At 41.6% G+C, this 71,083-nt stretch overlaps 5 protein-coding genes across 10 annotated transcripts; 2 read left to right on the plus strand and 3 right to left on the minus strand.

The window, feature by feature from the left end:
• Nucleotides 1-13,773: 13,773 nt before the first annotated feature.
• Nucleotides 13,774-18,847, minus strand: LOC127753501 (uncharacterized). Of its 4 annotated transcripts, none has more exons than XM_052278986.1 (4): nucleotides 17,851-18,847; nucleotides 16,519-17,067; nucleotides 16,313-16,439; nucleotides 13,774-14,739 (listed from the first exon to the last, which is right to left on the minus strand). In XM_052278986.1, exons 1-3 carry the CDS (start codon nucleotides 18,736-18,738, stop codon nucleotides 16,329-16,331), a joined length of 1,548 nt encoding a protein of 515 aa, XP_052134946.1. In that variant the 5' UTR covers nucleotides 18,739-18,847; the 3' UTR covers nucleotides 13,774-14,739; nucleotides 16,313-16,328. The 4 variants fall into 4 exon arrangements, 2 of the variants coding, with proteins under 2 accessions (XP_052134946.1, XP_052134945.1); XR_008012580.1 differs by having other exon boundaries at nucleotides 13,775-14,742; nucleotides 16,172-16,439; XR_008012579.1 differs by having other exon boundaries at nucleotides 13,781-14,739; nucleotides 16,172-16,439.
• A 5,196-nt stretch (nucleotides 18,848-24,043) lies between these two features.
• On the plus strand, nucleotides 24,044-32,476 carry LOC127786335 (sphingoid long-chain bases kinase 1-like). Of its 3 annotated transcripts, none has more exons than XM_052313708.1 (10): nucleotides 24,044-24,283; nucleotides 24,822-24,927; nucleotides 26,402-26,930; nucleotides 27,049-27,417; nucleotides 28,405-28,498; nucleotides 28,581-28,618; nucleotides 29,213-29,359; nucleotides 30,022-30,121; nucleotides 30,228-31,186; nucleotides 31,585-32,476. In XM_052313708.1, exons 3-10 carry the CDS (start codon nucleotides 26,517-26,519, stop codon nucleotides 31,735-31,737), a joined length of 2,274 nt encoding a protein of 757 aa, XP_052169668.1. In that variant the 5' UTR covers nucleotides 24,044-24,283; nucleotides 24,822-24,927; nucleotides 26,402-26,516; the 3' UTR covers nucleotides 31,738-32,476. The 3 variants fall into 3 exon arrangements, with proteins under 3 accessions (XP_052169668.1, XP_052169669.1, XP_052169667.1); XM_052313709.1 differs by having other exon boundaries at nucleotides 24,822-24,908; XM_052313707.1 differs by lacking the exon at nucleotides 24,822-24,927.
• A 587-nt stretch (nucleotides 32,477-33,063) lies between these two features.
• Nucleotides 33,064-33,947, minus strand: LOC127786337 (uncharacterized). Its single transcript, XM_052313710.1, has 2 exons — nucleotides 33,751-33,947; nucleotides 33,064-33,647 (listed from the first exon to the last, which is right to left on the minus strand). Exons 1-2 carry the CDS (start codon nucleotides 33,833-33,835, stop codon nucleotides 33,421-33,423), a joined length of 312 nt encoding a protein of 103 aa, XP_052169670.1. The 5' UTR covers nucleotides 33,836-33,947; the 3' UTR covers nucleotides 33,064-33,420.
• Nucleotides 33,948-59,163: 25,216 nt separating this feature from the next.
• Nucleotides 59,164-62,553, plus strand: LOC127752437 (pyridoxal reductase, chloroplastic). Its single transcript, XM_052277780.1, has 8 exons — nucleotides 59,164-59,418; nucleotides 60,535-60,763; nucleotides 60,876-60,969; nucleotides 61,153-61,276; nucleotides 61,477-61,578; nucleotides 61,658-61,809; nucleotides 61,908-62,001; nucleotides 62,197-62,553. Exons 1-8 carry the CDS (start codon nucleotides 59,272-59,274, stop codon nucleotides 62,380-62,382), a joined length of 1,128 nt encoding a protein of 375 aa, XP_052133740.1. The 5' UTR covers nucleotides 59,164-59,271; the 3' UTR covers nucleotides 62,383-62,553.
• Nucleotides 62,554-62,566: 13 nt separating this feature from the next.
• LOC127752436 (methionine gamma-lyase) lies at nucleotides 62,567-65,993 on the minus strand. Its single transcript, XM_052277779.1, has 2 exons — nucleotides 65,146-65,993; nucleotides 62,567-63,436 (listed from the first exon to the last, which is right to left on the minus strand). The coding sequence occupies exons 1-2, from the start codon at nucleotides 65,930-65,932 to the stop codon at nucleotides 62,829-62,831; spliced, it is 1,395 nt and encodes a 464-aa protein (XP_052133739.1). The 5' UTR covers nucleotides 65,933-65,993; the 3' UTR covers nucleotides 62,567-62,828.
• Nucleotides 65,994-71,083: the final 5,090 nt, after the last annotated feature.

Genomic DNA, 71,083 nt, shown 5'->3' on the forward strand with positions numbered 1-71,083 from the left:
TAAAATAAGTCACTTCAAATTCATCAGATTAAATAACCACCCCACTTTGTCATCCCATATTCTGATCTTCCGTTTTTTTCCTATTTAATCTGCTCTATCATCCCATATCATCTTCCATTTTTTTTGTTCATATGCGTGGTGATTTGTTCTCATAAATTTAACTTTATTCAGTCTCGTCGTTTTCTAATTTCTTTTGGTTTGCTTTAAAGAAAGTAGCAAAAGATATATAAATGGTATACGTGCATACGTGTTAAGTTGCAACGTGTGGTCAATTCAATTAAGCATGCTAAATCACAATCAAATTAATTATTCCCCCTCGTTTAGCTTATTCACTTCTACAATATATATATTACTGTACATGTACTGCTGAGCAATTCGACACGTTTGAGAAACTGAGAGCATCCAAAATTGGACGGCTCATGATGAGGACATATCAAATTTATTTTATTGTATTGCAGTAGGAGGCGATTAAACCGAAAGTTCGGTAGACAATTCGAACAAAAACTGAAGCAGATTTTATATTCAGATAATAAAATTGTGGAATTTCTAAATACTTTTATTTGTTTCGTTCCTCCTACCAGATATCTTCCATTTTGTCTTTATACATGTCTTGGAGCAATTAATTATTTATGGGAGCACAATAAGTTTTTAGAAATTTTATGCGAAATTTTGGTAAATTTCATTATTATTTTTTTCTACCGAAGCTCATCCGCATGTTGCACAGGCATGGACACTCCTTGCTCCCTTGCTATCACATTTCTATCACGTACTCCGTACGAACGTTCCAAAATATATTATCTATATTAACGGTCAGACATGCTTATATTTGAAAAAATTAGAGTAGCTATTTTTTTCTAATAGTAAAATATATTGGCTAGTCTTTAAATTTGGAGTAGAGTACTATCTACATTTATGGATTTTAAAATGCACATCTATGTCTTTAATTTTGATTTAATGTATCACTCAGCTCAAAGTACAGATAACACAAACTTAGAAACTAATTTGGCCATCCAGTGGAAATTTTACATTCAGCCCCTCCAGTACAATATTCCCCTCCCAAATCAACTCCCACCATGCCAGTGGGAGAGGAGGCGAAGAAATGGTAACGAGGATAGCTGCGACTGTCATTGGTGGATAGTCCCTAGAACCGAGAAAAACCACGTCACATAGAGAGGGTTAATATCGTAAGTTCAGTGTGGTGTTATTTTCGCCGTAATCCTCGTGCGGTATGATGTTCTATTGTTTGCCTTCACGGCGACGATCACACGTGCATGGCTCGTGGGACATAATTCCTAATTGGCGCATATGCGTCGCCGACGCGTACTTCCGGCCCACAAGACCCACGCGTATGCGCGGCACCGCGCGTCGGCGCGGTTAGATTTTTTTCGGGATTTTTTTCATAGCGTGTCTAGTAACTAATCCGTTAGTTTTAGCATGTAAAAAAATCCATTAGTTTTAGATAATGAAGATAAGATTTTTTTTAAGTAACAGATTGAAAAGAAATTTATGTGTGAAGTCAAATTCTGAAAACTTTCAACATAAATTTGAAAACTTTCAACCCAAATTTGAAAACTTTCAACTTGAAATTTGAATTTTTAAAAGTCAAATTTTGAAAACTTTCAACTTTTCATCTCAAATTTGAAAAACTTTCAGCCCAAATTTGAAAACTTTCAAGTCAAATTTAAAAACTTTCAACCCAGATTTGAAAACTTTTAACTCAAATTTAAAACTTTCAACCCATATTTGAAAACTTTCAACCTAGATTTGAAAACTTTCAAGTCAAATTTAAAAACTTTCAACTCAAAATTTGAAAACATTCAACTCAAATATAAAAACTTTCAACACAAAATTTGAAAACTTTCAAGTCAAAATTAAATACTTTCAACTCTACATTTGTAAAGAGGTGTCTGAAGAATTAAAAAACAATAGAAAGAAACCAAAAAAAGGAAAAACGTGCCCAGATCTGGGCACTAAAATTGTAAAAAGGAATGTGAAAAAGAAAAGCACGCTGGAACCGGGGAGGGGGCCAACTGCCGCGTGCGCCAGCTAAATTTGCTGGCGCGTACGCGCATTAGCCTTCCCCCCTCGTGGGATCACCCTTTCACTATGGTGCCATCTTACCTCGGTTTTCGGGGACCTCCTATCTCCGACAATAGATGCCACTCTAATCGTCATCTCTTCGCCACCTCTCCCACATGTGTGTTAGGAGTCAACTTGGGAGTGATGAAAGCCGGTTTTTGGGACATATTGTATTGAATAGGTGTAAATACAAAATTCTCGTTATTGTGGACAACCATGTCAGCACCCGAGCTACATTGTTTGTACTTTATACATCTCGTGATACATTAAACCAAGATTTTAGTCCTTATATTTTACAAGTGCATGAATCTAGATGATCGGTTCTATTTGGGGACCTTAAGATTCTAATAATCTGCTGGTTGGTAGCCAACTTCGAGAATACGGAGAATTTTGTTTTTCAGCTTCTGACTACAACTACAGATTGTCAGAACCTAGGTAACAATATAAACTGTTTGAGGAGCTGAAAATTCTATGTGAAGCTATCCAAATCGACGTGATACTCTGCTTCAAATTTAAGAACCGATCAAATACAAATATTTTATATTTTTAAAAAGATAAAAAAATATCCGTGTGTTGCAACGGGTGAATGCTATTTTAATCTTATTATTATTATACGGTTTAGCTATGATGAAATTCACTGTAAGAATTCGCTTAGATATTTTTTTTTAGAAAATCATGAGCTGCAATTAGGAATCCGACTTTCATCTCAAGTTAGCTTGCGAGTTACTCCCTCCATCCACAAAAGTTATACCTATTACTTTTGTCACCAAGACCAAGGAGAAATTAAATCATCTTGGATATTAAAAATTCAACGAGTGAATGCAAGCATGCAACCAATGAGTATTTATATGACTCCTTGGGTTCTAATCAAACATTTAATTTATCTCTTTATTTAAGTCTTGAATGCATAAAAATTACAAATAGGAACAACTTATTTGGAAAAACTCAAATGTGAAATATTTCTAACTTTTGTGGATGGAGGGAGTATTTTAAAGAGATTTCTTATATGATTCTTTTTTATTTCCAAAAACAAATGAATTTAAAATCTGACTTAAATACGGATCTGTATTTCTAAAAGCGAACGAACTTTAAAACGGACTCAAATACGGATGACGTAACAAAATACCGGTACCAATATATTTAGTTTTTATAATACTAGAGTAAAAAGCACTTAGTTAACCGAATCTCCTTATTTGGAATGGCCAAGGTCTAGCACTTCCACTGATTACCCACTATCTGGCTTAAGCTACTCTCCCCAGGAGCTAGTACGAGTGGCCCAGGAAGCCGCAGGTCTAGGCATGCACCACTGTGGCCAGCAGCATGACGTACCACGTCCATCTCCGCCCGCACCGCAGTGCTCCTGCCGGCTTTTGCAGCTTTCCCTCCGACCACCCACACACCCACACCACACCTTTCATCCGGCGGCGCGCGCATCTCGCGCCTGCAAAAGCCGGCAGTGATTAGTTCGTGTCCTAAAACTTTTTAAATATATTGACACACATTTAAAGTATTAAACGTAGACTAATAATAAAACAAATTACAAATTTCACCTGTAAACTGCGAGACGAATTTATTAAGTTTAATTAATTCGTCATTAGTAAATATTTACTGTAGCATCACATTATCAAATCACGTTGCAATTAGGCTTAAAAGATTCGTCTCGTAATTTACATGCAAACTGTCTAATTGATTTTTTTTTCCATACATATTTAATACTTCATGCATATATCTAAATATTTGATGTGATGTAATTTTTGGGAGTTTGAATGGAACTGAACACTGAGTAGCCATAGCCACCCAATCACCCACCCCGCGGCGGCGCACGGTGCACGCACTCGAACGCGGCCGCGCGCATCGACCAACCACACCACACCACCACCAAACCGCCTCGGGGACTTCGGCTACGTACAGCTACCTCTTTCCAATTGGCAACGTGACAGAGGATTTCACATCAAACCGGAGGAGAGAGAGGGACACCGAAGAATTAATCACAAATTCTATTCGCTCGGGGGATTGGGGATTGGTTTATTAGCCGAGCGCCACCACACGACAGGGGTTGCCGCTGCAGCGGCAGTACGAGCTCTTGTTCCATGAACAGGAACACCCTTTTGTGTACATATGCAAAGTATGTTATTCCTTCCCTGTCATTTTGTTAAGTAGCAACTTGTCCGGGGGAATAATATGCGCGGTGGGCTGCAGCTTAGTGTATTACAAATGGCAACATACGTCGTACTATTATACGTTGCTGTCTACAGGCGCTACTAGTACAAAAATCAGAGTCGGGTCGCTGCTTGGTCTACTGCGTGTGCATCCCAATGCCCGTGAGAGTGAGAGATGTTTATATGTATGCTTGCTAACTAGTTGCTTTCCCGTCAAAGAATGAGAGATGTTTATGCTGAGGAAGCAACTGGAGTATACACAGATGTGGTGCTGCATCTGCTCACTTTCGCAACGAAACTTTTTGACTCCCGTAGTTTGAGTTTGCAACGTGCAGCACCGGATGATACCGACCGATATATCGATCTCGTTTATCAGATGTTGAGATTCCCAACCTGTTTCTAGCATGGTTTTCTAAAACACCGGGGGTCAGGGTTACCGCGTCCCGGCGGTAAGTACGGTTACCCCGATAACCGTGACAAACCATACGAAACCATATAAAATTTATCAACAATTTAAATTATTTTAAAAATTTATTTGAATTTAAGGAAATTACCGTAGTTTTTTTATTACCGTACCCTCACATTAAGACCGATAACCGCGCGGTTACCGATGGTAATATAAACCCTGCTGGCATACATATCATCTCGTTAGCTTCTGGCAACAAGATACCGATCGATACATCGATCTCGTGTATCATTTCATTTCATTTCACACGAGTGCGTGCATTTTAGAGTTGAAAAAAAAAAGAGAGCAGAGTATACGACCAGCGAAAAATCAACTGTGAGGCTGACCGAGATTGGTCGATGTGATGAACCAAGTAGTCCAGACTTGAAATAAACTAGCTGTGGATCCCCGTTGAGTTTTGACCGGATACGCATGCAATGCGTGCATATCCGGCGGCAAGTTGCAGCGTGATTTCGTCTCGCCTTTTCCGCGAGCCGCCAGCTGCCGATCGAGCGAAGCGTGTCGGCTAACGAAACGGCGGCTCGATCGATCGACTAGCTTCATGTGTTGCGTGCGAGGGCTCACGCGCACGCGGCGCGTGGGCTCGTTCGATCGATCGATCGGGCGCGGGGCGCCGTCTCCCGCGACGCAACCACACGCAAACGCCGCGCGCATGCGTGCATGCGTGCGGGTGAGAGGGAAAATTTGCCCATGCGGCACACGCGCGCGCGCGGGCGGGCGGGCGGGCGGCCGCGGCTGCTCCCACACTTGCGCGCGGATGCGGACCGAGCGATGGCTCGGTGTTTTTTTTCTTCCAGGCTTTGCGCTCGGTTAGAGCAAGTTTAATAGTGTAGCCAACTACCGGCTACTTCCTCTGTTTTACGATGTAAATCATTTTAGCATTTTCCACATTCATATAAATGTTAATGAATATAAATATATATATATATATATATCTAGATTCATTTAACATCAATATGAATATAGGAAATGCTAGAATGATTTACATTGTGAAACGGAGGGATTATAAATTATCTATAGTCAATTTAGTAGCCAATTCATACAATAGTTACATACTATACTATTAATACCTGGTTCCACCTGTCATACACACATTGTGTCTAGGAGTCCGTGCTACAGCTGGCTACAAATCTATAGCCCACTGCTCTTCTCTCTACTCTTTTATCTCCTTTAAATATGTTTATAGCTAGCTTATAGCCTGCTATTGTACCTGCTCTTAGTTTGCCTTATTACCGGGGACAATCGGGGGAGAGGGAATAGGGTTCACGATCCCGATACTGGATAAAAACCGCTCACGAGGTGTATCTTTGGAATTCACCAAAGACATTGATAAAAATGAAAAAGAGATGAAATCGATAATTTTTTGTCGAAAATTTATAGTCCAGCTTGAATTTTTTGAATTTGACATGAAAAAGCGATTTTTGTTTTTTTACCTCGTTAGAGAAGTCTGGATTATGTGAAATCCAGATCGGTTTTCATCAAGAATGCAAATCCTTACCCTAGCCAAATTAAGATAAGCACGGTAACAGTGAATATAGTATGAAAACAATATGTAAAATTATACTCCAACTCAGTAGTACCAGTATGTGCCCGGTATACGTATACCACAGTAACCGACGGTAAGAAAAAAGCTACGAAGTACTTGCACTGTAGCGCGCGCGTCTCACTCGACCGATCGCTATTCATTTCGATGAAAAGGTCGGCTTTTGGATGTGTTTCGGGGATGGTGTGTGCACGTATTTACGTACATGCATGGTGGTCAGAGGGAATGGTTAGATTTTTCGGCGGTCAAATTTGGGGGTGGTTTGACGGGTAGCTACAGTAATCGGTTAATTTGACCACTGCTGACCCTTTCGTCCGTACGCTGTCCACTTGTTAGCAACAGTTATACTCCCAGTTTTCTAACGTTGTTTCACTTTCATCCGTCGCACCCATGCTAAAAAACAAAGTTGATGTTTTGTTCTGCATTTTGTAGTCCGATATATCATAAATTTGACTAGTGAAATGTTTACTGATATTATTTACTAATTAAGTTGTATGCAACAATAAGTTCATCCAAAGCTTTTCTCACAAAAAAAAAATGAAACTCACCCAAAAGTTCAACCAAACCAGAGAAGTCGAACCATTCACATCACATGCATATTAAAACCCAACCCCATAATGTGCCACTTTTCACCATTTTCTTATATAAAAAAGTAATTTCACAAAGTTACAGATATATTGACCAAATTAGCACAAAATTATAGATTAAAGATGATATATCAGAAAACTATAGGTTTAACACAAAATATATTACAAAATTACAGATTTAAAGTAGAGCATCATAAAACTACAGAATGTACCAGTATCATTCTCATTAAATTAATGCTTGAAATTTATAGATATTTTTATTTGTGATTAAAAAGTTTTTTTTTCTTAAAAGTGCTATCTAAAGAATATACCGGAACATTGAGAATGATATATATCTTTATAGTGTGTACATCCACGAGTATTACTTCTTTGACCAATGGCACAAAAGCGTAGAAACTAGAGAAGTAATAATTGAATTGGTCACGTCGGACTAATTTTGGTAGCATTTACCACCAGCAGTACTTCAACTCTCATGTCACTGTTCAAACTCGTGCGCCGTATCAACAACCGGACACAAACCTCATTCTAGAAATAACGGTGAAATTAAACCAAACACGGCTAGTTAAAGGTTGTTAGAACAGGTGATTGATTAAAATGGCCTCCCATCTTTTGAAGTCAAATATACTGCTCAACCCCGGCCCATAAATTGACAGTGATCATACCACTGCAGCTGCTGCACATGGAAAAGGCCATCCATTGATACGCGTAATTAACAAAGAAAGAATTGGTCTTTTACTACTACTTCTAATTGTCCTTATCTGAAAAAAAAATATACCACTGCTAATTGTAATTGGGTTTTGTGGCATGCAGCTGTCAATTAATCAAGTAGTAGTAACACAAGCGAGCCGACATGCCGTCAGCTAGCGACCGCTGTGAAAAGGTGAATGAACCGAACGAACGGCTCGTGCATGAACAGGTTGAACGCCTCAGTTTTTTTTCTCTTTTTCAATGACGTTTTGACTAGGTTTTCTGGCCGGTGTGATTGCCAATTTGACCTGGCCTTTTCATTGCCATTTCAAGCCATTCCCTCTCCTTGTCACTCTGTCCTGTTCGAATTCAGTACATTTTTTAGACTCGCACTTCCTGTACATGCTCCCCTTTTTTTGTTTTGAATCTCTGTACATGCAAATTGTACTCCACTATTTGAAAACTAAGCGTGTGGTCCAGTTGATCCTTCTGGATGAATCGAGGACAAAAGGCCAAAATTGAGATCGCAAATACTACTAGAAAGTAATTCCATCGTTTACAAGAAGTATCCTATACTAAAGGGGTGTTTGGAAACTAGGGACTAAACTTTAGTCCCTTCTTAGGAACTTATACTTTTGTGAGAGGGACTAAAGTTTAGCCCCTCTCTCCCAAACACCCCCTAAATACTCGTAGTGTGGTATATATCATAGTTAAGAGATATATCACTCGTATGTCTACTAGCCGAAAAGTAAGGGCTGGTTTGGTTTGAGACCTAAATTAGGCTTACCAATATTTGGTAATTTCAATAGTGTTTAGTGTCTATTTGGTTTGAAGCTAAATTTTGACATGCCTAAGAAAATATGTCATTTCAATAGTGAACTTAGGCTATTTTAGCTTCAATCCAAACACAACTTTGCCTTAACAAAATTAGTCATGCCAAAACTTACTAAAATTTGCACTGACAAAATTTGGTAATGCCTATTTAAACCACAAACCAAACCAACCCTAAAACTTCCAATTTAAAAAACCGTGGTTAAATCTTATTAAACATTAGTGCATGTTTTAATTGACCCTTCTTGATAAATCGAGGACGAATCCGAAAATGAGCTCGTAATTAAGTAAGAAGCACAAGAAGCACCTCCGCCCAAATTAAACGTTATGGTATCAAACTATCACGGTCATAAGATCTCGCATGCACGTCTGCCAGTGTGAAAGGAAACACCTCCAATTTCCGCAACAATAGTTAAACCTAAATACAAAAGATTCTGCACGCATACACGACTTGCCGGTGGAAAAGGAACACACCCAATTTCCGCAACCATGGTTAAACCTAAATAAAAGGATTCCTCACGCAAGCTTGCAAGTGGAAAAGCAAATACCCCTATTTTTTGCAACCATGGTTAAATCTAAACAAAACAAATTTACAAGGTTAACCAAGGTGAAGGTGTAACCTAGAGTCACAGTCACCCTCTCCATCTCTCTCTCCTTTTTGAGCCCCCAGCACAGCAATGATGCCACCGGGAGACGAGCAAAAGAACTAAACTCAAGGGGATTTCACTGTCAAAGTGTCAAAGCACACGGCAGTGTCAGCACTGTTAAGTGCCCAGCTTTGCCTAACTGTCTCCTCACGCACACATGTGGCTCTCCCCTCGCCAAGTCGCACGCGCGCGCGCGCGGCTTCCTTTCCGCGCGCGGCGTTTCCGTTCCCCGTCAGGTTGCAGCCATGCACGAGAAAGGGACGCCCGCGGCCGAGCGATCGGCTGTTTGCTTTCACTCGTTGTCACGACCTGCTTAAAACAGATTATCCACTGAATTATGATAGTAAATAATTAAATATTTTAATAACTGATAACTTAGGATAAGTGATGTTGTGCAGTAAAAGGATTATTCTTTTTTTTTTAGAAAAAAGGAATTTTTAGAGAAATTAGATGAGTAGCCCGCGTCCCAATAGTGAATTATCTATATACAATTATAAGTTGTGATTTCTCCCGTTTTCACGACCAAAACTACAACAGATTATCGACCAAATTATTATAGCAGATTAACTATACAATTATAAATATAAATTAAATATAGTAAGCGGATAACTTATAACAAGCGATATGATATAAACAATTAAAAATGTTCTCTATTTTTTTAGAAGATGAGTTTTTAGAGACGTGAAATGAGTAACCCGTAACAATAACTGTGAAGTAGCCGAAAAGAACGGGGTCGTGGAGGCGAGACAGAGAGGTGATGAAGGGGATGGAGAGACGCACGCAGGCCACAGGGAGGGACAGATCAGAGAAGAGGAGAATTACAGATGCTGACTCTTGTCAGTAGTGACTTGGCTGGCACCTGGTTACAGAGACGCGTCCATGCAAACGGCTGGTGCATTCTGGAGAAGCAGATCGGATCAGATCAGATCAGATCAAGCATCAAACACTGTGATGGCCAAATTTTACCTGTCCATTGCTAGCTACATCTACAGGATCCATCTCATCTCAGCATGCAGCAATGTTTGATCCCTATGCACGCAATGTTCCTTTCTTTCATTCTTCTTTTCATTCTTTTTTTCTGCATGAGAAAAATGTACGGAGATGGACACCATGTTACCATATTTGACATGCAGCATCTGATCTTCTGAAAGGCTTAAATTGTCCAGCACTGGAAACTACACTTGCAAAAACTTTCATGGAAGATAAGATACGGTAGTGCAAAGTCACATGTGAAGTTAATTCAGTTAGTTAAGAGTTAGAGCCAGCACTGTCCTGCTTGCTTCTTTCTAACAGTGCGGCTGGTTATTAAAGTGCCATTAGTAAGGGCACGGCCACATCTGCATATATTCAGCTTCGGCGCCGGCGGCCTCACGTAACCATCAGTGTCCGTAGTGGCCGCAGCTTTCAGCACCCAAAAAAAAAATTCAGATATCTGCAACCTCGTCAGTGTCAGAATTCAGACACGGCTCTGCAGGCTTTGCAGTAGTACGGTTCAGAGATAGGATCAGTACCGGGAGAAATCCACTGCGTGAAATATCTCGGTTCTTCACGTAATCTGGAGTGAGGAATTCCAGTCAATTTACTGCTTCCCGTGCGAGTATATGGTTTTTTTTTTTTAGAAAAAACTAGTAGAGTACTGTACGGAGTATGTTTTTTCAGCTTTCAGGAGTCAAAGATGAACAGCGGATGAGATGTTGGTGATTGCTACTGATAACGAATAAAATGACTCGTGGTAATTAAGTGGTAGTAGTACAGAAGGACTCGTAAAATAAGGATGGGGATTAGGTGAAGATGGGTAGGTAGTTTTAACTCCAAGCTTTTGATGCACATTTTGGATTGGTTTGTATTACACGCAAGCAAACTCTGCACAATTATTGGCTAAACCACTCTGCTGAATCCGTGTTTCTGAAATTACACGTACTGTAGCACACTGACATTCTGGAGGAGTATAGGAGTATCTCTGTGTGATCTGATGATTGATGTACGTAATGGGTCAGTGAGAGGTGGATGAAGCTGAGTAAATAAATGGCATCAGCGTGTAAGTACACGGCAATTAGTTAGGAGATGTGAAAAGGGCAGCAGAAGTGGATGAATTTGCAGAAGGTACAGATAGTCAGATGCCACCTTCTGATGAGCAGTTGAGCACACAAGATCAATAATTGGGTTTTTACCCAATGGGAGAAGCAAACAGAGTTGCAGACGGACACGGCCACACTAGGCAGCTCATCTGACGTGTAATTTTGGCCTCTTAACAGAGAGCATCATCGAGGTCTTGGAGAGTTGAACACTTGGACGTTTCGACGTTAAGCTCAAAGCTCACTTATGAGAAACAGAGAAAGAGCTTTCTACGTAATTTTGACCTCTTTTCTACGCCAAATTGGGGGCAGAGAGATAGAGAGCTCGTGCCATGGGAGAAATTTTGCAGTCGGTTTTCTGAACTTAGTCAACTTATCCTGTGATCTGTGAACGAATGATCAAAGTGACAAGTGGCTGGTTTAGTTATTGAGAAACATTTTTCATTCCCATCGTTTCGCCTACAGCAGATTTTAAACCGTAAGGTTTATTATATATAGTATAAGTAAAGCGTTTTATATATGTTTTTAGTGATTTAAAAGCTCTAAACTAAAAATAAACCACGACGAAAAAAAATTGAAAATCAACCCTTAAATTAAGTCTGATAATTTTAAATTTTAATTACGGCTGATAAGCTGAAGAGCAAAACGGTGAAGTTGTTTGGAATAGGTCCACGTACGTGCCACCGCAGCTCGGCGACTCCCATGCTCGGCGTAGCTTTGCTTACGGCGGCGCGTGCCAGCCATGCACCGGGCGGGATGACGCGAAAACGAAGGCAATTTGCATGCGCTTTTCCTTTGCGGCACGCATCGTCTCTTTGTTCATCTCCACACACACGCACGCACGCTGCCTGCCAGCGATATGATGTTAGTTCCAACCGCCTAGCCTTCACACAAAACATGTTTCAGATAGCGTGCAACCGAACTGCTCGCCTTACTGCACAGTTGGTCTCACCTTTCCCACAATTCCCACTGTACTGTTTTGTATATCGGTTGCAAAATGTTGGGATCGATGAGATGGAATAATGGATCGCATTTCGCAGAAAGAAAAATTAGAAATGAATTAGTAGAAGGCAAAAGGACTCCTTTCTAGAGGTTAGATCATGCATGCAGGTAGGTTTTTCTTAAATCCTGGTAATAATTGAGCAATTTCATTAGAATTCATTAGGAGCAAAGATGATGCTGTTGCTGGTCAGAGCCAGAGACGTCAAACCAAATTTTAACCACACAACTATACTACCCTGGCTGCACGCAACTGAAGACATTTCTCCTTTTCTCTTTTTTACATTGGAATTGGTTACCTACTGGGGCAAAACACAGTAGAAAGAGGGTAGGAAAAGATTGAGGAAGCAAGTTAGGTAGAGAGTTGACAAAACATGGGCTGGATGAACACCAAAAGACAAAGTAACAGCCTGCAAGTCCACGGAATAAATACAAGGAATTTTTCACACTGAATCTGAAAGTCAGAGACACTCGTGTGGTCCTTGATCTGAAATTAGGTTTTGCTCGCGACAGTAATGAGTAACAGTTAATATGGGCCTATATCACGTAAATGCATGATCAGGAAAAAAAAATACTGTGTCAACCAGACTATAGTAGTTGGTAAAACTGCTGTACTTCACCTATAGAGACCAGGCTCTTATATTCAAGAGAAGAAATAAGAGGACATTTTTTGGTGGAAGCTGACAAAAGAATTTTGGTTCACGGAATTCGAAACTTAACAGAGTTGATATTAGAGGAGAGCACCTCAGTCCCAATGTGATAGTTTTGCCTTTCACATACCACTTATTATAAGGCGTAACGCTGATTAGCAAATATAAACTAATTTTATATATAACTTCTACATATATATATTTTAGAGACTTAAAAGTTAATGTTGAAAAATAAACTATGATAAAAAGCATGAAAATCAATTTTAAATTTAAGTTTTAAAATTTAAATTTTAGCTACGTCCGATAAGCTTTGCGAAGATATGAAATATCAAAATCAACATGCAAAATGCGTTGACAGTTGACCCCATGATGGAACATTTAAGCTAGCTTTGCGAGGATATGAAATGTCCCACGAGACCATGCGACCATACGCCGAATCTGATCTCCAGTCTTAAACTACAAAAAGTCAGCGCCTAACAGTTGACAGTTGGAAAGCATAGTTGTTAGTACATCAAAATTTATATTTGGACTTTACAAATGCACCAAGGAAAGAATAGGGCCAATGATCAAGTAGTGGGAAGATGTTTAACCTCCTTCCCACCTATTCAAATCCTCTTATGTTCATATCATTTCGATAATGGATGCCAAAGCTCATGGACAATTAAGAAAAAGGCCCACTAGGGTGCTAACTTAACTCTAATTACTGTCTCAGGGAGCGCATGGCAAAGCTCAAACTACATGGGCTAAGATGGGCCTCAAGGGCTTGGGCCCTGATTGGACCATGTACTAGCGCAGTACGTAGTGTTGCCTTTGCACAGCACAAGAGTTGCTACACAAGTTGTAATAAGAGGATCGCAATTTGCAGAGTAAACAGAAAAGCAGCGATGCAGTATCTGAACAAACCTGTTACTTGAGAATTAGGAGTAGTCAAGTACCATGTTTTGTGCCCTTGACAAGTAACCACCAACCACTTGAGCCATTAGCAACGGGTAAAATATGGTTGATAGTCCCACCTCAGGGGAAAAAAAAAAGAGGAAAAAGATTGTTGATACTCAGGAAACATCATGTACTGAAAATAACAACGAACAGAACTAGGAGGTTAAATATCTGCTTGCCGACCGTGGAGAGCACATCACAGACATACACATTTTATTTTCCTTTTTGATAAGGAAGATGAATCACTTCCACACAGCATATAAGTCCAGATGTTATTTTAGCAGCAAACAGATACAGCATAGCAGTTCATATGTTAATTTAGCAGCAAACAGTGTACCATAAGTACATACGGGAGATTCGTAGAATAATGAGCAGCAAGACTGGATTGAACCGTGACTAAATCAGGGAAGTCAATTGAAAAGGAAAAACACGTTAGAAATTCGACTTACACGAGAGCAGCAAGGATATACTACAGAAAGGATATGGCATATAGCTTAAGGTAATTGATCTGGAAAAGGTACATGTGCATTTGCGGATTTGCCCCATTTAAATCCTCAACTTTAGACATGCCCCAATAAAGGTAACATGTTTAGCTGTGGTAAGACTTCGATAGTATAAAGCAGATATCAAAAGGAGTAGGACTAAAATGGACACAAAAGTAAATTTAGGCGTCATAGCAGATAACAGCTTTCAGAATGAACTGGAAAGGAATAAAGATTGAATGGAATCTCTTTCATGGTTATGGCGCTTCACAGTTCACACTGATTTACAGTTCTAAACAAGGTATCGGGAAAGGTTTACAGCCCTCCAATACAATGCTAATGGAGTGCTGTTCTTACCTGATTTAGTGATTTCACATTTCGACTGAGAATCCATCAAGGTTAGTACACGGGTCTCAAAGAATGAAGCCGGAAAGTTGTTTCAGTCAGACTAATGCAGCTAATCAAAGGGTGACACTCCGTTCACCCAGTCTCCGTCCACAAGTATCGTACATCCACGAGTAGCTTGAAGATTCCACAAAAAAAGCCACCAGTATTTCTTTTTCAGCTTTGTTCCTCAGCAGATTCTTCTATTAACAAACTGCTACAAAGAATTTCAGAACACCAAGTCAATCTGGCAACTTTTGCAATGTACCATGATAGATTAATCTTGCTATTGAAGTGAATGAATACAGCACTGAAACTTTGCTCAAAAGTTAGAACATTTGTGACCACAGCATAAAGCATTGATTAAAGCACATCATGTGGCGACATAAAAGTAGAGAACAGAGTGTTGAAAAAAAGGCTACAGATAAAGCACCGGATACTGAAAACAAAATGCAAGGGAAATGAAAAAAATCAATCTGCATATGCTAGTCAGCCAGTTACTCTTAAATAAGCATTAAGGTTGTCGAAACAGAGTACCGCACACAGCACACTGACACTGTAAAAGATTGTTGGAAGCTAAGCATCCCACTCCAACATTCTTTATAAAAATTAGGAAAAATGAAGCTCAAGGCAGTTTATGACTAGACACAACAGTTTTTTTTTCCTTCAAATAACTAAAATGGCAAATGCAACTTAAATTTTCAGAGCTTTCTGCAAAAAGATCCTCGTAACTGGAACATAATAGTTGACAACCATGTCAGTCAATGATTATTTTCTCATAAGATGTATGCAAGACGTAGAAATCTGGATTCATCGTGCGAAGCAACTAGGTATTTTCGCTCATCGACTCAGCCATTAGACCACAATTAATATTGAATCGTACGCCTGTGTGCTAACTTATTTTTAACAACAAAAAAAAATCTTTCTCTCCAATCAGCAGGCATATTTTTTTCCCTGTCATTTTTCAACTGTTTGTATATCTGCATATCCTTCTGAATTCCTTTTTGTATATTAGCAATGATTTGATTGCTCTGATGCCTAAACAAAGTTAGAAACTATATCCTTTAATAACAAAATGGTACATGACAAGAAGAAAGTATCAAATTTTGATCAATTAATCATAATACTGACGATCAGAAACTTTGTAATGCTCATTTCTCCTAATGAAAATAGGGGTGTGTGTGTGTGTGTGTGTGTTGGGGGGGGGGGGGGGGAGGGGGGGTTATGATCTCCTAGAAGAAGGGTCCTCTTGCATCCATATCAAAAGACAACACCATGATAAGCATACATAGCACATGGAATTAATTTGCAACTCAAAGTAGGTATGGACAAGCATGATGCCATTTTTTATGTAATAAGTAAGGTCCATATTTATGTCTGAGACCTATGTTTAAACTTAGTATAGCCCATGCATGATTGGGTTTTTTTCCAATTGATGAAATATAGTACAAAGTGAATGAAAACCTGAAAAGGCCTACATTAGATATATTACAGGTCATCAATCGTCAAATAGGGAATGGTACTAGCCTGAGAAACCATCATAATTTTAGAAGCACCTTAAAAATCATCAAAAATGAATCCCAATTGTTACGGTCAATGATTAAAACTATTTTCTAATGTCACTATTCAGAAGATACAGAAACTACCTTCAACAACTACCAAGTATAACAAGCAGTTGGTAACTGCCAAGTGCTCGAGGCAGAAAAAGAGCCCCCACAACACTCGATTCAAAGAATGTAGGATGGTAACTACATCTTCCAGGTATCATCTGAACAGAAAATATACACCTCTGCTTTCCATCAATTATAGAGAATCAGAAGCTGAGCCAAATGTCCCCCGTCCACATTGCCGAACAAACATAAACAAAGTGCCATTAATAGATCCTTTAAGCGCACTGCATAACCTTCTTGGTGCCTATATCAGTGGTACGACAATTAGCCAATGTAAATGTAGAAACAAGATATGATATATTGTTAGGAATATTAGAACAAACCAGATGCCATCTTTTGCTTAATGGGGATGCAGAAACTTGAATCTCGTCTATGTCAGGTAAAGGGGGTGACCTGAAGCAAAACACTTTGTTTTTTAGGTCATCCCGAACACTTGCACGTATATAAGAACCCCTAGTTATGTTTCCATCCTTCCAAACATCCTTCAAGAAAAATAATATAGGTTTCTTGCACAATGATTTCTGAATATCCTTAGTGTCAAAATCAAATTCAGTTCGCTGACTCATCCTATTATATGCAATGTAAGTCCGCTCGGATCGCTCCAATTCACGAGGAAGAAGAACATAGGGGTACACTTGAACAACATAACCCAAAGAGACTGCAAATGTATACTTTTGCCTTTTATCATAACAAATCGAGCGCTGCAAGAAGCTCATGGGTTCTGTTTTCATAGCCTTTGTAAAGAGCTCCAAACTCTCAAGAGAGTTCAAACCAGGGTATATAGGATCGACAAGCTCCAGATGGTGGATACTGATGAAAGGAGCAATTGGATGAGCAGCCAATATACCATGGGCATTGCCTCTGATATCCCACTGATTACAATGCAAAGGGACAAAAGTAAGATTAAGAGAGTAGAGTTTAGTTCTCCATACACACGATTAATAAAAAAAAGTAAATATGACTTGTTAATGTGCAAACAGAAAAAAGAACTTGCTAATCACTTATTATCATTTTCAAACACATGCAGCATGCTGGTACCTATTTGACAGAAATTACAACAGTACTATAAAGCAAGCAGGCAAGTTCTTGCAAAAACTTCTGCTGGCCATAAAAGAGCCCAAAGAAAGGTAACATTCAAGTACTACCAAACTTCCTTTCACTATCAATCTAACATAACCACTCTGGCAAGACCCTACTACTATTGTTCATGTATTCTGATTGAACATATAACAGCCAGCTAGGTTGGCACAACAGCAGACAGGCTACACTTCCTTTCTGCCATAATGAATCAAGCATCACAGAAATGGTAAGGTTCCAAAGAGTGGATCAATATGCATGCCTCCCAAGATCTAACGCAAATTCTAAATTGGGGCTAGTTCATTAGCAATCCCCCGAATTTCCGTGAGCATAGACAGCATGCTATTTCGCACTAAATTCATGCATGGGATCAGGAGAGAGTGGATAGTCCCTGAATTCAAGTCACTGTGTCACTGGGAACTAGTCTATCAGCAGATCGTACAAAGCAGAACAGAATAAGTGCTCCAATTGCTGAGGCGAATAACATTTCATAAGACCACTCAATAATATAAGCGCTGTTAATACCCAACCCACATTTCTGTTGAATGGCCACAAAATGTTGAAAAATAAGCTCATACCTGATGGAATCCATACTCGCGGGAGAGGGGCACTCCGAGCTCGGTGATGCAAGCATGGAGGCGGTCGTCACTTCCGTACAGCTTGGGGTACCTCTCGATGCAGACGTCGAGCGTCCGCGCGAGCGCCGTGGCGAGGGGGAGGCTGAGCGCGACGCCGCCGCCCCCGAACGCCATGCTGTGGCTGAAGTAGGTGTTCGCCGAGTGGCTCTCCGACGGCGCGCCGACGTACACCATCTCCCTCCAGTCGTACTTCCCGAGCACGGCCACCAGGTTGTCCGCGGACACCACGGTGTCGTCGTCCACGAGCACCACCCACCGCGCGCCCCCGCCGCCGCCGCCCACGAGCCGCACGGCCTCGGCGGCGATGCGCGCGATCCGGAGGCCCGAGGGGTGGCCCGTGGGGTTCGTGTACCGGAACCGCGACGTGTCCTCCGACACCCGGATCGGCGGGAGGAGGGACCCCTCCCCGGACGCGCTCGGCCCCGGCGCCGCGGGCGCCCCGGCGTCGAGCCACACGTGCCCGCGCATGGCGGCCGGGTCCCACCACATCCGGACGTACTCCCGGCGGCGCGGCCAGAGGTGCGCGGAGCCCGCGATCCCGAACACGATGTGGCCGAGCGACAGCGGGGCCTCCGCGCCCTCCCCGCCGCCTCCGCCTCCTCCGCCCGCCACCGCAAACGCCTCCGCGTCCGCCGCATCCGACAGCCCCGCGGCTGGGCCCCTCGCGTGGGACGCCGGGGACAGCACGAGGAGGACCCACAGCGCCGTGGCGAGGAGCACGGAGAGGAGCGCCAGGACCGCGGTCGCGAGCGGGCAGTTCCGCGGCGGGAGCGGGAGCGGGAGCGGCGGCGGTGGCGGAGGCTGCGCGGCGTGGTGGGGCTTGCGCATTGGGCACGCGAGAGGACGACGCCGCCGCCGGTGGCGACGGACATTGAAGGGGGGTGGCGGGGACGTGGCGATGTTTTAGGGATGGGCGGTGCGGAGACACGAACCGGTGGGTGGTCTCACTCACCTGCGGTTGTAATACCAACAAGCCACATTCGAATTTTCATTTTCTTTTTTTAAAAAAACACGGTACAAACAGAGCTTCACACACACACGCACACTTACCCATGTAAACATACACACGCACACTCTACACCTATGAACAATTATGAAAAACTGATCCAGCATATATTATGATTGACGGAGTTATCATGGGTGTCTCGCTGACGATGGATGTGTCGTCTACCGTTAAAAGAATAAGACCCTGTTTAGATGGGACTAAAACTTTTAAGTCCTTATCACATTGAATGTTTGGACACTAATTATAAATATTAAACGTAGACTATTAATAAAACCCATCCATAATCTTCGACTAATTCGCGAGACGAATTATTTAAGCCTAATTAATCCATGATTAGCCTATGTGATGCTACAGTAAACATTCCCTAATTATAGATTAATTAGGCTTAAAAAAATTGTCTCGCAAATTAGCTTTCATTTATGTAATTAGTTTTGTAAGTAGTCTATATTTAATACTCTAAATTAGTGTCTAACTATAGAGACTAAAGTTAAGTCACTGGATCCCACCACCACCTAATTAGTTGTAAATGGGAGTAAACCTTCGTTCGGTGTGGGGTATTTTAAATATATTTATTTGAATTTGAATACAGATTCACTCACCCATGTTAGCGGTTTGAAACCTGCACGTGGAGGAGGATGGTGGGCTTTGAGTGTTTAGTGGTAGACCACTGTTCTACGAAATAGTTTTGACTTGTAGTGTACGTGCATCATATGCTTTTTTAAAAAAGAATATCTTTGTGTGGCGATCTATACATTAAGCTATTAGGATGCTTACTAATGTCCTGCCATGTGTTTAGAACTTGTGATCAAAGGAATTTCATTTTCATTCTTTTGGGACCTTGTAGAACATATTCTGTGATCCATCCCATCAATCATTATTCCTATGTTGTGATTACTCCTATACTCTGCTTAACTGTGGCCGTGTTTAGTTTCTTGGCTAATTTTTTTAAGTATATTCGGATACATATTTGAAGTATTAAACATAATCTAATAACAAAATAAATTATAGATTCCGCCTGTAAACTGCGAGACGAATTTATTAAGTCTAATTAATCCGTCATTAGTAAATATTTACTGTAGCATTACATTGTCAAATCATGCCGTAATTAGGCTCAAAAGATTTGTCTCGTAATTTACATGCAAACTGTGCAATTGGCTTTTTTTCGTCCACATTTAATGCTCTGTGCATGTGTTCAAACATTCGATGTGACATTTTTGAAAAAAAAAATTGAATCTAAATAAGGCCTGTTTTTGTTTGGTCAATACTGCTTTAATGGTGATACAAGTGTCATCTGAAACAAATGTGCAAAAGGCGTATGAGCAGTTTGATAGTATAATCTGCTTCATCCATGGCTTCTTTTTTGGCGGTATTTTTCAATTTGGAGGTTTAATGTCAGCCAACCATGTCTATTTTTGTTCTCCTGTTTTTTGTGAGGAATTCCTATCTTTTATTTGAGGACCATAGCATCCATATCTTGATAAACTTTATTCCTCTATTCAAGTATGCCACTTGTCCAAACATCACCACAAGAAGGACAAAATAGTTGCCTTTGCACAAACCACATGGAGAGGAGAAAAGGGAAAAAAATTGTGACTCAAATTCTTGGAGCATTGGGGGCTGTAGGCTGTAATTCTAGCCATTCACATAGGATAGATGCCAAAACTCATGTAAGAGCAGGTACAATAACAAGCTATAAATATATTTTAAAGAGATAAAGAAGAGAGAAGAGTAGCGGGCTACAGATCTGTAGCTAGCTACAGTACGGACTCAAAGACATAACATATGTATTACAGGTGGGACTATACATTAATAGTATAGTAAGCGACTATTATATAAATTGGCTATTATATTGGTTGTACATGATTTGGAGCTAGTAGTGGGCTATACTATTAGACTGCTCTAAAGCATACAACACCTAACTACTTTTTTGCATGTACCTAAAATGTTTGGATATGTATCCTAAGGCTCATATGCACCATTTAAAAGAGGCTTTAACACCAAACTAATAAAAAGTTAATACGCCATTCAAGGGTCACAGGTAAAAAGATTCTTCTGAGAAGGTCTAAAACGAGTATTTTCTAATGTAGTCTGGGAAGGCATAGATGGAATTACAACAATACCATCAACATTAGTTGCGGATCGAGAAAAAAATAGTTTATTGGTGTTACTCTAAACTTAATATCCCTCGGTACACGATGTCATATTTTCGTTTTATAGGCCATTTAACAATGGATTTTCTCGGAGTTCATCGGGTCTATTGATCCAGTGGATCTAATTTACATCTCCTCCTTCTCGAGGGTAGTAGAATAAAAGACTTTGGATTTTGATCAACAATGAAAATGCACAAAACTCCTAGATATCTCAAAAATGGATTGAGATCCAGTGCAGTTGTTATTGCTACTGCGCATAATCTGATCCCTCTATTTCTTGATCCAATGATCCAAATCGTTTGCTACAGTGAATCAGCACTAGTTCTTGCAGCAACGCTACAGTACTTTGCTACAGTATTCTAATGCATCTGGGTCATCCGTTTTAAATCTAGTGGTGCTGGTGTGACTGTGTAACTTGCAGTCACAGTATCACACTAGCTACTGCACCTGAACCGGATCCCTCCAAAATCTATCTGAAGCGGTGTGGAATGGACACACAATTTATAATGAAAAGTCTGATGGGCAAACGCTCTCGCCACATACTCCCTCCGTTTCATATTATAAAACTTTCTAGCATTACCCACATTCATATAGATATTAATGAATCTATACATACATATATATATATATGTGTGTGTGTAACACATATATAAATGTGGACAATGCTAGAAAGTCTTATAATATGAAACGGAGGTAGTACCTTTTTTTTTCACCGCTTTTTTTCTTTTGTAGTAAGTTTGTAGTACATCGGAAAGTGTATATGTCCTATTCTGATTCGGAAGCAAAGTTTCCATTAGACCTTGTGGTTAGCTCTATCAATCTGTAGCAATATTAGGACACTTGGGATTGACCCCTGAAAACTTTTTTTTTTAAAAAAAAACCTTTCAAAGCATGTGTGTTTCTTTTCGTTGATAGGCGCTTAGCCAGATTGTCAATACTTTAGGTCTGTTTGGTACAGCTCCAACTCATAAATTTAGCTTCAGGAGTTGGGTCTGTAGTGGAGTTGTGGAGCTGCCTAAACCCAGCTCCACAACTCTAGTTCATTTTGTGAGAGAGCTCCACCCAGCTCCACTCCCAGTTTTGATGGAGCTGAAACTGTTTGGCTGAGCTCTAACTCCAGGAGGGGTGGAGCTGGAGTTGGAGCTGTGCCAAACAGACCCTTTGTAAACCATGCCAACACCGAGGCCTATTTGGCCATTTACGAAGCCCAACACCCAGATCTCAGTAAAACTTACAAAGCGAGCCCATTTAGTTTAGGAATAAGTTCACTTTAGGTTTCTAAGTCATCGTCAAGTCTAAAATTCATCCATAAACCGCAATATCAGATATGTTGCATCCATCAACTATCGAAGTCAGTAGTTTTTTAGTTGAAAGATGCTTCTATCTAATATTGTGGTGCAGGGACAAATTTAAGACTCGGCGATAAATTAAGGGACTTCAAGTGAACTTATTCCTTTAGTTAGATGGCAGTATGGGACGTGAAGGTAAGATGAGTGGCCCAACAGTAAGTCTGAAGAATAAGATGGGCTCACTTATGTTGCACATCATAAAAGCCCAAATTCCCTAAATTATGATTTTCCAAAGATTGGCCGAGCTGTGGATGTGCAGATGCAGAACACACCCAGGTCGATGAACTCGCGTCAGCGATGGAGGCCGACAGGTGGGGTCACTGTACACGCTAGTGTACCGCGGCCATACCGGGTTAATTGGATCCATGTTATTATTTTACAGTTTTGAAGTTGTTATCCAAAATATGCTACTCTTTACCCTTTTACTGTATTTCTTTAAAATTTTTGGACCATATTACCCTTTTCATTCTCCTCATCCACTTTTCATCTCTAGTTCATTTCTCAAGATTGAGGCGGCCAACCTGATGAAATTAACGAAGCGAGCCTTGGCGATGGCACGGATGACGAGTCCCCATCATCTCACGGACCGAGGGCCGGTCTCCCCTCGATCCCCTTTCTGCTGCTACCGTACCTCTCCCTTCTCCCGCAAGCTCCTTGGCGACACTATGGCGTATGGCGGAGTGGATCATGAAGGCGCAAGCCGACAAGCTCACACCATTGCCCTTGCTTCTCCCGGTGCCAACAAGTGGTAGATCAGGGACTCGGACCGACGAGTTCCATGTAGCGAAAACGGTGTAGAGTAGTGCGACAAGCTCCACGATGGGAGGGCCCTCTTCTCTTCCCATCCCCTCCCTCACTGGCCACACCATTCTCCCATCCTCCCATTTGTCGCGTCCAACCGCGAGCTCTGACACCTATCCCACTTCACCTTCCTCCTTCCTAGGCAGCAGCAAGAGCACATCCCAACCCATATCGCGGGAGAGCTCAAAGGTGAGTGCCTTCTTGGGGTTTGGGACCGTGAGTTGGGAAGCTCCTCGTGCAGGTCAGGGTTGTGGGCTTCGAGGTGTGAACATGCAAATAGGTCAATGAGCAGGGTCAACCAACGAGGGAAAACAACGCTGCCCTATTCCCACCACATACTGCTTAGAGCTACCGTTCAACGACATTAGCTCCGTCAGATCTAGTGGTGGAGAAGATGAATATGAAGGAGAGTAGAGGATGAAGGAAGAATATGAGGGTAATATGATCTAAAAGTTAGCGTATTTTTAATAACGGTGAAATTATAATGACATGAATCGAAATAACCACTCAAAAACAGTACAGAGTACTAAACATAAGAATGTTTTTTTCCCCAAAACCACAAAAATTATAATAACACGAATCTACCCAAATAAAAAAGCTGTCGGAAATTCCCATCGTGCGGCCGCGGGGGTCGTGCCGATAAAATCCAAAGAGAAAGCAGGCGTCCGCCCCCTTTTCCTTTCCTGCGTCTCTTCGTGGAAGACACGCTACGTGCCATAATTAGCACGCAGGAAATGGCACGATTAGCAGCTAATCCCCACAGTCTAATCAGGGATTAAAAGCAAACCAAAGCAGCTCCCCCCCACTATACCTTCGTCCTCCTCGTCGTCGTTGCCTTGCTGTCTCTCTCCGTTAATTAATAAATTTTCCCCCTCCTCTCCCTTCCTTCCTTCCTCCACCGGCTACGCGCTCCGTCTCTCTCTCTCTCTCTCCGTTTGCTTCGACCAAGCTAGGGTTTCGCCGCCGAATCGAGCTCGGTGGCGCGGGGATTTTGCGGTGGGGCGGAGCGCCCACGGCGGTGGGGAGGCTTCGGGTGGCCTCGGCCTCCGTCCGGCTCGATCCGATCGGTGAGTGCCCTCCTCCTCCTCCTCCTCGGCGTGCCTGCTCTGGAAGGCGCGCGAATTCGGTTTGGGCGGCGGCGTTTCGCCCAGGGCTGTGGTGCGAGTCCTGTGGGCTGTGGCTGTGGGATGCTTTTGCCTTCTGATTTCTGTGGTTAGGTAGACGCAGTTTTTCTGTGCCAAGGTTGTACCTAACATGATGTTCTCTTCGGTTGCTTATTAGTCTTTTCCTTGGCCACTATCCATTGGTTGCAGATCCTTAAGAGTCATTTCTGAACTGGTTTCTTCATTCCCGTCCTTGACGGGTGATGAATCCAGTTGATACGCCTCATGTGCTTCATGTACTATAGTTTTTATTGTTGTTTTTTCATTGGGCAATGCAGCAGATAGCTTTCCTTGAGCAATATTTGTTCCTAACCCACAAGATTTAGGAACATTTAGTGTCCATCACTTGTGTTTTTTCACAAACCAAGGATCATGTAGATGCTATAGGTGTAGTTGTTTCATAATCGGAATAACTCATGTATATCTGTACAATTTTGTATAGAATGGAAGTTAATTTCCCTATCGATTGATGGAAGTTACACCGACATCTGTAGTTCACCTTCAGACATCTTACTGTAACTCTATAAGAGTAAGGTTTGCACCATTGAGTAAGTTTACTATAAGACAGATTCATATGCTGTATGAAAAGTAACAACATGAGATGTCCCTTTGATTCCTTTGTTCATTGAGTATAAAACATATAGTTGAGTTTGCTATGAACGTCCACTTCATGAAATCGTAAATTCTATTGTTCACTGTGGGATCTCTTAAAATGATAAGTAATGCCTACTACTCTTTATTTGTATGGACCTATGATGCGTATATTTATAAATAAATTCTATAAAGGTTGTCAAAAAAATGTTTAATGAGTAAAATGCATGGAGGGTCACCCAACTTGTTTAGGTGTCATATAGGTTACTCTACTTAGAAAATGCACATTTAAGTCACTAATGTGAGTTAAGTGAGTCATTTACCCATCTAACTATCCACATGAGCATACCTTGTACACATGGCATGCCACATAGGATTAAAAAATTGCATCTAGAAATGTTTAGAAAACTCTTTGTGTATTTTTTCCTTTGTCAGAGCACTACTAATTGGCAATACACGGAATTAGTGAAACTAAATTATTTCATGTGCCTATTTTGACGAGTTCAAGTTCTCAGTTGCCATCAAACCCTAGCAGCTTTTATTTTCACTATGTTTTTGTTCCACTCAATTACATTGCTAGGTCTGCACATTTTCAGAAGTAATTTTTTCAGTCTTAGGTGGCATGTCATGTGTAAGGTATGCTTACATGGATAGTTAGATGAGAACATGACTCATTTAACTCACATTAGTGACCTAAATGTGCATTTTGGAAGTAGTGACCTATATGACACACCTAAACATGTTGAATGACCATGCGTTTTACTCATGTTATTATCACCTAATGGCATGCATATGTATATGCATTAAGTTTCTGTCATCACCTTTGACAGGCCAACATCGGAACCTTTCATTTTAAAATAGTTTTTGTTGGTTACAAAGTGGCACTATAAATTAATTGTTCTATGTAGCTTTCTAAATACTTTTTTCCCTTTTGGTCTGTGTGGTTTGACTTGGCTTGATCTCTGTCCTTGATTAAAAGGTTGGTGTTGAGTGTTTCAGCTTCATGCATCGATATTTGTATGTCTGGCATAGTTCAAATAGAGATGAATTATTGATGCAGGGTAGCTCCTGGCTATGGTGGACCTAGAAACATTCACCTGTAGGATCTGTTATAATTTATTCCTCAAGTACTATGGTAATGGTCTAGGGATCACTCCCACCTATTGGTGGTCCATTTAGTATTATTTGCACTCAAATGAACTAGAAGGGGTCAATGGGTCAGCCTGATCTGGTCCACTTGCATCCATAGCTAAACTATCATATTAGGTAGGCAATTTCTTATAAATGTATAGGATGATTTAACTGAACACTCAGTAGCTGCTACTCATCCATTGCAGCTTTCATTGGTTACTGATGTTGCCACAGCAATCAATTAGGCGCAGATCTGTTCCATTATTACCTGCTTGATGTTCTGTTACATATGTTTTGCAGGCACACAGCCATAAGTTGGTGTTCCATGAGCTTATAAGAGTGATGCCATTATTGGCATGTTTCTATAGCATCTAGCATCTCCCAATGTTATGCATGTACTGGGCTCCCTTAAAAGATGGAAATTCAGAAGTCTGATCATCATGAGCAGAATCTTACTTCACCAAGAGGGCTAATCCATAAAGTGCTGCGTCGCACAAGTAGCAGGCGTTCTCCAACTGCAGCAGACCATAACCCTTCTCCTGTATTCCTGGAGACAAGCAATTCAAAATTCTTAAAGCAAAAGGATATTGATGATGCCATCAAGGATCCAGAGAAGGCAGGCACACACGACAACAGAATTGAAGATGAGAAGTCTGATTTGTTAGGGTATGAAATTTGTTCTGGGAAGCTTACATTGGATAACAAAGCCAAAAGTGCATCAGGTGAACAGTCTGGATCAGGGTCCAGTAGCAATTGCTTTGATGCTAGACTCACTACTGAAGCCTTGGTATGGGGTTCTAATATCCTTAAGCTCGAGGACATTGTATCTGTAAGTTTTTAGCTCATTGACTTTATTCTGTAAATTGCGTTGGTATGTTTCTGAGTTTCACTGCAAGTCCACATCATGTGAGAGCAATTCTAAGATCTTTTCAACTTTAACATTGCAGGTATCATATCATTCCGGGCTCCGTCACTTCACTGTGCATGCATGCCCTCTTGAAAAAAGATCCAGTGGACTTTCCTGCTTTATGAAGCCTAGAAAAATTCAAAAGGACTTACGTTTCCTATCCACTTCTCCACACGAGGCTTTTCGGTGGGTTAATGGTTTTGCAGATCAACAATGCTATGTAAATCTATTACCTCACCCCATGGCATCTAGCAAGAAGCATTCATCTGAACTCATTCCATTTGATAATATGTTTGATCCATGTGTTAAATGCCGGTCTCCCCCAAAGATACTTGTCATCTTGAATCCTCGATCTGGACATGGTAGATCTAGCAAAGTTTTCCACGGAAAAGTGGAACCTATATTCAAGGTATGTCTAGATGAATAGAATCATGTGCATTATTTTATAATCAGAGCTGTGATGTCTGCCTCATCAACTCTTAAGCATGTTTGCAGCATTAGATATGGTCATATAGTCATTACATAACTTTAAAAAAAATGTTGCAATGAGTGTCTTTCATGTTTCCTTATTTACCATTGACATTGGTTACCGATAAAAATGCAAGTCATATACCTAATCGTGTTGACCTTTTTATTTGTAGTAATCAAGTAAGATGCTAACTTTGCATAGGTAGACGAAAAGGCACGAACTGTTTCTTTATTATGTTCCTTGATCCATCTCCATAAAAATGAATTCGTTTGTAGTAGAGGACCATATCAATATTCATGTTGTCAGTATCTTACCAAGATGAGCTTCTCTATGTATAAATTCATGTTTGAGTTCATATTGTGCCCTAGGAATCATCTCTCCTGTTGAACTGGAGCATGCTTTGCTATCCATTTATTGCCAGGAGCCATTTTGAAGGTTCTCTGGCTCTAGTAGTTCACATTATCTGTCAAGGTCCGCTGGTTGGTATGATTCATATGTTTGAAATGTTCCTGAACTTTAAGGGATTTTAAATCTCTCTCTCTCTCTCTCTCTCTCTCTCTCTCTCTCTCGCTGTGTGTGTCTGTAGCTGTTGTATCCTTTCATCCAGTCTATTTTAATCAAGATATTGGTATTACATAGACACGTGTGATGGAGTAATATCTTGATACAGTGTTGTCTCTACTGCGTTACATATCAATCTTGCTGCTTCTAGTGCCATGCCTTGAAGATTATTTCTGCCATGTCCTATCATCTCTGTAATGCTGAATTTATTAGGGATGAAAATTCGGCATCACTATAGTCTTTGACATAAGTGAGCATTCAATTGTATGGAAATACTCATCTTATCATTCCAGAGCAAAACAACTTGTTTTCAGTGTATCATGTGGTTGTGCTTGTTTTTATAACAATAATAAGTGCCGGTGACAGCTTGCAGGTTTCAAGATGGAAGTGGTCAAAACTACACATGCTGGTCATGCAAAATCTCTTGTATCAACAATAGATTTCAGTACCTGTCCAGATGGTATATATATCTTTACATCTTACCTGAAGTGTTCTACATAACTATTTTGATCATCTGATTCACGTTTGTGCCTGTCTTCTAGGAATTGTATGTGTGGGTGGCGATGGGATTGTTAATGAGGTTAGTCTATGTTAATTTCATGCATGATTTTTTTATGTTTCCTCATCTTATTTTTAATGTGTTTGGTATACCAACTAGAGAAGGTAATCTTTTATGACAACATTACCAATTACAGTTTCTTAAATTGCCTTAGCTTTTCTGAAGTTTTGATCTGTTATATCAAGAACAAATAGGATATACCTTATAAACTGCTGAAAATTGCTTGAAGTTTCGCAACTTTGTTCTGAAACCAACCTTCTACTTCCTCAGCCTGAACTGTTTCAGGGGGAAACTACTAAGTTCAAGAAGCTTCTCCCAGGGATCAGCAGATTTGTATATTGTAATATTTTACTTTGTTATTCACAATTTTGGAGTTCATTAAACAACTGGTTGTCGAACCCACAAAACCTTCAAATCATTTTCAGTGACGCTGCTAACCTAGAATGGTTATCACATGAGGGCTGTTAATGCTTACTTCTCAAAACCTATGTACTTCTATGAACACTAGACCATGTTTGTCTTCCACTTTCTGAAGCCATCCTCTCCTTGCATGTCACTATAAAATGCTCATTTGTCAACTACAGGTTCTGATGCATTAATAAATTCATTTTGTAGGTTCTCAATGGTCTCCTATGTAGAGATGATCAAAATGTGGCTGTATCTGTTCCAATTGGTATAATACCAGCAGGGTCCGATAACTCACTTGTTTGGACAGTATTGGGTGTTAAAGATCCGATTTCTGCAGCAATGTCAATTGTCAGGGTAAACATCATTATATTGTTTCAGTATTTATGGTTTTCTATATACGTGTCACATGATTTATTGATTCAGTACTAGGCATCAAAGAAATTAAATGTTATTGATGATGCTGGATATGATACCAGCTCTTGAGTTACTAGCTATCATGACTCTTTACTCTTTGTTGCCAACCATGTGTTCACACTGCTTTGCTCTAGTTGGACCCTGGGGATGTGGAATTGTTGGCCAGGCCTGTACTGACATTTCTAGATCTGCTTATTGTACTCCATTAACTAGCCATCCTAGTATGCCACAGTAGTAAGCTAGCTCAACTTATGTCAAAGGGGGCTTCTGTCACCAGGTGCAGTCGAGCAGTTCTGAAAGTACACAGAAGTCATGCTGATTTTTTTTCTTAGAGAATCCATCATTTGAAACCATTGTTCTGGCAAGAATTAGTTTGAACACTGAAGGTAGAATCGTGTATGAAAGTTTACATGCTGCTTTTCAAGAAAATGTAGCAGGGCACTGAAAGTCTGTGAAGCATACAAATTAGTCAAGAGTTCTGCTGTGTACTAGTTTAGCTGTCTAACGTAGACCGAGTTAATTATTGCCCTCACAATTTTGTGTCAGCATTTTTTTCTTTTTTGTTTCACATCAATGTTTGTTAAACTGTTCATTGCTTGCAGGGAGGTTTTACACCCATTGATGTTTTTGCCGTTGAATGGATTCAAAGTGGGACTATCCATTTTGGCACAACAGTCTCATATTTTGGTTTTGTTAGTGATGGTAACCACATAATTGACATTTCAGACCATTTTCTTTTCCTGTTGGATCAATATTAATTCTTTTTTGAAATGGAAGCAGAAAATCTGACTATTTGTTTCTATTGCAGTTCTTGAACTCTCAGAGAGATACCAGAAGCGTTTTGGTCCTCTCCGTTACTTTGTAGCCGGTTTTCTGAAATTCTTGTGCTTGCCAAAGTATAGCTTTGAATTGGAGTATCTTCCAATATCAGATGGTGGTGGTGGTGAGCATAAAATTGTGGAAGGGCAAGATAAAGTTGATGCATCAGACCTCTATGATGATGTAGTTCGGAGGTCGCGAGTAGAATGTCTACCTCGTGCCTCAAGTTTATCTAGCATTGATTCAATCATGTCTACAGGAATAATGTCAGGTGGAGATCTAGAGGTTTCGAGTCCACATGCTAATAATGAACCCTCTGAACTTGTTCGTGCACTTGACCCAAAATCAAAGCGCCTATCATTAGGGAGAACAAGTACTTTCAAAGAACCAGAAGAAGTGATCCATCCTCAGGCTCATGTTTCATCGACTCCCAACTGGCGTAGATCCAAATCGAAATCAAGGACAGAAAAGGCATGGCCAGGCTCGGGTGCTACAAATGATGCAAATTCCTCTCGTGGTACCACAACACATGACAAAGAAGACGCCTCCTCCACAATTTCAGATCCTGGGCCTGTGTGGGATTCAGGACCCAAGTGGGATGATGAGCCTAAATGGGATAATCAACCTAACTGGGAACCAGAGACTCCCATTGACTTACCTGGTCCATTGGATGATATTGAACTTGGTCTGACTAAGGAACTAGTCCCAAGCTTAGATGAAAGATGGACAGTTAGGAAGGGGCGGTATCTTGGTGTACTGGTATGCAACCATTCATGCAAGACTGTGCAGAGTTTAAGCTCTCAGGTTATTGCTCCTAAGGCTGAATACGATGACAATTGCCTGGACCTACTGTTGGTTGGTGGAAGTGGGAGGCTGAGGTTACTGAAATTTTTGGTGCTTTTGCAGTTTGGAAAGCATATTTCTCTTCCCAATGTGGAATATCTGAAGGTAATACGATTGGTTCTCTTGGTCAAATATTAAGGTTTTCGTTCATTCTTAGAAACTGTTGTTTTAAAATCTTTTTGTGCATGTCATGTGATTATTGCATTTTTTATTTTCTTTTTTATTGCAAATCTCCTGGATTCACTGCACAACTTGGTTCAATTGTAGGTGTGTAATGAAAAAATTTACCTTTCACATGCCATTCACAATCTGTTCTGGAAATTGGAATCATAGATGAGAGAAAAAAAAGGGTAAACCTATGAAGTCGGGATTGGCATATATTACGTTAGAATTTTCTGGTTTTTATTGAACCTGTCATGATATTTTTATTGTTATCCAGAAGTTATCATGTTAAAACTCTTTTCTTTAATTTACTTAGTTCACGGACATATTAACTTTTCCAGGTTAAGTCTGTGAGGCTCAAGGCTGGGCCCAACACACATGATGGATGTGGTATTGATGGTGAACTATTGCATGTCAAGGGGCAAGTTCGATGCAGTTTGCTGCCTCAGCAATGTCGATTAATCGGCAGGCCAGCCAAAAATCCTGTACAGTAGCTGTAAATACATGACTCCAAAGTCTGCACAGTTCTCAAGTTTGCCCGATATCCTGTTCATGTACAATCGGCAAAGGTGTGGATTATTTTTGTCCACGCCCACAGATTCATAGCTACAGTCAGAGGTCAGAACAGCTTTGCTGGCACCCTGCTTCAGAGGTGTACATCGTGTGCTTGATCATAGCTAAAGTCAGAAGTCAGAACAGCCTTGCTGACACCCAACTTCAGAGGTGTGCATCGTGTGCTTGACGAGCAAAAGTGCCTGGTGAGGTGATGTCTATCCAAATGTAAAAGCCTATCCGGAGTCTGGACTGCAGCTTGTTGTGTAGTACATCTCGTGGTTTCTCCTTTTTACCTTGCTGATATCTAATACAACTACTATAGAGTAATCTCGAATCGGTGTACTTGCATTCGAAACAACACAGTGGCTGCCACCCCCAGTGTGCGCGGTTGTTTGGAGGTCCCTGTTTGTGTGGTTGTTTTGAGGTCCCTGATGCCGGCCACTTGATGTTCATCGCCCCCATTAAAGGGACAGCACCCCGAATGTGATGTCCTTGATCAGCTTGAGCCTTGTAGTGTTTACAAAGTGTGAATAAGACTTGTGTCCTGCGGTGTTTGTGTTCTCAGTACAGTATAGGATTTTTCAACAGGAAAAAAAAGATGGACAATCTGTAGTGCAGAACTGCTCATGTACCTTTCTATCCCCTCCCTTGTAACTTGTTCTTCGTGAATTGTGGTGATGTATGAGTTGTATTTGTACGTGTTGTCTGCCACATGAGCTAGATGATGATCATCATCTTGTGAAGATAGAGTTACTGATGTGTATTGTTGTCGTTTGGAGGATAAGCAATTTGGTGGTTGGGTGGGCTTTCTTTACTTGCCTGTTATATTCTCACAGGAATGCGCACATCTTGTAGTAGTATACTACTCTCCGTTTCACAATATAAGTCATTCTAATATTTCCAATATTCATATTAATGTTAATAAATCTATTCATATTACTGAAACGGAGGAAGTACCTTGCTAACAAGCGAATATTTGATACCGAGTCTCAGATAGTGGATGGTGTGTGACAATGTTGGTCCCGAAGAACAGAATGGTGCTTACTTTATTTCGTCCTGGAGAATCATACACACCTTCGAATAGTTGATGCGTCCTAGAGAATTCCTGTCTCTAGAACATGGATTATGAAACTCTTGACCACAAACATTGTAACGGAAGTACACATGCTTCTGGCAACCAAAAGAACACTCCGGATCCGCAAGTACAATCCAGTGATTATTTTCTCCTGTTTGTTTAGATCCAACTGGTACTTGGTAGCACGAGCTTGTTGTAAAAAGGAGGCAAAAGACAGGTGCAAGAAAACAAAAGGCACCTGGCGATTTCATTTTTCAAAGCTCACGCCTTAGGCTTTTGTACAGAGAGGCAGCGCGGACAAAAGCAAACCTAATGTGCTACCAACTCATGCAAAACACGAAGATCAGGAAAAAACAGAGGAACAAAAAAGGGCGGGAAAACTAGCAAGGCAGCCAGCAACGGGACAGTAGCTAAGCGAGCATCTACAAACAGCAGCTTAGCGCTCATTAATTTATTCTCTCCTAATTACTGCTTCTACTACTTTGCTCAACCTGATTAGCATATCAGTTCAGTTCAGATCAGAGATCAGCTCAGCTCAGTTCAGCTGCTAGCACTTGCAGTGGCATCCCCGGCCGCGGCCGAAGCCGAGGGAGACGCACTCGCCGCCGCGCCGGCATCCGCCGTAGTGGCACACGTCCATGCACGCGCTGTTCGCCGCCGCGTCGCCCGGGTCGCACTGCTCCACCGGGATCGTCTCCCCGCACGGCACCCCCGACGGGTAGTCCACCCACGCCGCCCTCGCCCCCGTCGCCGCCGCCGCCACCATCGCCGCCGCTGCACCAAAACCAACAACAACAACACATCCCAGCCGCCGTGTCAGCCACAGGGACACACATCACACACACGTACGCATGCATGCAAGATACGATACACTTACCGGCGACGAGGACGATGAGCAAGCACGGAGGAGGCAGCTGCAGGGAGAGGCGGCTGCGGCGGCTGCTGCACCTGCACGCGGCCATGGCCACCACTACCTTGATGTGTGTGTATGTTCCTGGACGCCTGGAGGTGACAGGGAAACTGACCGCAACTGACGGCTCTGCTTTGCCTTGCTCGTAGCAGCTAGGTTTGGTTGCTGCACATGTGCGCAATATATAGCTAAGCTAGCTCACGTACGAGTGGCAACATCACGAGAGTGGATTCTAAAACTTTCGAGCCAACTTCCCCTTATTATTTACATGTAATTTAAATAGTTATAGAAAATTAAATAAATAGATTAATATGTGATATATAACTTCATAAACATACAAGTTAAAATTTAACTTCTATAAGTTATAGAAAATACATAAATAGTTAACGTATATTTAGTTAAATTTATTTTTTTTTCATTGCAACTTGTACAAGTTAAATTTGATCTTGCATATTTGTAGAGTAATTTATCATATATTAATTTATCTTATTATTTTTTAATATTTTTTATAACTATTTAGATGATATATAAATAACGAGAGTTAGAATAGTTTCCCAACATCACAGAGCTGAAAGCGGCAGGCGGCAGGCAACACGAAAGAGGATCGATGCAGGGGGCAACCGGCAACTGGGGAAGTACATGTGAGATGTGACGCCGATCGATACGGTTTAGTGTTGATCATGAGCTGATTGATCGATCAAACCGGGTAATAGTATACTTAATCCTAGTATCAACTTGCATCGATCACTAGCTAGCTAGCAGCTAGCTAGCCACTGATTGTATAGTTGTTGATTTGGACGCGCATATCTAGAGTTGCTTTTTGCAAGATAATGCAAGTTAGCGAGCAAAGAGCGGAGATTACAGCACAAACATAAATAGAATAAGAGGATTCTGTGAGTTGTTCTCCACCTTTTTTTTCTTTTCGTTAAGCTCTTGTGTGAATGGCTGTCGCATGCGACCTAATTAGTTCTCCTTTCATTAAGAAATACAAGGATATGATATGGATCTTTTGATGACAAATGGAGTATAATAGACTTGAAGGCAGATTCAGTGATGTTTCCCTACTATTTGGAGCTGGAGTTTAACATCTTAATTATTAAGGAAGTGTACCCCTCGCTCCAATGGCCCATCATACTTTACATTATAAAAAAGTATAAAAGTTCGACAACAGTGATTATAGATTTATAGTGGTATTTGAAGCTGAACAAACATGTAATTTAACACAATCCATATAAGTACCAAAAAGCATCGAAGAAATATACTCAAATACTCAATGGTATTTGCACCATTTTTATTTGTTGGTGTTATGGACATGTGGTACCCTACGCACCTTGAGCTCCATTACGATGTTCTCTACTACTAGTAGAAAACAATATGAACTATTGATTTCATTTGATCGAAGGGTTTAAATCTATTTATACTACAATAGTAACTAGCGGTAGTAAAAAACACGGAGGGACATTATTATAAAAAAAAAGGTGCGGAGGAGTATAATCATCATTTATCAGCAATAAACATTTTTTTCTATGGAATATGAGTAATGTCATCGTAATAGATAATCATAGATATATTTAGTTAGAAAAGAAAACATAACTAATTAGGGTATTATTAAATTACTAATTTACCCCTAATAATACTGGTAGAATAATACTACCAGTAGGGAGCACCAGAACATCGCTCATGCACCTTCTATCTATCTCAGAGTGGTTGATTTGTGCTCTTTTTTAGGGATCGATGGTAATGTGGTTGTCGGAGCGTGGAACTCCTCTAGCGGGTAAGCGTGTACTCCCCCTTTGAAGATTCGGCCAGGGCCCCCTTTGAAGATTCGGCCAGGGAGCGGTGGGCAAAAATGAGGCGACGCTCGAAGGATAAAAGTGGGAGAGGCAAGCATTTTTAGACCGATTTGGGCCGCTCGGAGGCGTAATACTTTACTCTTGTGTTCTTTGGTAGATGATGGTGATGATCATGTTCACAATGCGTGGAGTGGAAAATCTTAGTGTATGCTAGATTGCTGGAAACTCAGGGATCCTTCTTCTCGGTGGCATGGATCCTCTTTGGGATAATTGCATCCATACCCTCACTTTGAACCTCAACTGCTGTTTTACCCTTACTTTTTAAGTTTTGTATTTTTGCCCCATCTTTTTGAACACGAACCCACCGTTTGCCCTCACTTTTAACCCCGTTAGATGGGTCCCACGGTTTTGGGTTAAAAATATACAAAGAGAAATAGAAATTTCTTTTTATGAAATACTTATTTACTGTTTTACCCTTCAGTGAATGGATAAGGATCCAAGCAGGCAAGCACAGCTCTTCTCAGGTCAAGCACCGTGCAGCGACGGCGACCGTTCCGGCAGCGGCGTGTGCGGCTCCGGCGGGAGGCGCGGCGACGGCAACGGCGGCCGCTGCGGCGAGGGCGGGCGGGCGGGCGGCGGTGAGGGCGTGCGCGCGGGGGCGGCAGTCGCAGCGAGGGCGTGCGGGCGACGGCGGCGGCGGCGGCCGCGGCGAGGGCGGGCGGCGGCAAGGGCGTGCTCGCGGGGGCGGCAGTCGCGGCGAGGGAGTGCAGGCGACGGCGGCGGCCGCGGCGAGGGCTGGCGGTGGCGAGGGCGTGCTTGCGGCGGCGGCAGCCGCGGCAACGGCGTGCGGGCGACGGCGGCGGCTGCTGCTGCTGCTCCCGTGGCCGCTGGCTTCCACGCTGAGGCATCGTCGTCCGCCTCCGCCTCCACCTGCCCCCACCATCGCTGCTGCTGCTGCTCCCGTGGCCGGCGACGACCCCATCCTGCTCGACGTCGACGTCGGCGCCGACGCCGCCCTCCTCCCCGTCCCTTGCTCCAGGTCCTCCCCTGCACGATGTTGTTGGATGCAGAGGGTATACATGTCCTTTTGTTGTACAACTAACACCGTGACACCTTCTATTAGAAGTGGGAGTAACCGGCTGGTTCTGGTTCAGATTTAAAAAGTAAGGGTAAAACTGTAAACCCTAAAAAGTGAGGATAAAACAGTAATTGGGTTTGAAAGTGGGGGTACCGATGCAATTGCCCCATCCTCTTTTTATACATGAAGGGGAGTCCACAATGCAAATGCATGTATGCAGGAGTGAGACCCACTCCACTGAATTAGGTATGCTTAGTGTTGTTGATGTCCCTACAAACAAGCTAGCCGGATGTGACTGTCTCAGCTGTCGGCTAACTAGTGGAGCAGGAGGTAAGAAAGTGTTTTCCTAACTGTCACAGGGCCACATGTCAGCCTCTCTAAAGTGCCGAGGTGGACCTAAACTACGGATGATGAGGGCATGCCATGTTACGTCCCCTCTATTCCTTTGGTTGACGTGGCCATGTAAGGGGCTTCATGAAGCACCATGTTTCTCAGCATGCGAACGAGCTGTACATCGAGTTGCTCTACCCTGCGGTTTAAGCGGTGTGTCGGTTAATGTTAGCCCTCTGGGCCCACCAATACCCATAAATGGGACAGAGCCTTCTGAGGAGAGCTCGGGGCAGAGGGCATGCTCGGGCCTGAGCTCGGCCCCCCAAGACGTCTGAGCCTTATTCATAGGCGGTCACTATGCTCAGTGCAACCGCACGCCCAGGGCAGCCGTGATCATTACCATTGCTGAATGCACAGTTATTAGGATCGGACCAGACATGGTTTGATTGGTCTGACCGGTTGAACCACCGGTCCAACACGGTTCAAATCAATTGATAAGCATGCATAGCTCAGTGGTGGGGATGATTGAGTCTAAAGGGGAGGTTGAGAGTTCAAATCCCTCAAGCCGCCTATTTTCTTCTCTATCCCCACGTTTCAGCCAGTGTTCGGCCTTTTCACACACGTTCCCACGAGCGCCCGGTTCTTTAGCGGTCTATTTGCCTGATTTTTCACTGGTTCTTTCCAAAAACCGGCGATTCAACCGATTTTTCCCGGGTTGATTGCACTCCAATTTTTAAACTGGATCGGATCGGCTGAGCCCCTGGTTCCCGTTTTTTCCGGTCGGACCACCGATCCGGTCCTAATAACTATGGCTGAATGTAGGTTTTCTTGTTAGTTTGGACGACCTTCTCAAAGATGTTGATGGTGTAGGAGTTCACGATGGATATAGCTAGAAGGAGATGCCGAAGGTCGTGAGCTGCAACTTCAACACCTTGAAGATATTGTAGGTCTCGATCAGACCCCAAGCACAACCAGGCCGGGGAGGAGGGCGCCCGAGAGAAAGGTGGTGGATGCGCCCCGAGAACAGCCCCGCCCCCCCAAAAAAAAAGTGTGTAGTCATCAATATATGAGACTAAAGTGATCATAACTCTTCAACTCCTTAGCGAACCCCTAGGTTATCACGGGATATTCTACTTACCACACAACGTCCTAGCAGAAATGAGTTATTATCTTCCTTTTTAAATATATGATGCTATTGACTTTTGAACATGCAACAATTCATTTTATTTTAAAAACTTATGTAAGTATTATTATCTTGTTGTACTTATATTATCATTGCATATATTTTAAGCATTGTTTATTTTTTTATATTACTAAATTGTTGAATAAGGTAAATGATCAAACATCGTCTATCTAAAAGTTAATATATCGTATATTTAAAAACGAAGGAAGTACTGAAATATATTCCTTAATCGTAAGCAAAGCATGAGAGATCAGATCTAGCATGTGATATGGACATGTATGGTTAGGTCACTATAGTGACCTACACGGCCGTATCACATCAATGTACATACCGGGCAACCCTAGCTAGCTTTGCTGTCGATCGACCGGCCGGAAACCCGAACTCGTGAACACCTTTTGGAAATCAAACCCTCTCTACGACCACCGCAGTAAAAGCTAGCTACAACCATACTCCTTCTGTCTAAAAAAAGACAAACCCTGGTTTCCGTGTCTAACATTTGACCATCCGTCTTATTTAAAAAAATATGAAAAAAATTAAAAAGATAATTCACGCATAAAGTATTAATCATGTTTTATCATCTAACAACAATAAAATACTAATTATAAAAAAAATTCATATAAGACGGACAGTTAAACATTGGCATAGAAACCCAGGGTTTACACAGTTACACATGCAGACGGACTCAGCTAGCGCAAAATCAATTGGCTCCCTGCTCTTTTCAAATTAAACCAGAGAGGAATTAGTAATTAATTGGAACCAACAACGTTAAGCTCCACTTTCTCCTTGGCCATCACCGTGCCGCTGCACAGTTGTGCGCACACTGCTCCTGCATGCTCTTCCCGCTGACTGATTCAGAGCATGTGTAGCTAGTATTCACTCTGTAAAAAAAAAACCTGATATCAAATACTTCCTATTACACATTCTACTACTATGAATTTCAATAAATGTATATCTGGATTTGTAGTATTACAATATTCGATATTAGGTTTGTTTTTTATGCTCTTTCCGCTGACTGATTCAGAGCATGTGTAGCTAGTAATCCCTCTATTCCATAAAAACAATCTGACGTCAGATGTGACATACTTACTCCATTCCAAATTGATCTACATATTTCATAGGTACACTAAGACCAAGAAAAGCTAATAACTCATACTATATTTGCTCTAGCAACAAACTAGATGTATGCACCATCCCCACTATCTCCTAGCCAATAGAAAATCAAGATATTGTATGTGGGTTATAAATATTTGTGTGCATGGATACATGCATCAATGTCCATTTACTCCAGTGCACAAATAACGAATAGACCTAATGAATAAACACAAATATATAGATCATTTCGGAATAACCTCAAAAAAAACTATATGTAGATTAATTTAAAATGGAGGGAGTATTTTAGTTCTACGAATCTAAATATAGTACTATGATATATCATATCAGATATTAGATTGGTTTTTCATGGTACGAAGTAAGTACTCCCTCCGTCCCAAAAAGAAAGGCAAACCCCGGGTTTTCGTGCCAATGTTTAACTGTCCGTCTTATATGAAATTTTTTTATAATTAGTATTTTTGTTGTTGTTAGATGATAAAACATGATTAATACTTTATACGTGACTTATTTTTCTAATTTTTTCATATTTTTTTAAATAAGACGGATGGTCAAACATTAGACACGGAAATCAGGGTTTTTTTTTTTTGGACAGATGGAGTATGCCGCTGGTGCTGCTTCTGGTCGCCGAATCCAAAATAATGATGCGGCGAGATAGAGATACGGCCTAGCTAGCCTAACCACCCTCTCCACACCTCATTTCGCGGGCGGCGTCCATGGCGAGCAGTGTGACATATATGTTCCCTTAGCTAGCTGCTCCGTGTGGCCAATGAGCCGCACGGTTCGTGCTCGTGCTGATCAGGTCGTGGCGCACAGACGACGCAGCTAGCTAGCTCGCTAGCGCGCGCGCGGCGCCGATCGCGAGCGAGGGGGAGACACAGACAGCGAGAGATAGCGGCAAGCCGTGCAGCGACCTTTCACCTCATGTCGCCGCTTTTAACTGAACCGAAAAACTGATCTGATCATGCATCCACCACCCTGCCTTATCCTGCAAAAGAAACATCAGCACGAAATTGACGAAAACGATGGCCACTAACTACCTCGATCGACATGCATCGATAGATCGGAATTAACCGCCTTTTCCTTGCAAGTGTGAGAACGTCGCACTTGCAATTAGAAAAATATGCTTATATATAGCTAGCTAGGTTCCATATTTTGACCCGATGGTTCTCGACTTTTCGCAAAGCCAAATGCTCTGTACCGTTCATACGCTGGATTTGTCTTTAATTATTTTTTTTCTCGATGTGTAAATTTTGTTTCGACTTTACATCTTGTGATGTGGTAGACTGGTACTCTGGTAATACATGTTGTTATATGAGTATTGTAACTTTTATTTGGGATTTTTACATAACTATTGAAATGAATGATGTTTAAGCAAAAAAAATTGCCCCTTGGATCCTCTCTCTCTCTAATATTGTACCGCTGTTGCTACCGCTGAAACTGTATAATCTTTCTCTGAAGATTGATCGAATCGGCACAAGATACTGACCAAATTAAAGGCCGCCATCCGATCGGCTTCTAGCTTAGCTAGCTGGACTGGTCAATATCTGTGGGGATCGTCGAACACTCTGTGTTCCAAAAAGGTGTCGTTGCAATGACAGACTGTTAAGTGATCATCAGTCAGGACGATCATATATTCGGTTGATAGTTGATACATTATTGCAATTGTATATTGAAGCCTATGGCAACTTGCACTACCCACTAACCGTAAAGGCAACCTCACTGAGACTTTGCGTGTAGAATAGCCGCACCAAATTAACCGATCAGCAAAAAGGAAATTTAAACATTGTTAGCTACTAGCTAGTGTTCTGATCCCTGAAAGCCTGAAACTGAAAGATGCACGCATGATGTATAATTGTGGTTGGAACCAGTGGCGGATTCAGAAAGAAATATCAGTGGGGTCTGAGCAAACTAGATAGAGTTACAGTCCCCCTTCCATCTACGTATGGTAAAAAAATTTTAGTGGGGTCTTCGTGGGGCTCTCATAGTCTTCACGTTAGTAGTGGTGGCTCGAGTCCCCACCGCCCCCATGCTGGATCCACCCCTGGTTGGAACAAAAGTGGAAATCATGTATGTGTTGAACATGACAGATCGATAGGCGTGCGCATCTTCCTAGGTGGAGTTAACGGGTGTGCAATCTCATCTTTTGGCTTATGCTTATAAACTAAAATTTAAATTTTCAATATTAAATTGGGAGTTGATTTTAAGGGTTTTATCATAGTTTATTTTCCCCTTTTTGTTTTTAGATTGTTTTTTATTTTCGATCGTTAAGAACACGTATATAAAAATTTTATTCACAAATTATTTTTCGTTTATAAATATGCTATTTGACTTATCAAAAATAAGCCAAACGATGACACCTGGAGAGTAGGATTACTGTAGTGCGTAGTGGCGTACAGGTAATCAGGTATACAGAGGCTAGAGGGCTAAGCCGAATGGTGTCTTTCGTTGCTGGGGTCAGAAAGCAACATGCTGCTCGCAATTTGCAGTGTTCGATCGATCGATCGATCGGTTAATTTATTCTTCAATTCTCCACAATTTGAAGGCAACGATATATAGGTTGATAATAGGACCAAACAAGTATTAGTTTGATCACAAGACACACACAAGTTTGAACCCATGAAGTGGCGTAGTTTGAGCAAAAAAATTAAGGGGTCACATACTAAATGTCAAAAACTATATACTCAAGCGAAGTCACATGCTATATGATCAGCACCAAAAGTATACATGTGAAATAGTACATGCATGATTTCGTTTATTAGGGTTCAAATCCTGAGCCCGCTATTACACATGAGCGCGTGTGTACTTTTAATATGATTTTATAGTATTTTAGTGAGACCAAAGATTCGAAATTGGACTACATGTAATAAAAAATAGCACAGCATATTGAGGCTCTGTTTGAGGAGCTTCTAGCTGCTGCAGCTTCTCTCAGAATCAGAAACTTCCTCAAACAGCTCAGCTTTTGGTCCAGATTTTCAGAAGCTGTAATTGTCTAGAAGTCATGAGGAGTGCTTGGACTCTATAATCCTCTAACATTGAAACTAACACCTAGGAGTGGAAGAACATAATTAATAGGACCACATGTTAGAGAACGAGGACGAACGTCACGATGGACACCGGTCACCATGGCGGGGAAAATGGACTGTGGCTAGTCGCCATTAATTATAAGATCTCACCACTGTGAGGTCGGCGTCTCAGAGATGCATGGAGCCCATGCTTTCTCGCATGCTTTTCATGTTTCGTTTAGGTTTAAAAAATTCCTAGGTTGTCCACTGAGAGCACAATCATGCATACCGTAGTTAGAGAAATATATCATCGATCATAGGACCCATTGATAAGACGATGTCATGGTCGAGAGAGAAAGAGAAAAGTTTATCGTGCCATTAACCTTGCCTTAAAGCTTGTTCAGATTTTCTTTTGATAATAGAAATCAGTCTAGCTTCAATATCACAATTGTATTATTGTAGCTAGTTATTTACTCAAGACTGTAGATAAGTAGGTACATACAGAGTTTGGTGAATGCCTACACAAATGATCGATTGACTATGCACCAGGGTTTCCAGGTCGAATGAGGAGTGACAGGCCCACTCTGGCACTCCCGTGGTTTTGCCACTGACAAAAGTTTCATGAATGCATATATTTAGAGTGCTATATACTTTGTTATGTTATTACGGAACATTAAGTTTTAGTATTTATTTATTTATTTAAAGGAAGACGAGTGGTCGAAATTTGAGGAATACTATCCACTATCTTGACAAATACTTGAAGGCAGAGAGAGTACTGGTAAGGTAGGTTAGAATTTGTACACTTATTTGTAGAGATCTTCCGTTTGAGGTGAAGCTTTTTTTTTAAGCCATGTATTATATGGCTGTATCCGTTAGAACAAGTTCCCATCCGTAACAGTGATCACGCAGGGCCGTCCCGTTAAATTCAGGGGCCTATGCAAAGTTGAAGGATAAAAACTTAATTGATGATATAATATGAAAATAATTTATACTCCGTAATATATTTCATAGAAAATTAGAATGGCCTAAAATGATAATCCAAAATTAGGTATTACCGGATTAGAAATTATCAGAAATAATTAGGTCAGGGGCGTGGCAGACAGCATTAGGCGGCACGACCGCACAAGAGAGAGGTGAGGCGTCGTTTACTCCTCTCGTTCGTTGCGGTTGGCGATTGATAAGGTCCACAGTGGGAGGCGATTCAAAATTGTGAACTGGCGCAACTATGCAAACCGGCAAAGGCTTTATCGAAGCCGAAACGACAAGAAAAATAACAGATTTTCGGGACTAGTTAGGCTACCAATTTACTTATTAAGTTGTATATCTAGTGTTGAAGTTTTGGGCCTAGGGGGCCCCTGAAAATTGGGGGCCCTGTGCGGGCGCGCAGGCTGCACGCCCCTAGGGACGGCCCTGTGATCACAGAAAACAGAGCGGTCCATTAGCACGTGATTAATTAAGTATTTGCTATCTTTTTTAAAAAAAATGGATTAATTTGATTTTTTTTAAGCAACTTTCGTATAGAAACTTTTCGCAAAAAATAAACCGTTTAGCAGTTTGAAAAACGTGCGCGTAGAAAACGAGGGAGAGTGGTTGGGAAAGGAGGCATCCAAACACAGCCTATGTATACAAAATACGTGCAACTTTTTTGTCACTTCCTCACTCGTTTACAAATTACATACTTTATACATCACTCCCTCACAAGATGATGTGTGTTGCAAAACGAGTAAAATCAGCTTGAAGAAACTTCAATAAAAATATAACCATGTTCGCAAATAGCACTCCATCTTTTCTCCCTTATCAAAAACCTTGGCATCTGATGCATGCTTTATTACTTTTGTTTATAAAAAAACACACCATATAAAACTGAGACACGAAAAAGCATGGAATCCATTTCTACCCATTTCCCACTACCTACACTCCTGGACTCTGTTCAATACAGTTTCAGATCTCAATCCACCGTTCACGATAGATTTATAGTTTATATATAGTTTAAAATCATAAATTTCATCTAGAACGAAATAATTTATCCAAATTTTATAAATGTGGTCACAGATCTAAATTGATGGATTTGTGAAGTTAGGGATACTTCTAAAAAATTCATGGATCCGAAGCTGTGTCAAGAAGAAAGAAGGCCTTATTCCCGTCGAAAGGGAATTCATTGAGAGAAAAAAGACATTTTAGGACGGAGGGAGTTGAAGAAAACCAAGGAAAGCACATCAAATTTCTTCCATCTTCCATCACTTGCCGCAGCCCAGAGCTCACAACTCCTTCCAAGGAGTAAAACCACTGCAGCCCACGACAGAAACAGGCTCTGCGTCCTAGCTACGCCGCGGACCACCGCTCCTGGCCTACCAAGCCCAACACCGGAAAAAAAAAAACGCAAAGCTTCCCCTCGCGCAGGCCCCGCCGGCCAGTTTCCCCGACCCAACCCACGCGTCGTACGCACGGGAAGGAGGCCCAAGAGGATATAGCCGCACGCACGCACGCGGCGGGGGCTCCAAATCGGCAAATCTCGCAGAAAAATTAACCGGCAAAATCTCACGGCGAGAGGCAGCGCGTGTTCCGCCCACGACATCGTCACGTTCGCACAGCCGCGCAGACAATAGCCGAGCCGAGCGTTACGCGCGCGGGGCGGGGGGGAGCTCGGGCGCGGCTCACCGCGATCGGCAAATCTCACCGCGAGAGGCAGCGCGTGCGTGCGTGCGTGCGTTTGCGCGGTTCGGCGCCTCACGGGCGCGCGCGCGCGCGCATGCAGGTGATCGAGAGTGCGACGAGATGTCACGTCTCTGGCCGATCACTTGACCGCTTCACGCACGGCACATCTACTACTACTACTACGGCTAGTACGACTAAACTAACTATACGAATAATCTAACGCATGAGAAAACGTTACACGCCATGGCTACCCACGCGTTACTGTAGTGCCGGCCGCTAGCTCTCTGCGTGCATGCACTTACCCATGCAGCCATGCTGCCACGCATGCAGGCGAAGGCGAAGACGACGCCGGAGCAACGGACCAAAACACACGCAAATTAAGGAGCAGAGAGACGAATCGATCAAATCGGCGCTCCAGTGCGGTGCGCCTAGCTCTCTGCATTCTCATGCATGTCATGTGTGGTCTAATCCTTCGCTACAAGTGGCTGAAACCTAGTCACAAGCTACTTGCTGCTGCAGAAGCCCTGGAGCTACGGGCGCTCACAGCTTTGGCTTTCTCGGGAAATAGCTCATGCATGCCTGCGCGATCGGCGCTCGGCGGTAGCTTCTGGTCTGTGTGCGTATGCGGCGTTTACGCGTAGTGGAGACGGGAGAAGCTTGAAAATGGCAAGGGTTTTGGGCTTTTAGGCTGGCTGATCGATCATGTCGTCGTCGCCTGGTTCAGACGAAGGCCACACCAGGCCAGAGGGAATGGGTTATTGTCGATACACAGTCAACATTTGCTACATTTAGGATTTTCATTTTTTTTTTGCAAAACGCGATATAATTAAACCATAATGCTCATACACGCAAGCGCACTCACCCCAATATTCACGTTTCAACCCATATGAGAGCTTCCAAAATACTAAGTCGGTATAACTTACGCTTAACAAAGTCATGCATCACAATCGATCATCTCATTGCACATTATATCAAACTTATCCGAATAATGTGTGGTACTCCTTACAAATTAAATGCTAAACTTATGAGTGCTAATTCAAAAATTTGTATGTACGGTAATTATTTTGTTAAACAGTAGTACGTACTATCTTATTCTTGTGTACACGATGAGATGACAAAATGGCCGGCCTAACCCTTTTGAATTAGGGGCCATACAAAGGCCGACCGTGTTGATTCGCTTGACCCCAGATGAGCCCTAGCTCGCAGACCCCGTGCCCATATCGTGCATGGGCAAGGTCTCTGAATAGTAGTTGGACATACTACACTATGTATAGTTTTCTATATGTAAAGTTGAGTTGTAGTGTCAGTGCCTGTCACATCTACTGTCTCTGTCTCAAAATAAGTGTAGTCGTGGATATCCGTGTCCAACGTTTGACCGTCCGTCTTATTTAAAAAATTTATGAAAAATTTAAAAATATTTAGTCCCACATAAAGTACTATTCATGTTTTATCATCTAATAGTAATAAAAATAATAATCATAAAATATTTTCAAATAAGACGAACGGTCAAACGTTAAACGTGAATAGTGAAAAACTGTACTTATTTTGGAACGGAGGGAGTACTTCACAATATACTAACAAAACAACAAACCCAATACATGGATTTCTCTAGATATATTAACAAAAACCAACAGTGTACGTCTGCCTTATCACATGAGTACGTGTTTTGTGGCAGGCTATGCATATGAAACAAGGAGGCCCTGTTCAAGCAATAATTCAAATCAATGCATATATTTTCCATCACGTACGACATTATATCAGCAGTAAGCAGTACTACTACTCCATATTTTGTAATTAATGCCGGCCATATGCTTGATCAAGAGACATCTAGCTATGGACTATGGCTCTATGCATTGAATAAGACAATTGCTGATAGAAGATGTCATTATGTCACAAGACATATGGCCATTAGTTTAACATATCTGAGAAACATAAACAACGGTTGAATCGTGTTTTCTATTGCTGATGACTGAAACATGCAACCTAGCTAGTGCAGGGGCTTTGTCAGCAGCTAAGCTAAAGTGCCACGTACGCCATGGTACTGAGAAATTTGTGTATGTCTGATCTAGGCTCTCTTTCTCTCCCGTTTTTCCACACTGTTCAGAGTTTACAAACTCCTTGAAGAAATGAAGACCTTAACTCCTACCTGTAGTGCATGCCGCTATGTATTATGTGTATATATGTACAATGCAGTCAGATTCTACATGTATTATATATTTGCATCATTACATCTGCATGTCTCCTGTCAGTGACTCAGTGATAAAACACGTACACGTACACATAATGCAGAGAGATGGAGCCTGTCAGTGAGAGATCTTCATATGCTCGTTGCTAGCTAGCTGTGTACTCCAAGCAAAATACATGAAAAAAATGAATAATTCATGGCCCTAGGGCAAGCAAGGCAACACACAACACACGAGAGCAGGCACACCAAATTCCAAATCTTGGGCCGCGCATTTAACTCAACCACTCCCCCAGTGACTGCCCCCCGACCCTCTCGTCATTTCTAGGGTTTCATGGCGTCTCGTGCTCTCTCATCCGTCGATCGAGGCCGCGATGGACGGCTAGGATTGCATCCCGGGTCTCTCCACGGCGGCGACCACAGCTGTAGGTCCAACCCCTCTGCCGCCGTGTTCTTTGTCACCATTCATTCCGCTCTTTATGGTTTTTTAATGCCGTCTCTTTTTTCCATGTGGTCTTGCCTGTTGCCATGGCCCTGTTTATTTCCCACACAAAAATTTTACACCATGTTACATCAAATGTTTAAAATCCACATAAAGTATTTAATGTAGGCTAAAAATAACTAATTGCACAGGCTACGATTAATTTGTGAGACGAATCTTTTAAGCCTAATTGTTCCATGATTTGACAATATGGTGCTACAGTAAACATTTACTAATAATAGATTAATTAGGCTTAATAAATTCGTCTCGCGGTTTACTAACGATTTTGTAATTAGTTTTTTTGTTAGTGCCCAAGTACCCCCATGCAACACCCCATATAATACCCAATGTGACACGTCAAAATTTTACACCCTGATCTAAACACCCCGCATGTAAATGTATAGCTGTCCATGCCCCAGCCACTGACAGGTGGGCTCCACGGGTGCTACAGCTGCATCATGGTCCACTTGTCAGTGACTATGCAGGTGCATGGCTCGTTTCAATAGATGCACTGGGGATGCATGGTCGTCAGAGTATTTTCTTTTGAATAATTTGGGTGACTTCAAAAAAAAATTATTTTTGGTGATGTGTGCAGCTGTAATCATTTCACATATCATGACCACTCCATGGACCATGTCACTGGCCCTTGCTCCTTGTGTCTATACATACCCGTGCTCTTTGCCCATAGCTTCTTGCAAGGGAAGAATATCAGAGGATGAGAACTAGATAGATAGAGAGAGAGAGGAGGGGAAAGGAAAATTGATAGTATGAAGCTATTTGCTTCTGAGTGGAATGTTGTCTGGTTCAAGGTCTCATGCACCTTGCGGTTTTGAGGATGATTTGTGCAAGGTTTTTCATTCCTCTCATCCGTGGGATCTCGGACCAGGCTTCATTCCCCTCAGAGATAGCTTCAAAACATTAGATCTATAGTTCTCGCTATTATTTCTTCACTTTCTTCCCTCTATTTTTGAGGATTTCATTTTTCATGTGATGTTTGTTTCGGTTTATTTTTGTTGGTTTGTTGAGAACCGAGGATGCTGTTTCATGATTTCACTGCTTTTTTGTTTGTTTGTTTGTGTTTGCTTAGAACCGAGGAGAGATAGAAGATTGGTGTAATGATGGCTTGCTTTGACTCCTCTTTTCTGTCTCTCTGGCAGGCGCTGGAAAGTTTCATCATTACCTTTTGATTGGGGGAATCTTCCTTGACATTCTCTCTCCCCCTCTTCTATTTCATTATCTTCTCTCTTTATTTCTTCCATTCTGTTTAGTTTCCTCATTTTCACAGGTGTTCTTTTCCCTGCTTCCTTTTCTCTTCAATGAAAGATATACTTATGTTACTTCAACAAGTTAGCATAAAATTTGATGTATATCTGGATCTGGTTATATTACCAAAAGAGAAAAAGCTCTAGCTAGCTAGCAACGACATGCATAAGAGCTATAGCTAGCCAGCTAGGGTTGTCTTCTCGGTGATGCTGTGCAGCCTGCATGCTCTTATGTGATTCAAGGTTGAACATGTAGTGTGCTCATAATTATGCAGTAGTGATGTTTGGAATAGAGGTGTATATATATGAATGTTTTCAGTGAAAACTTTCTGTATTTTTTTTAACTAACTTCCATCTCCAGTATGGTTTTTTTAATTTGCCCTTATCTGCAGGTTCAATCATGATTTGTCTTGGTATAAAGTCCGAAGAAGCTCTAGGACGAACTGATGCTAGATTACGTACAATAACTCAGATCTGATCGAGTAGCTTGGTTTAACCTTCTGCATACGCTTTCAAGAATGTATGTATAAGAGATGAAGTGGGGATAAGAAGTAACCTGGATGCGGTTATGCATGTTTTGTTTTACTGTATATTTTGTATCTAGCAAGATTAATTGTTGGCTGAACACAGAACATACACACATGCATGCATGATACTTTGGGATGAGCAAAGGCAATATTTAACTGTGTTTATGTTCTACTCTACGAGATTATTATTCCTGCGCAGTCTGTCTTTCTTCTTTTATGCATGAATGTACTTATTTCGTTCCAACTTCCATGGTCTCTGATGAAAAGCAGGCTCCCTTCTAAAGGTAGGGTTCTAGAATACCATGATCCAACAGATCGAACTCCTGATAAACCTTTTCTACTTGAATTTCAATGTGTGGTGATCGATCAGTAAGAATAATGCATCTATATACGTGCTTTGATTCTTTCTTCTTCTTCAGTTATACTATTCAGTATATTGAAAATATAGAGACCCTATTTCTTCATGTAACGTTGCAGTTGATATGTATATCGATCTTCCAAATGACACTTTGATCATATAGAACCAAAGAATTCATACTTAAGAACCTCGCAATTTTATGGTGGAATATGTATGCATGTGATCCATTTATTCAGATCTGCATTAATTTGTTCTTGATATATCCAGCTACCTTTGTCTGGGATAATTTCTACAGTGGTCATGTGATGTTGGGTTCAGGTTGAAATACTAGCCAGCACATGCATGGTTGAAACACCCCCAGATTAAATGGTATTGCCTGGATTGATCCATATATAATTTCTTGATCTTTTATAGTGTACTGGTTTAATTAATTACCCCCCGTGATTCTGAAAGGTAGTTCAGGCATTGATATAGACCCACTGAGCTCTGGGCAAATAATATTGCTTTTGAAGCGCTTGTAGGATGGCACACCTATATGCATTCTCAACAGAGTTATGGATGATGAATGAAAATGAGTTTTTGTGATTAACCATTATTCGAGAGTAAATATAAGTAAATTAATTAAATATTAGAAAGTTGATAACTTGGTTTTAAAAGAAGTTCTTTTTTTAAGTTGTACTTACTCCGCGGATCGATAATGCGCCATTGTTGATCAGATTGTTGTATTGAGTTGTACTACTACTCCCTCTAGTCACAAAAGGAAGTAATTTTGTACCATTTAAAATCAATGGGACAGGACTTTGACTATTTAATTCTTTTGAATAAATATAATGTTGTGATCAAAGCTTTTGTTAGGATAAACTTAATTACCTATATTATTTTTATGTACCAAAAACCTACTACCTCCGTTCCAAAATATAAGCATTTTTAGCTATGAATCTGGACAACTGTGTATTCAGATTCATAGCTAAAAGTTGTTATATTTTGGAACGGAAGGAGTATGTTTGAAAAATAATTATGATCAAAATTAACTGCAACACATGTAATTATATTTCTACTTGAAGCTACACATGATTCAGATTTTCTTTTTGAACGAATCGATCGGCAAACTGCCAATTTCATTGAATAAAGAAAGAGTAAACTTTACAAGTAAGAAAAACAAGGCTCAGGACCTTCGGTCCAACTGAGCTAAAATTAAAAAGCAAGCCAGCTACCGAGATGCCTCACCTCCGCCCGGGACCATGTTTTAAAATGATTCAGATTTTGCAACAACAATGATCTTTGCTAATATCTTGGTTATGTTTCTAGCTAGTGCTGCAGTATTTACATGGTCACACACACACACACACATTGCAACGCTGTTTATTACTATCACCATCATTTAAAATATATTAGTAAATTCTAGTTATATATCTGGGCACATTCTTATCCAGATATTTTGGTTGTTATATATTGGAGCCCGGGGACCTATATATTGCTTTGCACATTACTTATAGGGGGGACCAACAGAAAATGAATCCCGAATAACAAAAATTGAGCATTTTTTTATTAAAATCAAATAAAATTTGCTTACTTTAAAATTTGCACAATATTATGTCGGCTGAAGTAAGCAAATTTCAGAAATTATTACGACCCAGAATATTGGGCCCTGATAGGAGCGAGATGTTGCATTGGTGCTAAAACATTGACAAATTGTTGCTTCGCCATAGTGGTGCATGCAGCATCTACGGACATAGAACGAGAAAAATAAACCACTTTAATTGGATGCATGAATTACAGCGTGCTAATTAACTTAATTATCTACTCCCGCCATATTCGTAAAGTAAGTAGTTTAGAACAGCGACACGATCTCTAAAACACAACTTTGACTTATTATTTCTATAAAAATATTGATTGAAAAGTGATATATGTATACTTTTATGAAAGTATTTTTCAAGATAAATCTATACATATAATTTTTTTATTTTCAAACTCAACAACTTAAGAGTTATTCATAATTTATATTCCTAAGGTTTGACTTAAACATTGTTCTAAACTACTTCCTTTATAAGTACGGAGGGATGATAAGCTTATAAGCAATTAATTAAGCAGACCGGCCAGACTAATAGAACAAACCTGAAGACGTTTGGCAACTGTTTCTTTGACTGTACGTACGCACGCCTGCGGAATATGTAGCAAATACGTATAGTTGTTCAGTCGTTCTTGCCTGGTGTGTGCTAGCTGCTGCTGCATACCCATACTGATCGTACCACTACTCTACTTGTACTCAATCCCTTCAGAGTTCTACTACTACTCCTGTATACTCCTTTTTTATTAAAAAAAAGTATTGTCTATACTCGTAGGAGTAGTTGTGAGAGAGTATCGAGTACGGCTGTGTTTAGTTGCAAAATAATTATTCAAACTTCCAACTTTTCTACCACATTAAAACTTTTCTACACATACGTAGTATAAACTTATAACTTTTTCGTTATATCGTTTTAATTTTAACCAAACTTCTAATTTTAATATGAATACACGGCCGTAGCTATACGACATATTCGTGTGCGAGAAAAAAGAGGAGTCAGCAAGCAGCATTGATGACCTGCAGCACCAATGCAAGAAGCAGCAGCCATAAAAGCTCGAATTCAATTCAATTCAGCGCTGGCTGTGCCCTAATTTTCTCACCTCGATTCTCTTCCCCATCCTTGAAGAGAGCACCACCCAAGCACGGACAATTTTCCCTTGTGGCCCGTGGGGCCCCACGATCGACCATCACTCTCTCGCAGCTTCACGTAGGCAAAGCACTGAAAGCACGGCACTGTGCGTGTACGTGTTCCTTCCGAACCGGGCACTACACTACGTGAAAGTTTGTTTTTAGGGAAATTTTGCTATAGGACATTCGTTATGTGTAGTTTTAACTCTAGGACACTGCACAAACTCACTTTTAAAGAAAAACACTCCATAAACGTGGTAATTTGCCAATGGACACCGCGCCGATTAAAATAATACTTTCCGGTTGGGGAGGAGAGAGAAATTGCGTGAAATGTCAAAAAAATGCCACTGGGCCCACATGTCAGCTCTATCTCCTATCTCTCTCTTTTCTCTCTTAGAGCGCGCTCGCACGGGGTGGCGTCGGTTGCGGCAGAGATGGCGAGGACGGCGGCCGGCGGCGGCGGTGGACGAGCGCGCGGCCGGCGGAGCCACCCCTCGCCTCCGGCGCCGTGCCCGTGCCCGCTCCGCCAGGCGTGGGGCAGCCTTGACGCGCTCGTCGGCCGCCTCCGCGCCGCCTTCGAGGAACACGGCGGCCAACCCGAGGCCAACCCGTTCGGTGCCCGCGCCGTCCGCCTCTACCTCCGCGAGGTCTGCGATAGCCAGGCCAAAGCGCCCGCCCACCTCGTCTTACTCTCAGGCCGCCGCCGCCGCCACCTCCCCGGCGAGCCCAGCCGCTAGCCCGACGTCGCCGGAGAGATCAGCCGAAGTGGGAGCTTGCGTCGCCATCGCCGTCACCATGGGGTGCGCGCCACTCTCGCCAGCCGCCCACCACCGCGGCTCCTATCGCACGCTCGCTCGCCGCCGCTAGCTGCCGCCTGCCGTGCGCTCGCTCGCCGCCGTTGCCACTTCGCTCGGCCAACGCTCCCGCTCCGCCGGCCGCGCGCTCGTCCACCGCCGTCGCTGCCCCGCTCCACTTCGCCGGCCGCCGTCCTCACCATCTCTGTCGCGCCCGACGCCACCCCGTGAGAGCGCGACGGCATCTCCGCCGTGACCGACGCCACCCCGTGCGAGCGCTCTCTGAGAGAGAAAAGAGAGAGATGAGGAGAGATAGGAGATAGAGCTGACATGTGGGCCCAAGAGCATTTTTGACATTTCACGCTATTTCTCTCTCCTCCCCAACCGGAAAGTATTATTTTAATCGGAGCGGTGTCCACTGGCAAATGACCACGTTTATGGAGTGTTTTCCCCAAAAGTAAGTTTGGGCAGTATCCTAGGGCTAAATCACACATAACAAGTGTCCTGTAGCAAAATTTTCCTTGTTTTTATTACTCGTAGTCATAGCTGCTAAGCATAGAGATCTTACATCTACTCCCTTCATCCTAAAAAATACAATGAATTTGAATAAAAGATTATCCAGATTCGTTACAGTAGAAATGATCACATCCAACTAGGAGTAGAGCCACTAACCGGTTAGCCCGGACAGACACGTAGGCCAGCCGGTGAAAACTCCGTTAAATTTTAATATTTTTAAATGAACTGATGATGAAATTTCTATAGCAAATGATAGCTATAGTGAAGTTTGTATGGGTTCAAAATTTTCTCTCTCTGTGACTCTGTCACTTATCCCTATCTAAGAAGTAGTAGGAGTATGCATCTATAACGTGCAATGCATGATTGCAAGTTCGGTCGGAGAGATACAGTCTCGCCGGCCGCTTGGTTTCTGGTTTTCCATTTCTCTCGGAGATGAGTTGACATTGACAACTCCGAGCAACATGCACGTTTCTACTCAGGAAAAGAAAGGAAATGACACATGCATTATTCCTTATTCTTCAGGCTAATTACAATTAATCTGCGTCCTTTAATTTCACCCCCCTGTGCGGTGCAGTAGTACACTCACGATGCAGTAGTAGGAGCATTGTTCAAGTTTCTGTGAACAGAATGAGGAGATTATTACGGCGTCGGATCGTTGTCAGGTCAGGGCCAATCGATTGCGAAATGATTCGGGCAATCGGGGCGCGGTGTTAACGCGGAAACGACGCGTGCTTTCCGAGCCCGAGACGCGCGCGCGCACGACGCACCAGCAGCAGCAGCAGCAGCAGCAGCAGCAGCCAGCGACTAGTCGTCCTTCCCGGAGACGACTTTTCACCGCGAGATCCGTGCCTCCCCCCGCGACCGCGAGCAGCCGTGGTGTGTGTGTGTGTGTGTGGGGAATTTTTTAGTAATTTTTTACTGCCCAGATTCGACTATGCGAAACTGCAAATGCTAGGGAAATTTTTACTCAGGCTCTCCTTAGATCCCATCGTAAAACCTTACACCATATCACATCAAACGTTTAAACACCTGCATGAAGTATTAAATATATGTTTAAAAATAACTAATTGCATAGATTGCGACTAATTTGCTAGACGAATCTTTTAAAACTAATTGCTCTATCTTTGACAATGTGGTGATACAGTAAACATTTGTTAATAATGAATTAATTAGGCTTAATAAATTCATCTCACGGTTTACTGACATTCTGTAATTAGTTTTTTTTTATTAGTGCCCGAACACCCCATCCGACAAGACACCCTATATAATATCCGATATGATACGCTAAAATTTTACGCTCCCAGATTTAAACCCCTCACATATACTACCTCCCTCTTATATTACTTGTCACTTTGAGTTTTTGTTTGTAATGTTTAATCATTCGTCTTATTTATAAAATATTTAAATTATTATTTATTTTATTTATGATTTGCTTTATTATCAAAATTACTTTAATTACGAATTATATTTTTTATATTTGCACTAATTTTTTAAATAAAATGAATGGTCAAACATTATAAGAAAAAAAATCAAACTGACAACTATGGCCGAGTTTAGTTCTAAAATTTTCTTCAAACTTCTAATTTTTCTATCACATCAAAACTTTCCTACACACATAAACTTTTAATTTTTCCGTCACATTGTTTCAAGTTCAACTAAACTTCTAATTTTAACGTGAACTAAACACACCCTATTATGGACGGGAGACTATGCAAATGCCACCACCTGCGCGGCCATAAATTGGGATGACTCGTCGTGACCGGCCACATGTACACGGGGACGGACGGAGGGACGCTGCGGCCGCCTGCACGGAGATCAATGTGGTGTGGAGGCGAGATGACGACGGTCCTCTGCGCCGGTGGAAATGGGGGTAGTAAAAGTGGGCAGTACGTCGCCACCGGTGGCACCAACCGGTCAGTAATGGGGAGGCCATTCAGCCCGATTCCTCGTCCTGCTCACACACAGTCACAGTCACTCTCACACCCCCCGTACGGTTCATATATTGTTTGCTGCAAGATTCACCAACTACAGTACTCAATAGTGTTTAAATTTTGTTTATAGTAAATATAAGCACGTCTATAGTATTGGGCTTGGCCTGATCAGTACAACTAGTTGCAGCTATTTCCCCCCACACAACCATCTCTCTATTAAGGCTGTGTTTAGTTTCTTTTAAAGTTGAAAATTTAGGTTAAAATTGGTACTATGTGACTGAAAATTTGTGTGTATGACAGGTTGATGTGATGAAAAAAGTTGAAACTTTAGATCCAAAGTTTAGATCTAAACACAGCCTAAGTTTTCACCCAACCTTGACAACCCACCCCTCGTTTTGACTTCGTTATGCAAGTTGGAGGCGCCTGTATGCTATCCTGTGCGTGGATTCCAGGCAGTGACGGAAAGATTTTTGGGCCTAGCCATACTAGTATCTAGGCCGTGTTTAGATGTGTGTCAATTTTTTTTAGTATACGGACGCACATTTGAAGTATTAAATGTATGCTAATAAAAAAACAAATTACAGATTCCACCTATAAACTGTGAGACAAATTTATTAAGCCTAATTAATCCATCATTAGTAAATGTTTACTGTAACATCACATTATTAAATCATAGCGTAATTAGGCTCAAAATATTTGTCTCGCAATTTACATGCAAACTATGCAATTGTTTTTTCGTCCATATTTAATGTTCCATGCATGTGTCCAAACATTTGATGTGACGGAATTTTTGGAAGTTTGCAGGAAACTAAACACTGCCTTATTATAAAAATTTTACCATGAATTTACTCATCTCTATCTCTATTATTATAAAAATAAAAGATGTTTTTGCCGGTATTTTGGTACGTTATCTGTGTATGAGTCGGTTTTTAAATTCGATTGCTTTTCGAAATACATATCCGTATTTGAGGCGGTTTTTAAGATCGTTCACTTTTGGTAATACAGAAGGAATCATATAAGAAATCTGTTTAAAAAAACTCGTATACTAACTTGAGACAATCAGACTCCTAACTATAGCTCATGATTTTCTAAAAATATATGTATATCCAAATGAACTCACATAGTAAATTTCATCTTAACTAAACCATATCTCTTCTCTATTTTACTTAAAAAATTTAACATGTTTCCGTCGTCCGTCAAAATTAAAAAAAACAGCGAAAAAACAACTAAAAAATCCGATTCCCTGGCCAAAAAAAAGATCCGATTCCCACCTAAAACGGGAAAATACAAAAAAAAATCCGATACCTGGCGAAAAAACAAAAAAGAAACGTAGATTAAAAAAATACGATTCCCACCTAAAACGGGAAAAAACAAAAAAAATCCGTTTTCTGGCAAAAAAAAAAGAAAAAGAAACGTAGATCCGATTCCCACAATGGAAAAAAAATCCGATTCCTATAGAGCGAAAACAAAAAAAATCCAAAAAAAACATCTAGAAAGGTCCGACTCTATAAGAAAGTGGCGAAAAAACGTTCGTAGAAAAACACACGAGAAAAAAAGGGCAGAAAAAAGCGTGGGAAAAAAAGTCTAATTTCTATTCGTTGTTTTAGTAGTGTGTGTATATCTCTTCTCTATCTCTAATCTAATCTAATCTAACTATTTAAAAAGAGAAGTTTCCATCGTATATTTAAAACAAAAAATGTGCGAGAAAATAAAAACGGTTTAAAAAGAACGAGTGAGGAAAAAATGTCAGGAAAAAGCGCAAAAGAAAGTGCGCTAGAAAAAAAAGGTTTTCGTAGTCCTAAGAGAAAAAAAAATATTTCCATCGTTTGTAGAAAAAAGCATACGAGGAAAAAACTATCAGAAAAAACACTAAATTGATGGACGCTTGGTCAGATAGGATATATCGATTTTTTTTCCATCTCCTATACGGCTTTTGTTTCGTCATCTATTTTCCTGTATTGGAGACCCTGCACATCTCTATAGGCAATTATCAGGCTATTTTTGTGAAGTATAGCTACTATTCTTGATAACATATTATATAGAAATAATATTAGAAAATAAACATATTTTAATTGTTATTTAGACAAGAGTGCACAATGACTTTATTTTGTGTAGACTTGACCATCCGAGGCAGTGTAGGATTTTATTGGTTGCAAGAATGAGATTAAAAGAATATTTTAGATTATATGCATGTTGTATGAATAATCCAATTATTTTAGGTAAAGCAAACATCGGTAAGATTGCCATCATCGAGGTTGGTCCATTAAATTTAAAATGTTCCAATTTTCTAATTATCATCGATATAATGTTCCAATTTTCTAATTATTATCGATATGGTTATGCATAGAAAACGTATATTATCATTAGGTTTTTTCACCCGTTACAACGCACGGACATGTTTACTAGTTAATATTAAAATTTGATGAAGTTTTGCCGGTGAGTCCGAGCAGCTGCCTGGGCTAGCCAAGCGGTGGCTCCGCCACTGTCCCAGGTTGAGAGGAATTATAGCTTTCTCTTTATTTTTAATCGCTAAAAGAATCCGTAGGTGTTAGTATTTTATTGTGTTTTGAAAAAAAAGAAAAATAATTATTATTAGTAGATTAATTAATAAACCTCACTCAATCTGGCAGGATGGGCCTTAATGCGCTGAACAATTTGGGAAGGGGGGGAGGGCTAATGGGCGTAGGTGTTAGTATTTTATTGTGTTTTGAAAAAAAAGAAAAATAATTATTATTAGTAGATTAATTAATAAACCTCACTCAATCTGGCAGGGTGGGCCTTAATGCGCTGAACAATTTGGGAAGGGGGGAGGGCTAATGGGCGATCGATCGCCCCCCGCGCTCCCTTCTCCCCTTCCTCCTCCCCTTCTTTTTCTATTATAGTACACCACAAATTTTTTTTAAAAAAATAAAAAGTTAGAAAAAATTATGTATAAAAAATTTGAATTCAAATTCAAATTTGAATCGGGTATGTAAACTTTTGACTTATAAATTTTGGGTCTATAAACTTTAGGTGTATAAACTTTAGATGTATAGAAATACTATATATAGAAAATATTTCAAATTCAAATTTGAATCGGATATAATTCAAATTCAAATTTGAATCGGGTATATAAACTTTAGATGTATAGAAATACTATATATGAAAAATATTTGAATTCAAATTTAAATTTGAATCGGATATATAAACTTTAGGTCTATAAACTTTAGATGTATAGAAATACTATATATAAAAAAATATTTGAATTCAAATTTGAATCGGATATATAAACTTTTGGTCTCTAAACTTTATATGTATAAACTTGATGTGTATAAATTTTAGGTGCATAAATTTATTAAAATAGGAAATTAATGCGGTGGCAGAAAAGGAAAATCAGGTGGATGGAGGGGGCGCTCTGAGCGAGCTATCGCCCAGTAGCACTTCCGGAACAATTTTAGCCCAGGTTCCAACAGGGCCTACCTTTGCACGGCAAAAACGTTGAATCACCTCGCAAGTACGCAACGCCACGAGGGGATATTAATCAAGAGATTTAACGGACGAGAACGCGCCGCCCAAATTCCGCGCCTCGTCGACCTCGGCTCCGGCCACCGATCGATGGCTCTGCCGGTGACCACCAGGGCGGCGCCGGCGATGCCCTTCGCGCCGCAGCCGCGCACCGCCGGCGGCGGCCTCCTCCGGCGACCGTCGCCGCCTGCCGCCGCGCTGCGCATCGCGCCGCCCCTCTTCTGGCCGTGGCAGAAGGTCCCATTCGCAACAAACCCCTCTTGATACCTGCATGATTACACTAGTTAAATTAGTCTAGTTCAAATTCTGCTGCACTTCTTGGAGATTTGCACGGCCAGTTCGTGTGCTGTGAAAGCTTAACTCTACCGTGTTGTCTTCTTAATTAAGGAGGCAAACTGTTTTGGTGAGCTTGTAGCCATGTACAGTAGGACTCAAGCTGCAGTTTTTTTTTTTTTTCTTCTTCAAGACAGTACTGCTACTACATTCAAGGCTGGAACAGAGCCACAGTAGCTTTTGCTCGGGAGGCCCTGCAGTAGGTTTACTGATTTTGTGACATGACATGAGCTAAATGTACTACAACTTTGCCATTAAACAAGAACGCAAAGTAAATGAGGCACCAGTACAAGCCTCATGTTCTGTCTGAATGTGCACAACTTTTACTGACCGTAGATTTCGTGCCTCCTTGAGCACAAACCACAAGAAGGATCCGATGACCATGCTCTCTCTCCCCTACCATGGAGCTATCTCTAGCAAAGAACCAGGAATGTGATTAGATTAGTAGCACTGACAGTCTGCTCCTTTTTGGTAACCAGCTATGGATCAAACGAAAATTATTTGTTAATGTTTATCACTGATGCTTTCGTTCCTCTTTATCGAAGTCGAGCACGGAAACCCAAAAGTTCCACGCTGTGTGATTTCTGTTGGAAATAACGAGCTAGATGCATGGCACAAGTTTGCTGTTGTTGCCATGCATGGGCTGTGCTTATTTTACTCAAGATGACTGGAAAGCTACTGACATTGTGTTCGTAGACTAGAATTAGTTGATGCTATCTGACAAGAGGAAAAATCAAGAGCAGGATATTGGCCCAACAAGCTTTGTATTCGCCCCTAACCAAATTCTGTCGAACAACTGACACATTGAAATTCAGACTTTCTGAAAGTTTCAAGTAGGATCGGCATGCTAAGCCAAATTGTCAAATGTGCATCTTGTTGTGCTCATGTTTCAGTCTGAAGTATGAACCATAACATGTTACAGTTTCTGAAGAATTAGATGTTATCACTAGTACATGAAGTTTTCATTCATAATTGATCAGTGAAATCCTTTGAAGGTTATATTTTTGTTGATAAATATAGGTGAAAGTCGGTCCCCTTTCTGTTTCGCCTATGGGATTTGGAACATGGGCTTGGGGGAACCAGCTACTTTGGGGATATCAAGAAAGCATGGATACTGAACTTCAGGAGTGTTTCAATTTGGCTCTGAAGAATGGCATAAACCTTTTTGACACTGCTGACTCTTATGGAACTGGAAGGTTGAATGGTCAGAGCGAAAGGCTCCTCGGTAAATTTATCCGCGAGTATGAAGGTTGGTTAGCCTAGCTAGTAATTCAGAATAATTTCTGAAATTATGGGATAGTGTTTCTTTGGGGGGAGTTTGTCTAGTTGAAATGACTTCATTTTCCCTTTTTGTATGACAGGGCCGATGAAGTCCCCTGATGATGTGATCATTGCAACCAAGTTTGCAGCATATCCTTGGCGGCTAACATCAGGCCAATTTGTCAGCGCCTGCAAGTATTCTTCCAATTTGTTTGCTTAATGTACATGAACCATATTTCAGCTTGTTCCGTGAAATTTTTACTCCATCCACCAACCACGAATGTGCTGAAAAACATAGAGCTAACTGAATATTGAACATATAACTGATACCTATAGGCCTCTAGCGTTTAGGTGACTTACATCAGTGCCAATTTTCAGGTCTTCTTTGGAAAGATTGCAGCTTGATCGGCTCGGGATAGGACAGCTGCATTGGTCTACTGCTAACTATGCACCTCTGCAGGAGCGTGCTCTTTGGGATGGTCTAGTTGAGATGTATGAAAAGGTCACCAAACTTCCGATTGTATTGTCATTGTTCAATGTTCTGAATCCCAACTGTATATTCAGCTCTACAAACCATATATATCTCAGTTAGGCAAATCATATCTCAGTTAGGTACACGGACAGATTCTTTGGATGAAGATATTGTCCTCCTTTACGTTCTTGATTTCTTAGAAATTTGACTGCAAAATGGATTTCTTGTAGGGTTTGGTTCGTGCTGTCGGCGTCAGCAATTATGGGCCCAAGCAGCTTCTGAAGATCCACAGCCATCTATCATCTAGAGGTGTTCCATTGAGCTCAGCTCAGGTACCTTCAGAATGCCCATACATCTTGTACAGTTGTACTCATTCAGTATAGCTGTAACTGAAATTGTCATGGAATGCAGGTTCAGTTCTCACTACTGAGCATGGGGGATGAGCAGATGGAGCTGAAAACTGTGTGTGATTCTTTGGGCATTCGTCTGATTGCTTATAGTCCACTTGGATTAGGAATGCTGACAGGAAAGTATACTACTTCTAACCTTCCAAGTGGACCAAGGTAACGACTAATGACCAAAGGAAGCAGACAAATATTTCTCTCTGAATTTTATGACAATTGATGACGGAAATTCAGTTCATTTTTTCTCTGGTCTGCAGGTCTGTGTTGTTCCGGCAAATTCTTCCTGGGTTGGAATCTCTGCTGACTTGTCTGAAAAGAATTGCAGAAAGGAAGGGGAAGACCATGTCTCAAGTAAGTATTGCTTTCCAAGAGCAAAATGACCTGCATAACAAGTGATTCATGCATAGATCTTGCCAATCTGGCTTCAAATTATCGGAACATTTCATCGTATGAGTGATAAGTTTATTTAGCTCGTTGCAATACCTGAATGCTTCAGAGATGCAACACATGAAGAAAACTGACGGTGACACTGTGATCTGAACTCAGGTGGCCATAAATTGGTGCATCTGCAAGGGCACAATTCCTATTCCAGGTGTCAAAACAGTCAGGCACGTCGAGGATAACTTGGGAGCACTGGGCTGGAGGCTTAGCCCTGCTGAAGTTTCAGAGCTCGAAGCTGCAGCAATGGAGTCTCCGAAGAGAATGGTCCAGAACATATTCCAAACTGCATGAGCACACATATATATAAGGATCGCTCCAACCATCAGTAATTCAGTGAGAGAGAATTAGAAGTGTGCATTTCTCCTAATTGAGAATTCATCACGGTAAATACATATTCCAGCCAAGTGTTTCAGTCTGAAGAATATATATAGACTGTGACACGCACGAAGTGCCATAATCTTACTGAGAAAGAAGGTTGCTGCAGAAACATTGTCCATATAACATTTCACCAGCTTATTCCAATACACTCAGTTTCCCAGAGAACAAGCAGCTTAGCTGTGTCATTCAACTATCTGAACCAGAGCGATCAGATAGTACTCAGTTTAACAGCTTAAACCTTACTTATAGGTAGCACTAGTAATTACATAATAAACTATATATACAAACCAGCAACATGGGGCAGATACAACAAATCGGATCGTCGCTAATGCGCACCATCAATGGCGGGGCTCGTGACGTCACACCTTGCAGTACTTGGTGGCGGCGTCGCGGTCGGGATGCTGCTGCTGCTGCTGCTGCATGAGCGAGAGCGCGCGCTCGAACTGCGCCCACCGCTGCTCGAGCGTGCCGTTGTACCCGACGGACATGCGGACGAGGCCGGGGGAGATGCCGGCGCGAGCGCGGTCCTCGGGCGGCATCTCGCTGCTGGTGCTGCTGCCGGAGCACGACATGAGGGTCTCGTAGTAGCCGAGGCTGACGGCCATGAGGCCGAAGCGGGTGGTGTTCTGGAGGTGGTGCATGAGGCGGTTGGCGCGGTCCTCGGTGCCCATGTCGACGCAGAGCATGCCGCCGGCGCCGTAGCCCGGGTTGGCGATGGCGAGGAGGCGGGCGTGGTGCGGGTGGTCCGGGAGGCCCGGGTAGGCGACGCGGAGGCCGAGGCGGCGCATCCGGGACGCGTACTCGGCGGCGCGCCGCGAGTGCTCCTGCATCCGGAGCGGGAGGTGCGGGAGGCGCTCCGAGAGCTCGAAGGCCACCTTGGCGTTCATCGTCGGGCCCAGCAGCATCAGGGCCCCCTCCTGCAGGTCCATCATCGCGTTCACCAGGCTCGCCGGCCCACAGATCGCCCCTGGAAACAAAATCATCCACGTAAATTTTACATCTTGCGTTTGTGATATACTTCCTCCGTCCCAAAAAAATTGCATTTCTAACTCTAAGGTTTTATCCCACAAAAATTGTATTTCTAGCCATGTGAGACCCAGCAAATTGATTCATCTAGATACTCAGCTTGTAATTTAAGTATGCTAATTATATGGGTTAATTCTCTCAAACTTCCTTTTAATCATTTGTATATATGGAATGTGTGCATGCAATGGGTTCATTAAATAAGGTCATTGTGATCATTTTTCAATCCTACTATTTTGTCCTAAATTAGTTAGAAATGTAATTTTCATGGGACGGAGGGAGTATCATTTTACACAGGCTTATTAATCTCTTGCGTTGCGTTGCTTTTTTTAAAAAAAAAAAAACTAGGAGAGCCAAGCTTGTTTTGCGTAGCTCAGCTGCACGAGCAAATGTGTTACTGTGACAGATCTTCGTGTCTATAGCACGTAAGCATCATATGCACTTGATAGTGTAGTAGTAATAGTGTGTGTTTTTAACACCGAAGTCTCGTGTTTAATTCTCAACACGTTTATAATTTTTCTTAAAAAAATATATTTCTGTCAACATTTCATCGAAGTCGAAATAAAGTTACAAATATGGAGAATTCTTGATGTATCAAAACCGATTTCATAAAGCTAATATAATAATGCTATTGTTTCTAACCATTTTCATGCCGGGTCAGGCAGGGTGCAACGAATCGGGGGTAAATGATATGCGCTATTGAATCACGGGTGACACTGTGGCGCAAATGAGCGCCACACATCGGCAATGATTCATTTGATTTGGCTAGACGTACGACGCATGCGAAAAAAGCAAACAAATCCGTCATTTAGCTCCGGCGATCCAGGGCCGTCCATGGTGATGGGTAGCTTTTGGCTTGGCAGACATGCAACACATGGTGGGTGCAGTGCAAAGCCATGCCAAATGGGCAGTAGGTTCCGACCTAGATGGGTCACCACCACGTCAATCTGACTCACTGCCTTGTCCGTTCCGCCTCGCGCGTTGTCGGCACGTGAGACGGGTGGTAAAATTCTTACTACCAAGAATCCAAGATTTAACCTAGTAGGAGTAGTAGTTTCTTTTTTTCGATGGATTAACCTTATAGTAATTTTTTTCCTACTGGTATGATGATGAATTCGTGACTCGTGCTACTACATACTTCATCATGTTTTTTCTTATGTACCATTAGCACTTCTGCGAGATTTAATTGCCGCACGTGTGCTCTATTAATCCTAATCTATTCCGGGGGAAATTAAACGTAGAGTAACAAATAGGGGTACGTTGTCCGTATCCTAGTCGCGATCACCTTATTAATTAATTAATTAATTAATTGTTTATTTAGCTTAATCCACTAGACCCCGTGAGTATGAGTCATGACGGCGCAAGCCTCACCCAAGGCCTGGGGCTGGCACGTGTTTGGGCGGCTTTGAGCCCCAGCTACCTTGGAACGACATGGTAGGTGACAGTGCGATACACGAGTGGCACACGACAAAGACGTACACGACGACGACGCTGATCGTGCACGCGCGCTCTGATGCTCGCGTACACTGCCGCTAACGTAAGAGCTAGCCTCTTTAATTGAGCGTGTCAAGCGTGTGTATGTGCATGCAACACGTCACGATGATATAGCTAAAAATGGAGAACGGCTAAGGCGTCCGGCGTATTCGTCCTTACCTGCGATGATGTCGGCGCCGCCGCTGATGAACTTGGAGACGCTGTGGACGACGACGTCGGCGCCGAGGCGGGCCGGCGAGACGACCATGGGCGTGAACGTGTTGTCCACCACCAGCTTGGCGCCGGCGTCGTGCGCGACGCGGGCCAGCATCGGGATGTCGGCCACGGCCAGCGTCGGGTTCGACATCGTCTCCACGTACACCACCCGCGTCTCCCCCGGGCGCACCGCGGCGCGCACCGCCGCCTCGTCGTCAGCGTCCACGAACGTCGCGCGCACCCCGGACGCGCGCGGCAGGAACCGGGACAGCAGCGCGTGCGTGCCGCCGTACAGGCACCGCGACGCCACCACGTGCCCCCCCGCGCCGACGAGCTGCATCAGCACGGAGGAGATGGCGGACATCCCGGACGCCGTGCAGTACGCGGCCTCGGTGCCCTCCAGCGCCGCCATCTGCCGCCCCAGCGCCAGCACCGTCGGGTTGAAGTGTCGGCTGTAGATGTACAGGTCGCCGCGCTCCGGGCCGAGCTCCCCGGCGAAGAGGCGGCGCATGGTGTCCGGCTCCATCACCGTGAACGTCGCCGACGCCTCGATGGACATGTTCACCCCGCCGTGCTCGCCGAACTCGTGGCGCGCCGCGGCCAGCGCCGCCGCTGGGTCGGCCTCCCGGCGCCGCGCCTTGGGCTTCCCGTCGGCGTTGCCGTTGCCGTTGCTGCTGTTGTCGTCGTCGTTCTGGAAGGGGCGCTTGATGGTGGCGGTGACGAGCTCGGAGGCGGCCATGACGTGGGCCATTTGGGATGCGTGTGTGTACGTTCGAGACAGGAGAGCGGGTGCGGCGTGTCTGTCGAACAGGAGTCGCGGGCAATTTATAGACGGGGGGGTTGGATCTTCTGCGGCCAGAAAAGAAGGGAGACGCGTCGCTGTGACGTGGTGTGTGACGGTTAGGTCCGCGGCTCGTGGAGAAACGGACGGCTGACACTGACAGCCTGGGGCAATGAACCGGGCCCATTTTTACGGCCAGGGGGGAGAAGGGACAAGATTAGAACAGTGTAAACAAGCAGCATTTACGTGGAAAGATAACGTAATTCAATTACTTTAATTCCTTGCGGATATACAGGAGTAAGTTGGTACTCCTGGAGTAGAATTTTTCGAGTAGAAACAAGTTTGTTCTTAGGCTCATTTCTTTTTCTCAACTCCAAACTTCGACTTTCTGCTTTTCCGTTAGTATATTTTTTAAAATGTTACTTTAATTCCTAGCGGATATACAGGAGTAAGTTGGTACTCCTGGAGTAGAATTTTTCTAGTAGAAACAAGCTGTTCTTAGGCTCATTTCTTTTTCTCAACTCCAAACTTCAACTTTCTCTTTTTTTTAGTATATTTTTTAAACTGTTAAATAGCATGTTTTTTAAAAAAGTTTATGTACAGAAATTGTTTAAAAAATTTAAATAAATATATTTTTAAGTTTATAATTATTAATGCTTAATTAATTATGTGTTAATAAGGTTTCTCGTTTTATGTGCCTTAAAATTCTGCCTTCAAAACGGTCGATCGAACGCAGCCTTAAAAGGAATCTCAAAACTCTTACAAATACTGATGTAGCATGGTATGTTAAATCTAAATTTTCTGTAATTTTTATCTTATTAAATCAAAAGATGGATAACTTGTTCTAATTATCTACAAGAGCTTTATAAGATAGTTTTTCAAGAAACTTTATTTTTTTAAGTACCTATAGCAGTGTTTTTCCCCCTGAAATGGCAACATGACGGATCAATTTAGCCACTAGAGCATGTCCACTGTATAATTCCTGAAGGAATAAGGTGAGACCCACTTACATCATACTAGCAACTACTCCATTCATTCTAAAATATAAAAAGTTTTGTTTGAATGTGATATATTCTACTACTACGAATCTAAACAAATAACATATTCAGATTCATAATATTAGAATGTATCTCTTTAACCAAAACTCCATATATTTTTAGGACGGATGGAGTAGGAGATAAAAAGTCCGCCAATGTACGAAACCCGCAATTGATCCTTATCGTACGGATGGATCAGCAAATATGTGTATGGCAAGTGGGCCTGAAGATTCTCCCTGCTTTACAACCTGGTACTGTACTATGCATGACGCCGACTCCTTCCTTTGGAGCAGCTAGCAAAAATAGTGCAATATATGGGACCGGACCGGTTCGATTGTCCTCTCTCCTTTTGAGACCTCTCAAAATCCATAGGAAGTCACAGTGAACGTGCGTACACCTATAGGTCCAGTGCACTTTGTCACGGTGAAAAGACGGGCAAGTTCAATGAACCAAGCTCGATCACTACAGGCCTCCTACCCCCGTGAGGTCGTGACTACTACTGGTCAGGTTTAGTCTAAATTGGCTACCATGCTAACTTTGGCACATCATATAAGCCTGTAGAAAAGGCAGAGTTCTAAACTTCTATGTCAGGGCAGTTCTGAACCACGGAATCATCATCTATCTTGTTAGCTCAAATTTCAAATGAGGCCTTGAATCGTTTCCAAATTTGGATGGAAAAGACGGCATATGAAAGCCAACATGAATTTGGATGCTGCATTGACCAATTGTAGTTATCTAGTAGGTGGATGGATGGCGATCAATCCATAAACCCATCCCTTGGTGCCAAGCGTTTTGACTAAACCTCGCTTGTCAACAAGGCAAAATTGCTTTGTACTACTCTTTTCCAAATACATGGGTGTGTTTTCTCAAAAAACTAATAAAAATACACGGGTGTGTGCATGATGCGCACAGGCATTAACAGGTTCAGTGATCAGTCAGATCAGATGATCTCCAGGGCTGCCTAATCATCCAGTTCTTACAAAATTTGGAGCCTTGCATGGATTAAACATTTACTAATATCTGTGACAAAAAGAGCACGTGTAAACGGAGATGATACTTCTAAATTTAGATTCAAGAGTCAGGTCTAAAGTGAAGTTGTGAGCTGAAATTATTTGTTTAAGCTCCAACTTCAAGAGAGGTAGAGCTAGAGGTGAAGCTGTGCCAACTGCCAAATAAACCATTATTAAGATTTTATAGCTTTAAAATTTTAAAGTCCAATTAACAAATTTAAATTTTTGAGGAAGCCAAAGATTACTTCGTCCGTTTCACAATGTAGCTATTTTTGAGGTTGGCATGAGTATTAAAAAAAATATGTGAGAATGATTGGAGGAAGTGTGTAATTGGTTAAAAAGATAAAGTAGGTGAGAAGAATAGTTATTATTGGTTGAGATAATCAGGTAGGTGGAGAAATAATTTCATTTTGACAAGACATTGAGCTAGAAATAGCTACTGTAGTACATTTTAAGACTGAGTTCGGTGTCAAAATTTTTTTAAGTATACGGACACACATTTGAATTATTAAACGTAGATTAATAATAAAATAAATTACAGATTTGGACTGTAAACTGCAAGACGAATCTTTTGAGCCTAATTAATCCGTCATTAGCAAATATGGGTTACTGTAGCACTTATAGTTAATCATGGCGTAATTAGGCTTAAAAAATTCGTTTTGAAATTTACATGCAAACTGTGTAATTGGTTTTTTTTTCTGCCATATTTAATGTTTCATGCTATCTAAATATTTGATATTACGGAGAAGTTTGAAGTTTGAGGAAAAAAAGTTGGAATCTAAACTGTTCAAATTGCAGCTGTGGGCTTGTGGGCTTGGGTGGTGGGCAGCTTGGGTACGACGATGAAACTTTGGAACTCACCGCGGACGCAAAAGCCCCGAAGCATCGCGCGGCGGAAAACACGTGGAGCCGGGCGTGGCGGCCGCTTTATCCGCAAGGAATCCGAGTATCCGACCCACGCATCCGGCAATCCGCGACATTGGGATGTGGTGCGGTGCACAGGGCCACAGGCGGCCAGAGCCCCGGAGGCCCGGAACTCCACGGGTTTAGGATATGATTTGTCATCGTGTCTTATCGCATCATCATCACCAGCGTTGCATCGACTCTCTTATCTTTTCCATCTTCTAGTCCTACCTCCGTACTAAAATGTAGTAATTTCTAGCACAGTACTTTGTCTCAAAATGAAGCTATTTTTCTACCTACCTTCTCCTCTCAACCAATCACAACCATTCTTTTTCACCTACTTTCTCTTTTTAACCAATCACACACCTTCTTTAATCATTCTCACCTATTTTTTTAATACCCATGCCAACCTCAAAAATACTTATATTTTGGGATGGAAGTAGTATTTCTTTTCCTAACCTTTTTATTATGGCATATGTGGTGCACTATTTTATACTCCTGGGCCCTGGCTAGGCAAAGATAATCCCAGTGCCGGTGTTTGTTTGCGTTAATTAGGTGTATATGATGGACAAAACACGTTATCGTACCTAAACATTCTGGATTCTGAAATTTTGATCTTCATTCTGAATTCTGAAAGGAGACAGCAAATGAAGATCTCATTGTTTTCATTATGTAGAGAGCAAGAGAGGAACTTGTACAATAGCAGTGAAGCAAGCGGCCTGTCAAGTGTTATGTCAAGTTGTCGAGACCCACTCAAAGTATTTTGCACTGTAGAGCATGTATCTTTATTGGGGCTTGGGCCTACTCCCTTTATAAAAAAAAATCTTTAAAATTGGATGTGACATATCCTAATAAAACAAATTTGAATAGAGTCATGTTTAAATTCGTTATATTATGACGTGTTACATCCAGTACTAACTTGATTTTTATGACTAAGACGGTCATCAAGTACTACCCGCACTGCTATATCGCACTAATAAAAGATATCGAGCCTGCCACTTGTATCCCGTTCTGTCGGCCATTTGTCCTAATTTATTCAAACCCTTTTTTTTCAATGGAATAACCGGTGTATCTAAAGCCAGACAACTTAACTTGCTTTCATGAGAATGGCGCTGAAGGATAGAGTGGAGTGAATTAGCACATGCTTATCAGATAGGGACACACTAGTAAGTACTTCCTCCGTTTCACAATGTAAGACTTTCTAACATTACTCACATTCATTTAGATGTTAATAAATCTAGACATATGTATGTGTTTATATTCATTAGCATCTGTATGTATGTGGCCAATGCTAGAAAGTCTTACATTGTGAAACGGAGGAGTACCACTTAGAATGACGCGATACACATTGGAAATTACAAAAATCAAACACAACCAACTACTTCCGTTTTATATTATAAGTCATTAATTTAAATTTTTTTTCTTAGTATTTTAAAATTTGATCAAGTTTATAGAGGTATATACTAATATTATCAATACAAAACAAACATATCATTATAATATATTCAATGTTAAATTTAATGAAACTAATTTGATATAGTGGATGCTGCTATTTTTCCTATCAATTTGAAAAAATCTAAAGAATTTTGACTAAAAAAGTTAAATAATTTAAAATATAAAATTTATAATATAAAACAGAGGGAGTAATAAGCATTCATAATTCAAGCAGGACCATTACTTTGGCAGATTCGATTCGATCCTGCGCTGTTACTGTCATTCTCCCGTACTACTACTGATTAAGGCGTGCTTTTCGTGCCGTTCACTGTGGGAGATATGATGATCTATGCATGATACGATGGGGATCGAAGACGTTATCATTCTTAATATGCTAATGTATTTAGGGTCTTAAAATGGCATTATCGTTTAGGCTTACTGTATCTTAATTTGAACGTTGAATCTTAGAGAGGGACATCCTGTTAAATTTTGAACGGGAAAGAGTACGTGCAATGCGTGGTGCATGTGAGCAAATCATTTATAGTTTAGCGAGTCGTAGCTCTAGCAATACGTAGTAATAATTAATAATGTCCGTGAAATAACCATCGTCAGTTTTTGCTATTTTTCTGTCTTTCCAGGAAACCGGTAAGATTTTCTTGTCCTTCTGAAAGCAGTTCATGATTTTTTTTTTTCATCGCAACGTGACATTTGTAGATAGAGCAATCGAAACAGTAGCA

The sequence above is a fragment of the Oryza glaberrima genome, chromosome 10 (assembly GCF_000147395.1).
Source record: "Oryza glaberrima chromosome 10, OglaRS2, whole genome shotgun sequence".
NCBI lineage: Eukaryota > Viridiplantae > Streptophyta > Magnoliopsida > Poales > Poaceae > Oryza > Oryza glaberrima.

What these genes read in the sequence shown, in the direction of transcription:
- LOC127753501 (XM_052278986.1), bottom strand. Translation starts at nt 18,738, where the DNA reads ATGCGCAAGCCCCACCACGCCGCGCAGCCTCCGCCACCGCCGCCGCTC. An exon ending in GCGAGTATGGATTCCATCAG is followed by an intron (nt 17,068 to 17,850) that starts GTATGAGCTTAT and finishes CATTGTAATCAG; the next exon opens with TGGGATATCAGAGGCAATGC. An exon ending in TAAGCAAAAGATGGCATCTG is followed by an intron (nt 16,440 to 16,518) that starts GTTTGTTCTAAT and finishes CCACTGATATAG; the next exon opens with GCACCAAGAAGGTTATGCAG.
- LOC127786335 (XM_052313708.1), top strand. Translation starts at nt 26,517, where the DNA reads ATGGAAATTCAGAAGTCTGATCATCATGAGCAGAATCTTACTTCACCA. An exon ending in TTTTGGTTTTGTTAGTGATG is followed by an intron (nt 30,122 to 30,227) that starts GTAACCACATAA and finishes TTTCTATTGCAG; the next exon opens with TTCTTGAACTCTCAGAGAGA. An exon ending in CCAATGTGGAATATCTGAAG is followed by an intron (nt 31,187 to 31,584) that starts GTAATACGATTG and finishes TAACTTTTCCAG; the next exon opens with GTTAAGTCTGTGAGGCTCAA.
- LOC127786337 (XM_052313710.1), bottom strand. Translation starts at nt 33,835, where the DNA reads ATGGCCGCGTGCAGGTGCAGCAGCCGCCGCAGCCGCCTCTCCCTGCAG. An exon ending in GCTCATCGTCCTCGTCGCCG is followed by an intron (nt 33,648 to 33,750) that starts GTAAGTGTATCG and finishes GTTTTGGTGCAG; the next exon opens with CGGCGGCGATGGTGGCGGCG.
- LOC127752437 (XM_052277780.1), top strand. Translation starts at nt 59,272, where the DNA reads ATGGCTCTGCCGGTGACCACCAGGGCGGCGCCGGCGATGCCCTTCGCG. An exon ending in ATTTATCCGCGAGTATGAAG is followed by an intron (nt 60,764 to 60,875) that starts GTTGGTTAGCCT and finishes TTTGTATGACAG; the next exon opens with GGCCGATGAAGTCCCCTGAT. An exon ending in AACCTTCCAAGTGGACCAAG is followed by an intron (nt 61,810 to 61,907) that starts GTAACGACTAAT and finishes TCTGGTCTGCAG; the next exon opens with GTCTGTGTTGTTCCGGCAAA.
- LOC127752436 (XM_052277779.1), bottom strand. Translation starts at nt 65,932, where the DNA reads ATGGCCCACGTCATGGCCGCCTCCGAGCTCGTCACCGCCACCATCAAG. An exon ending in CGGCGCCGACATCATCGCAG is followed by an intron (nt 63,437 to 65,145) that starts GTAAGGACGAAT and finishes TTTTGTTTCCAG; the next exon opens with GGGCGATCTGTGGGCCGGCG.